The sequence below is a fragment of the Suncus etruscus genome, assembly GCF_024139225.1.
Source record: "Suncus etruscus isolate mSunEtr1 chromosome X unlocalized genomic scaffold, mSunEtr1.pri.cur SUPER_X_unloc_8, whole genome shotgun sequence".
Lineage (NCBI taxonomy): Eukaryota > Metazoa > Chordata > Mammalia > Eulipotyphla > Soricidae > Suncus > Suncus etruscus.
Window position 1 is genome coordinate 190,709 of NW_026060328.1, and position 71,713 is coordinate 262,421.

Sequence of the window (71,713 nt, forward strand, 5' to 3'; positions counted from 1 at the left end):
CTCTCCGGGCCCCCTCTTCCCCTTTTTATCAAAGTCCACTTGGTGAATAAATACCTCTGTTCTGTTTTTTTGTATTATTTGTGGCGCCACACTCAGGCTTTCCTTTGACTTGGGGGTTACAAACCACTCCTAGCAAGATGGGGGAACCCCATGGGATGCCGGGGATCGAACCTGAGTGGGTGGATGCAAGGAAAATGCCCTACCCGCTGTGCTATCTCTCTGGCCTGAATAGGTACTTTCGTCTCTCACTCTTTTCCCTCTTGGTTGAATTTGTCCTCGTAGAAATAAAGGGAGATTTGGGGTTTGGCAAAGAGTGAGACCACAAGGCGAGAAGCCAAGATGAAGGAGAGAGAAGTCGCTTTGCCTCCCATGACATAGACTTGCTGCTGTGACTTGGGGGTGTGCGATGCTAAATATGCAAATATCCAAATATGCAGGGAAGGGGGTTTGTCGGGAGCTAAGTCACGGGGGTCTCTCTCTGTCTCCCTCCCTCCCTCTCCCTCTGTCTCCCTCCCTCCCTCTCCCTCTCTCTCTCCCTCCCTCTCCCTCTCTCTTTCTCCCTCCCTCTCTCTCTCCCTCTCTCTCCCTCTCCCTCTCTCTCTTTCTCCTCTCTCTTCTCTCTCTTCCTCTCTCTCTTCCTCTTTCTCTCTCTCCCCCCCATCCTTTTTGGAGGGAGAGAGAAAGCAATCCAATGGGGACTTTTTTTTTGGTTTTGGGGCCACATCTAGCAGCACTCGGGTTTCTCCTGGGTCTGTGTTCAGAAATCCCTCCTGGCAGGTGCCGGGGACCATATGGGATGCCAGGATTTGATCCGGGGTCTGCTGTGTGCAAAGCAAACGCCCTACTGCTGTGCTCTTTCTCCAGCCCCAGAGGGTGGAAATATTTTTTGCCACTCACTCTCCTTTGCAGAGCCAATTTATTTTATTTGTTTTGTTTTTGTGACACCCCACTCCCCCAGTGCTGACTTCTGAGCTGGCCATCCACAGAATCAAGGCCTTGTATATGGGGGTGGATGTGGGGTCCTTCCCTGAAAGACAGGCTTTTTTTGAGTCTCACAGTTTGTGAACCCCAAGTTTATAAACCCCAAACTCTGGACCCCACAGTCTCTGAACCCAGAAATCTTTGAACCCCACTATCTTTGAATCCCAAGTGTCGGAACATGCAGTCTCAGAACTTCAGGTCTTTGAACCCTAAGTTTCTGAACCTCGGGTGTTTGAACCCAAAGTCTCTGAACTCCATGTCTCTGAATCCTATTTTTTCTCTCTTTCGAGAGCAACGGGTTGATGCTGTGGTGTCAGAATCATAAGCAATGCTCCAAGGTACGTCGGCTCTCATTACATCTCTTTTTGGGGAAAAAAGGGGGACAGACAGACTGTGCGTCCCATCTTCTCTACCCTTGATCCATCCTGCGCTCTTTGTCGTATGACTTGCCCCCAGTTCTCTTACACCGGAACCCCTGTGTACGCAAGTTTCTTTCTGCTAGTTTTGGGGGTTTGTTCTCTGGGTTTTGGGGTCACATCCACTGATGCCCGCTGCTCAGGGGTCACTCCTGGCATGCATAGGGACGCATGGGGATTGAGACTAGGGATGCTGTTGCAGAGAACTGTCTCTCTCGTCCCCATGGAAGATTTTTTCCCCTTTTAATCTGTGACCCCCCTGGAAATATTGTAGTACTCACACAGGGCTGGAGAGGCCCCCGAGTGTTACCACTTTATGCTGCCTGATTTTTTTCTATAATGCTGCGGATCAGAAACATTTCTTTCCCAAGAGAAGGATCATTTGGTTAGGCCAGATCAATTTTTCCTTTTTCCTTAAATCTCTGTTGTGTGTGTGTGTGTGTGTGTGTGTGTGTGCGTGTGTGTGTGTGAAGTATGTGTGTGTGAATTTTTCCTTAAATCTCTGTTAGGGGTGTGTGTGTGTGTGTCTTTCTTTAACCAATTTCCGACTCTCTCTCTCTCTCCTTTCCTCCCACACTTATGTTTAATGGATCTTTACCTTCAGAATGGAATCAGGTTTCCAATTCAGTTCAAGCCAACAAGGGGTCATGAGCGTTGAAATGCCATCAAGACTGCAATAGTGTCTGAGATTTCATTCTGGGGCCAAACGAAAAACGAGACTTCCCTGGTGGGGTCCCAAATTCCAGTCTGAGGGGCCAGAAAATGCCAAATCAGTCACAATTGATTCCTCCAAATGACAACAATTCTCGTTCATGGCAATGCCAGAGATCCATGCCAGTTGGTAAACATTGCTAGGGTTTCACAGCCTGCCTCTGAGCAACATCCACCTACCCAAGTGGCCCAAGGGGCCAGAAACACATTCAATTTCTCTGTTTTGGGGGCATGAGAACTCATCCTTTTGACTTGAGTTTCCAGTTTGGTTTTGAGGCTCCCTCGGGTGGGGGGGACTATGGGCACCTGGGGCCAGATCTGGGGCTACTTTGATCCTCTCCATGGGGGATCTGGTTCTTGGGAGGAAGGCCTAGGCCTCCTAATCCTGAGTTATTTTCTGGGTGTGTGCAGTGCCAGATTTCGAGGTGATTGCAAATTGGTTTTGCTTGTTTTGCAAGTTTCTTTCTGCTAGTTTTGGGGGTTTATTCTCTGGGTTTTGGGGTCACATCCACTGATGCCCGCTGCTCAGGGGTCACTCCTGGCATGTGTAGGGACCACATAGGATGCTGGGGATTGAGACCAGCTTGTTGGCTGGAACATCTGGACGGAGCCTTTGGACATCTGTGAAAGTCATTGGATATAGGTCAAGTGTTGGCAGCCGAATCAAACAGCAGCCTGGATGTTATGACACGTTTTCTCTGACTGACGCGGCACATACACTCAGCTCCAGTGAGGAATACACATGCTGAGGAGGGACAGTGTGAGGAAACACACACTACAAGGAAAATACCCATGATCAGAAGTCCATCGCCTTCTGTGTCCTGCTGATTCCTGGGAAATTGCAAGCGTACATTAAATGTTGATATTTGTGAAATATTTCGGGCTGTGTGTGTGTGTGTGTCCATCCGTGACAGTGTGGGAAAGTCGAGGAAGGAGGCCTTCTTGGTGGGGACAACGCTGATCTCTATGACCTTAGCTCATTGGTTCCATACCAAAGGATGGGGTGGCAGATACCAGGCACCACCTAGGAGACGCAGGTCTGCCCAGGTCTGCCAGGGCAAATACAACCGTCTCTATTTAGGGGGGGCCTGAGAGCTCCACTGGGAGAACCCTACACTGGTAGGACCCTTCTTCAACAAAGTATGCATAGCAAGGGTTGGACATAGGTATATTGGGGTTGAAGAAGCGGAGGGGTACAGAGGGAATGCTAGTGGATTTTCTGTACAGACATACAGGGGTTAGGGTGTAGTAGTCAGAAGAGGTGGATGAGAGAATAGAGGGAAATGTAGAGACATTGTACTTCTGGCTAAGCTGATTTCAAGGGCTATAGACCTATGTGATGTCAGGGGCCCTGGACCCGTGTGACCTCAGGATCCCTAAATCTCTGTGACCACATGGACATTTGGACTGTGTGACCTAGGTTCTCTGGACCTCCTTGACCTCAGGGACCCCATACTGTGCTACCTCAGGCCCCTGGACTCTTGTGTAATTTGAATCCATAGTCTCTGTACCCGTGTGTATCTTGACTTAAGGGGGCCCATACCTCTTGGGTGTGTGACCTCTTGGGCTCCTGATGCAGGGTGACCTCTCGGACCTACAACCCTTGGGACCTTTTGAATTCTGGACTTGTATGACCTGAGGGACCTTGGAGCTGTGTGACCTCAGGGACTTGGACCTGGCTGACCTCAGGGACTCTGGATATTTTATGATCTCCATATATATATGGAACTGTGTCTGCAGGAACTCTAGACATGTGTGACCCCAGGGACTCTGGACCTGCATAAATTCAGGGCCGGATAAATAGCATGGACGTAAGGCATTTGCCTTGCACGCTGAAGGACGGTGGTTCAAATCCCGGCATCCCATAGGGTCCCCTGAGCCTGCCACGAGTGATTTCTGAGCATAGAGACAGGGGGAATTCCTGCACGCTGCCGGTGTAACCCAAAAACCAAAAAACAAACAAAAAAAACCCCAACAAACCCACGCTCCCCAATCTCTTGGGATCTGGGCATCAAGCTTTCTTTTCACGTAAATTCAGGGACCGTGGATCTCTATGACCTAAGGGACCCAGGATCTGTGACCACAGCAGCACTGGACTTGTGCAACCTCAAGAACTTTCTATTTGTGTGACCTCAGTGGTTTTGGACCTGTGTGACCTCGGGGACACTGCACTGTGCGACTTCAAGACCTGGAAATGTGTGGCCTCAGATGTCCTCACTTTGTGTCTCAATCACCTGGGAATTGTGTGTCCACTGAATTCAAAGGCCTGATGCCTGTTTGTAAGATGATGTAAAAAGCCCTGGACTTCTGCGACCTCAGAGATGCCCAGCCAGTCTGAACTCTGGGATGTTGGATCTGTGTGTCCTCAGGGTCTTGGTCGTGTTTGAACTCTGGAAACTAGAACCGTGTGACCTCAGGGGTCCTGAAAATTTGTGAACTTCGTGACACTGGATTTCTTTGACCTTACGTTTTGGAACCTGTGTGACCTCAGAGACCAGACGTGTGTGATTTCAAGGAAATGTGCCTGAGTAACATCAGGAATCTTTTTTTGTTTTGTTTAGTTATGTTTTGTTTTTGGGTCCCACCCGGCAGTGCTCAGGAGTTACTCCTGGCTCTAGGCTCAGAAATCGCTTCTGGCAGGCTCAAAGTAGAGACCCTATGGGATGCTGGGATTCGATCCACTGTCCTTCTGCATGCAAAGCAAACGCCCTACCTCTATGCTATCTCTGGACCCAACATCAGGAACCTTAGAGCTCTGTGAATTCAGCGACCCTAGACCTGTGCAACCTCCGAAAGCCTGGACCTTGTGGCTCAGGGACACTGCATCTCTTTTACCTAATGGACCCCTGGACCTGTGTGTGAAAGGACATTGGAGGCCCTGTAGCTGTGCGACCTCTGGGGTGCTATACCTCTGTGACCTTGTATAACCTCAGGGACCTGAATCTGTGAAATCTCTGGACCAAAGACATGTATAACCTCAGGGATATGACATGTGTGACCTAAGGGGATCTAGACCTGTGTGTTAAGTGACCTTGGGGCCCCTGTAGTTGTGTGACCTCTAGGATTCGGGACCTGTGTGACCTCCAGGTTTGTGTTGTTGACGTACCCCAGATCATCTTGATTCATTCAGTTTTGAGAGCTATTGGAGTCCAAGAATTCATACAGGGCTGGAGAGATAGCATGGAGGGAAGGCGTTTGCCTTGCATGCAGAAGGTCGGCGGTTTGAATCCCGGCATCGCATAGGGTCTCCGGAGCCTGCCAGGGACGATTTCTGAGCAAAGAACCAGGAGGAACCCCTGAGCGCTGCTGGGTGTGACCCAAAAACCAAGGAAAAAAAAAAAGGAACTTACAGAGCTGTACTGAAATCTCCAACTACTGTTGTGCTGCTATTGATGTCTTTCTTCATGTCTATTAAGTTTTAAGTATTTTGTGTAATTTCTTCCTTGACTATAAGAATGACCCTCTTTGTTTCAGGACGTTTTTTTGATCCTGAACATTAGGATGGCCACCCCACCCTTTTTAAGGGAGTTGTTTGCTTAAAAGGTTGTCTTTCAACTTTAACTTTAAGTCTGTTTTTTTTTTGTTTGTTGTTGTTGTTTTTTGTTTTTGGGCCACACCTGGTGTTGCTCAGGGGTGACTCCTGGCTGTCTGCTCAGAAATAGCTCCTAGCAGGCACAGGGGACCCTATGGGACACTGGGATTCCAACCAACCACCTTTGGTCCTGGATCAACTGCTTGCAAGACAAACGCCACTGTGCTATCTCTCCGGGCCCCCCTTTTTTTTTTGACACCTCGAATTCTGTTTCTTGCAGGAAGCTGATTTTTAGATGCAGCTCTCTAACCCAGTTCGTTTTAATTGCTGCATTTAGTCCATCGGCATGGAGAGAGATGACTGTCGTGGGATTTTGATCCATTTTTGGACGCTTGTTTTGTGTCTGTCTTATCTTAAAGTTCCCCCCTTCAGTACCTCTTTTAAAATTCTTGGCAAGCTGTTCATTTGGTTGATTTATTTCCACTCTATCCCATGACTGCCTTCAGACCTTTGACAAATCTGCCTTAAATCTTAGGGGCACTCCTTTTTACTGTGCTTTTCTCTGATCTTTCTGCTTTTGGTATTCTATCTATTTCAGCCTCTTTTATCTGATTCCTTTGGGCATCCAGAATGTGGATATATATATAGTCTCTCCAGTTCTGGAAATTTCTCAGTGATAATGTCTTTTGACTGTCGCTTCTTCATGGAGGTCGTGTTCCTTCCTGGCCCCTGGGGACCACATTACTCTAATGTTGTCCCTCTTGAATTCACCCCAAAGTGTCTCTCCTCAGATGTTCATTTATATTTAGCCACATTCTCCTATTATGCAGTTCATCTTTGACTCTGCTCTGAGGCCTCCAAGTGTGTTTTTTTACTTTGCCTACCATATTTTTCAATTCTGTCACTTATTAATTATTTATTTATTTTGGTTTTCGGGTCACACCCGGCAGTGCTCGGGGGTTCCTTCTGGCTCTACACTCAGAAATCGCTCCTGGCAGGCTCAGGGGACTATATAAGATGCCAGGCTTCGAACCACCCGAACCACCGACCTTCTGCGTGCAAGGCAAGTGCCCTACCTTTCCATTCCATGGTATCTTTGACGTCTTGGAACATTTCCTCTCTAAAGGTCCTTTTCAGGAGAAGCAAATAGCTTGTTGATACTGGTGAGTTCTCCAGAGCGTGGTGGGGTTCGGTGTCATTTCCCATTGTAAAATTTGCAGTCTCAAGGTGTTTTTTATATGTTGCTGTGTGACTCATTGCAAGGAATGTGTGGTCCTGGAAGGAAATTGGCCAAACTCTTCTCTGAGTTGACCTGAAAGTGAAAACGACAATTCTCAATCACAAAGAGAACCCCCCTTCTACTTTGTCAGTCTCTTCTTCCTCAACACTATTTTATAAACATATGTGCCTGCTAGAAGGGACTCACAATTGAACTTGGTTAAACAAACACAGATCGAAAATGTGACATCACTGTGACAAATTCAATGATAGAGCGCAGAAAGCCTATGATGACAGGGATGGTGGCTTCTTGGGTGGCACCAGGGAGCTAAAAACATCCATCAAACTTTGCATAGAGAATATGTGTGAAAGAGGAGTCTGGGGACTCTAGCAATGGAAGGGCCTGAGGTAGGGAGGGAGGGAAGGAAATAGGAAAGAAAGAGGGAAGAAAAGGAGAGAAAGGAATAAAGGGAAGAAGTGGAGGAAGGGATGAAGAGAGGGAGGAAAGAAGGGAGGAAGGAAAAGATGGAGGAATAAAGGGAGGAGGGGAGAAGAAAGAGAGAAAGAAAGAATGAAAGAGAGGAAGGAAGAGAAAGAAAGGAAGGAAGGAAAAGAAAGAAAGAAAGAAAGAAAGAGGGGCTGGGAAGGTGGCGCTAGAGGTAAGGTGTCTACCTTGCAAGCGCTAGCGTAGGACCGCGGTTCGATCCCCCGGCGTCCCATATGGTCCCCCCAAGCCAGGGGTGATTTCTGAGTGCATAGCCAGGAGTAACCCCTGAGCGTCAAACGGGCGTGGCCCAAAAACCAAAAAAAAAAAAAAAAAAAAAAAAAAAAGAAAGAAAGAAAGAAAGAGAAAGAAAGAAAGAAAGAAAGAAAGAAAGAAAGAAAGAAGGAAGAAAGAAAGAAAGTAAAAGAGAGAGAGAGAACCCACATAGAGGATGAAACAATAGCACAGCGGGTAGGACATTTGCTTTTCACCCCCGGTTTCCCCCAAGCCTGCCAGGAGTAATTTCTGAGTGCAGAGCCAGGAGTAACCCCTGAGCACAGCCAAAAACAAAGATCAAAGACAGAGAGACACACACACACACAGAGACCACATTCATTGCCAAGGATTTAACTGTGCTGTGTTTTTGGCAGAACATTCATTCACTCTTTTTCTGCCCTTGGGTCATGTGGAGACACTTTTGGTCTTGCAACTGTCGCTTGCAGTTTGGACAAACTAGGGGTGCCTATGCCGAAAAACGAGGGTCCAGCACAGCTCTGGCCCCATCCCTGCTGCTTCTGAAGGTCCCCTTGTGGGCGTCCTGCCGCTCTCTCCCCCCCTTCCCAGTTCTCACAACCTAGAGATTGAACTTGGAAGGGGGGTGTTCAATTCCCAAGAGAACCAAGCACACAATGATGGGCTGGGGGATGAGGGAGGTTACTGGGGGGTTGGGGGCTCAGTTTGGCCTTTTCCATGCAGCTGTGGGCCCTGTTTCCTCCCTTATGAATGGGTAATAAAGCCCACCCTTCCCTCCCCTCGGAAAGGTCCTCCCCAAGGGCCCCTTTAACTTCTCTTCCTTGCCTGAGTGAGCCCAGTGTCCAGAATTTGCCACCCAGCCTCCAGTTTGCAAGACAGAGAAATAAATAATTTGGGGGGGGGCTTTGCAATGTAATAAAAATGCATATGACAACAATCTGTGGACACCCGGTCCCAATGATCTATTCTCCAGTGTAGCATATGAAAAAGCTTACTTTTTCCACACTTTTTCCTTCCGAAATACCAGCCAATACCTATGCACATCATAACAATATTAGCAACCACAGAGATTCCACAAACTATGACCAATGGAGCCAACACAGGCGAGGCAAATATTTGAGTATCAATTTTCATTTGAACTATAGACCACAACCATCCAAAAGCAATGAATTTACCTATCATCCAGCCTATTTGTTTTAAATAGTATGGAAATATCCACTTGACAAACGCAGAACCAAAGAATTTGTAACAAGGTGGCACAATCAACATGGCTGACCATAGAAGCCATCCAAGGATCTCCAGAGGCAATTTCCAATAAAGTGTTTCACTTACAGTTATTGAGGGTCCAGGTCCATCTGTTCCCGGCGCCATTTGCAATGTATCTTCGCTGTTAACTTTGCTGGGTATTTGTGAATCCAAAAACAGTCCCCAGAATGAGAAATTACTTCCCATCCCCTTGTCCCCTTTCGGGGGAAGATCTTGGTAATATTTATCCGCAGCAAATAATAATCCACACAGGCAAGAAGGATAGGGTTTTAAAGATCGGGCAAGGAGAGCCAGAGAATCCTCCTGCAGCCAGCAGCTTTCACAGAAGGCCCCCTCTCTCCTGTCCCTCAAGCTATTTATTCCCAACTCCACAGCGCCCCACCTGGAAGGGCTAGGTGGGGCAATAGTCACAGAACAATCCTAAGGAAACACTTTTATATACAATTCCAAGAATCATTTTTCATATGCTACACTCCAGGGCCTTAGTTTGGGGGGGCTACAGCCAACACCCCGCCTTCTGCACCCATTCTTCTCTGCTCTCTCTCTGTCTCTCTCTGTCTCTCTCACTCTGTCTCTCTCTGTCTCTGTCTCTCTGTCTCTCTCTCTCTTCCCCAGACACCTCATGTTTGTTTCCCTCAGTTGTTTCTTTGTCCCTTGGAGACAAAACAAAAAACTTCCACGACACCCTTGGGACATTTCTAGGGGGAATAGCACGCAGGCAGAATGCTAAGGGATCAAGGAGCCAGCAGTGATTTTTTCTTTGGTTTTGGGGTCACACCCGGCAGCACTTAGGGGTTCCTCCTAGCTCCATGCTCAGCAACTGCTCCTGGCAGGCTCTTGTGGAGGAACCATCTGGGATGCCGGGATTAGAACCACCGACCTTCTGCATGCAAGGCAAAGCCTTACCTCCATGCTATCTCTCTCGGCCCTGTGATTTCTGAGCTCAGAGCCAGAAGGAACCCCTGAGCGCCTCCAGGTGTGGCCCAAAACCTAGAAAAAATAAATAAAAAATAAATTACTCCATCAGTGGACCCAATGAATGCCAGGGATCCAATCTGGGACAGCCACATGCAAAGCAAATGCCCTCCCACTGTGGTATGGTGATTTTGGCTTTTTAGGCACTGCTCTGTGCTTACTCCTGGCTCTGCACTCAGAATTCACTCCTGGCCTGCTTTGGGGATCATATGGAATGCCGGGGGTCAAACCCCAGTAGGCTGTGTACAAGGAAACTCCCTACCCATTGTGCAATCTCTCTGGCCCCTAATATATATATATATATATATATATATATATATATATATATATATACATATATATATTATATATTTAATGCTACTTGAGGAAAGTCTCGTGCTGCATTTCTCCCATGAATGAGCTTCTGCGTTCAGACTAATCTATGTGTTTGTGCGTCTTGTGTGCTCTGGGGTCGAGCTGTGGCTCTTGTGTGGTGTGATGTTGTTTGGGACTTGCTTGGTGACACGTGATTCCCACCAGGGCAGCACACAGGTCCCGCTTCTGTCCCGCAAAAGCCTGTCACCTCTGCAAGCTTGGTATATGTTTTCTGAGCTCTGGGATGTTTTCTGCCCCAGAGAAAGAATGGGACATCAACCTTTGCCAGAAGGGACAGTGACCTGGACTCTACCTGTGCCCGTCACTTGGTGCTCTGCTGGCCTTCAGTTTTTCAGGTTTGGGGGCACAGCGACGGAGGCCCCCTTGGCCTTCCCAAACTGTTGGCCTTCTGGGGGTCTGTTGGCCATGAGGGTCACCCAGCCAGGCCCTCGTGTGGATTTGAGGCACTGTTGCCACGGGACCCAGTCGTGCAGCCTCACCTCTGACCCCCGGAATGCCAAGTGTCAGCTCTCAGGAGGCCAGACCTCTTCAGTTGGGGTGTTCCCGCCTGGCACAGTGCCCGCCTGCCCAACCCTCAAAACTCAGGGCCCAGTCCTAGACAATGTAATGTTGGCATTTTGTGGGTGTGTGTCTGTCTCTCTGTTTGTGTTTGTGTGTCTGTGTTTCTTTTTTGTTTATTTCTTTCTTTCTTTCTTTCTTTTTTTTTTTTTGGTTTTTGGGCTACACCCAGCGATGCTCAGGGGTTACTCCTGGCTGTCTGCTCAGAAATAGCTCCTGGCAGGCAGGCACGGGGGACCCTATGGAACACCGGGATTCGAACCAACCATCTTTGGTCCTGGATCGGCTGCTTGCAAGGCAAACGCCGCTGTGCTATCTCTCCGGGCCCTGTTTATTGATTTCTTTTGGTTTTGGGGTCACACCTGGCAGCGCTCAGGGGTTCCTCTTGGCCCTATGCTCAGAAGTCACTGAATCCTGGTAGGCTCTAGTGGGGGGACCCTATGGAATGCCATATGGTATTCGAACCACCGTCCTTCTGCATGCAAGGCAAATGCCTTCCCTCCATGCTCTTTCTCTCCGGCCCCCTTTTCTGTTTAATTTTTAAAATTTGCTTATTATCTGTGTGTTTCTGTGTGTCTGTGTTAGACTGTAAGTCTATATGTGTTTATCCCCGTGTCTGTGTGTGTTTCTGTGTCCGTGTGTGCCATCTGGGGCCCACCAGTGGGACCCCCTTAGATGAGTGATCTCCTGGGAGACAGAAGTGGGCGCCCCAATCCAGTTCACCTCTCCCCCTTATAAAACAAGGAAGGACTGATCAACATTTTGATGCATAAATGTGGGGTACGCAAAGATACTCTCCAAAACTCCTGCTGGCACCACTGCCAGGAGTCTCCATTGGTGCCCCCTTCCCTTTCAAGCACTCCACAGCCTTGTTACACCCCGACTTTTTATCTCTCTCCCCACGAAGAGAGCACTTTCTTGCTCCCTCCGTGCCTGTGAGACGTGTCAGCTCTGTTCTTGGCTGTGCAGGGTCTTGGGGTGCAGAGGCCGAATTAAATGCAGCAGAGAGTCTCAGCAGAGACTTGGGGTGCAGAGCGGACTGTGCCCAAGCCGCATGCCCTCCTGGTAGAGACACTCTGTCCCACGCATGTGCGACAGACCCTGCAGGCTTTCTCGAACCCGTGCCCTCCTAACCTGAGTGGGACAGTCCTGCTAGACCTTGTGTTGGGGGATCACCCCTGGGTGCCCACACATGCAGACGTGGAACTGCCTCTGGCCACGTATTTTCTGTGGAACTCGCATTCCAGAATGTTTCGGCTCTGCGCACTGTCACTTGCTGGCTGGCTCTGCAGGCTGCTTGTTATATTTCCATCCAGGGCAGTGTCTCCTAATGGGTAGAGCTTGGGCCCACCTCGAGCCATTGTTGGGTCCATTCGCAGTGTGATGGAGGAGGCAGAAGCCCGCGAAAGAGCAATTCCATCTCAGAGACCCACACGTGGCCGAGCATCGTGCGTGGTGTCGAAGCTCAGGTCTCGCTTCCTTCTAGAACTTTCTGTCTACACCCTGGTGGCCCACTCAGGGGTCCCTCCTGGCTCTACGCTCAGAAATCACCCATAGCAGGCACGGGAGACACTATGGGATGCCAGGATTCGAACCACCGACCTTCTGCATGCAAGGCAAACGGCTTACCTCTGTGCTATCTCTCCGACCCCATGGATTTTTATTGATTGATTGATTTTTGGGCCACACCCGGCAGCGTTCAGGGGTTCCTCCTGGCTCTACCCTCAGAAATCACCCCTGGCAGGCACGGGAGACACTATGGGATGCCAGTATTCGAACCATCGTCCTTCTGCATGCAAGGCAAACGCCTTACCTCTGTGCTATCTCTCCGACCCCATGGATTTTATTGATTGATTGATTTTTGGGCCACACCCGGCAGCGTTCAGGGGTTCCTCCTGGCTCTACCCTCAGAAATCGCCCCTGGCAGGCACGGGAGACACTATGGAATGCCGGCATTTGAACCATCGTCCTTCTGCATGCAAGGCAAATGCTTTACCTCCATGCTATCTCACCGGCCTCAATCTCTGGCCTTTTCTAGCACTCTGGAAACAGTGCTCCTTAGCTCCAAGAGGCAACTTAGTCAAATCCCCTCGAAGTAACTGTTTTACATTTTTTTTTGCTAAAAGTACCTCTGAATGGGTCCCCCTGTCCCCCACCCAAGGGGACGGCCCTTCTCTTGTCAATAAAGACTTGGGGGGGGTCTCACAGACAAGCCACTAGCTATTACAGCTGCAGTTGAGATAAATAGTCCGTCCTCCTGCTGGGATCTCTGCCTGATGGGTGGAAATCTTGCGTGGAAGTTTCCAGAACCTGTTGGATGCTCTTCAGCCTTGTGGTGAAAGTTTCCTGCATTTGCTTGATTTGCTTTAATCTTGTGGTGGAAGTTTTTGGACCCCAAACGTAGAGTCTGCCCTGAGCTTTGAGCACTGCACACTCTATCCTGGCTCAGCATTTTCTCTCAGGGTAGCCCTGGCCTGTCTCTACTCCAGTGTGGCAGAGGCCCAAACTTGTCTGCCTCCCCAGCCCCCCCAGGACACCACTCCTGCTTTTCTTTCCAGTCTTCAGGGAGCCTCAGAGCCACCTGGGGCGCATTTGCATAAAAATCCATGTAGCAGGACAGCCCCTGAAGAGGTTGACTGATGGAGGGATGGAGAATGAGGCCCTTTTCTTCCAGCTCGGAGGACGCGTCTGCTACCCTGTCTAGCCCACGGTTCTGAGGTGAAATGGCGGGTAAACAGCTCGCAGACAATCAGGCTCGTGGAAATATTTGCTTTATTCAGATGGACAAAACTGAAGTCCAAAGACTCAGATTCAGTTCCAGCCAGCAAAAAGCTCTCGCCTTCCACAGACTCCTGTTTTTATACTCCAGAGTCAGGTCCCACCCAATGGTGGGATCATATACCAACCAATGGTGAAAGCAGAATCAGGTCCTACCCTAGGGTGGGGGCAGAATGCCAGGTCACACCCTAGGGTAGGGCACAATCACCAATCAGTTTAGGGTGAGTAACATAGTAATCCCCCAAAATGTTTACATACACAACAGTTCCCCCTTTTGTTTTTAGTAAACAAACAGTATTGTCTACAATTATTAAAAGAAAAATTAGTCAATAATAAAAGAGCGGCTGTTTGCATAAGCGCATCACAGGAAAATGTAAAGAAAAACTTCTAACCTAAGCACAGGGTGTCTAAAACCAGAAACATGTATCAAGGAATCAACTACAAGCTCCTGAGAAGATAAATCTAAGACGTACATAGATCTTTCGAAGAGACACCAGAAAGGTTGTGTAGCAGGCAAGAAGAAGCACCTTTTATTTGTTGTTGTTGTTGTTGGTGGTGGTGGTCGTTTTTGGGTCACACCTGGCAGTGCTCAGGAGTTACTCCTGACTCCACGTTCAGAAATCGCACCTGGCAGATACCGGCATTTGAACCAATGACCTTCTGCATGAAAGGCCAATGCCTCACCTCCATGCTATCTCTCCAGTTCCATTTTCATTCAAGTTCAGGTAGACCAGAAAGCCCATCTTTGAGGGCATTGAACTAGGCCTTTATTTCGGAAGAAAAGGCACATACACCCTCTGCACAGTGGGGAGCCACTGCAATGATGATCAATAGGTATCTGAACTTAGTCCAAGTTCTTAATCCGGTCTGAAGTCCATAAGATGTCTGAAATTGATGTTGACTATTTATAGATGGGAGCTTAAGTCACAAACCAAAACAAAATGTTTAAGGCAGAGACCCTCCCTGTGTAAATAAACAACTTGAGGGCCCATCCAAAATGGATGGAACCTTCTATAAACCTAGTATTTTGCCTATGATGCACCCACGCAAAAAACCCTGAGAACAGACAAAAATATCATTTGGGAAATTATAGACAATAATATCTAACACAAACCTAAAGTCAAGAAAGCAAAACATTAATGTAATACAACATCGATTCCTAATATTAAAAACTAAAATAGAAAAACATTAATTACGATAGTCAAAAGAAGTGTAGTACCAAATATAACTTCAAAGGATTACAGTTATAGGAAAAACAACAGATGTAATTTCTACAGAGTTCAATACCAATCTGTAAATATGAGGGGTCTGGAACTCCAAAAAGACCGGCAGAAGACACTTGATGGGTCTGGAAAAGCGGGTTGAAGCCTTGTACAGGAGATAACATCAAGCTGAATGAAGAAGGAAGGCCAGTACAGTCATCCATGTGTTGGGGCATCCCCAAGCGTTACATCATTACATCATAAGTTGGTTGGGCTTCTGTATTTCCTTTGGGATCGGTGCAATCTTGGGGTAGCCATTGTAGAAACGGTCAACAATAGCATTGTGTATGTGGATGGAAAACCAGAAATTCAGATAGCACAGTTTAACTAGGATCCAGAGACTGTGGGTCTTGTCCATGGATCTTTTCTCTGGTGTTACATTGTGACACTGTTGTGTATGTAAATATTTTGGGGGATTACTACGTTGCTCACCCTAATCTGTGCCCTACCCTAGGGTGTGACCTGGCATTCTGCCCCCACCCTAGGGTAGGACCTGATTCTGCTTCCACCATTGGTTGGTATCTGATCCCACCATTGGGTGGGACCTGACTCTGGAGTATAAGAGCAAGGGTCTGTGGAAGGCGAGGGCTTTTTGCTGGCTGGAACTGAATCTGAGTCTTTGGACTTCAGTTTTGTCCATCTGAATAAAGCAAATATTTCCACGAGCCTGATTGTCTGCGAGCTGTTTACCCGCCGTTTCACCTCAGAACCGTGGGCTAGACAGGGTGGCAGACGCGTGCTCCACGCTGGAAGAAAAGGGCCTCATTCTCCATCCCACCATCAGTCAACCTCTTCAGGGGCTGACCTGCTACATAATGGCGCCCGAACAGGGACCTGAACCCTGGACCCTCAGAACTGTAAGTGAAATACTTCATTGGAAATTTCCTATGCTGACCATCAAATGGTTTCTGTGGTTAGTCATGTGGATTTTACCACCCTTATTCTTACGCATTGGTGCTCTAGTATACAAGTGGATCATTCCATTTTGTTTAAAACTAATTGGTTTTGATCTAAGGACAATCACTGCAGTTGGATGGTTGTGGTCTATATTTCAAATGAAAAGTGTAGTGTCTCTAGCCATCATAGTTTGTGGAATTTCTGTGTTGACTAACGTTATTATTATGAGCATAGTTATTTGCTGTTATTTCTACTTAGAAAATAGAAAGTGTAGAAATGGTGAGGCTAAAACCAGTATAGATAATAAGGAAATTTATCTGACAAAAACTCAGACCAAGGTGCAGGCTGACGAATCCAGCCCCACCATCAACAATATAGAAATTTTTGCTGGAAGAAAAACAACTCAGAATGTTAAGCCTGATTCTAGTGAATTGCTTGACAGTAGTGACTCAGATAATGATCTACCTCCAGTGCTAACTCCACGAGGGATGCCTCCTTCTAGTCACAAAATTGAATCGCAGAGCAGAGCAGATTTAAATGATGAACCACATGCTCGATCTCAGAGCTCTATTCAGAGTAATTTTGCTAATCAGGCCTTATCCCCTATAGACGGGGTAAATGTTTCTAACTATGTACCCTATCAGATGGAAGAATTAGATCGGTTTAAAAGAGCATGTAAAGAACATGGGCCAAAATCGCCATACAGTGTGGAGTTATTAAGACTTTGGAGTCATAACTCATCTTGGACTTTGTATGATTTTAAAAGAATCGCTGAAATATGCCTGTCATCTAAACAGCGAACTGAATGGGAAATGTACTATTCAGAAGGCGTAAAAGCTAAATTATATAGTCCGGATGGTATGAAAAAGCAAGTGGCAGGTGTTACTCTATCGTATGAATTATTGATGGCAGAAAATCAATTTGCAAATATTCAGACACAAGCAGCTTTACCTAAGGAAATTTTAAATTTAATCAGGGAGATTGCATTGTCATCATGGGAAAAAATTGATTCTAACAGCATTGGTAGAGGAAACTTTTTAAAAATTACCCAAGGCCCTTATGAGTCATTTGCAGAGTTTGTAGGTAAGATTAAAGATGCTCTGAAGTTACAGGTGGAAGATGAGGAGATTAGAAACTTCCTAGTAAAATCTTTGGCCTATCATAATGCAAATTCAGCCTGTAGATTAGTATTGAATACATTAAATGAAAAGTCAGATCTGAATGATTACCTTTATGCCTGCCGGAATATCTATGTGGAACCGCAACCCCCACCCCACTTAGACTCAGTACAAACATTCCCAGTTACCAAGGGAACAATGCCTTACTCCCCTCGGGGACAGAACACTTTCCAGAAACCAGGTCTTTGCCCAAAATGCTAAAGGGGTCGCCACTGGGCGAAAGATTGCAGATCCAGAAACCTCATTAATAATAACCTAAGTAGAGGTTTCAACACAGTCCCCAGGAGGCAAATCGCCTGCTACCATTGTGGAAAACAGGGACATATCAAAAGAAATTGTCGTCTCCTTATAAATTCAGCTCCCCAAGAACACACATACAAGATGCAGGGAAACGCCCACAGGGCCTCCCCCCAGGCCCTTCCAAATCAGGGGCAAAGTTCACAGACAATAATCCTTCCAAGCCCAGCCCAAGAAAATTCATCACGATAAGGGAATTAATCCACTCTACTTCAGGGAGTGCCGGATTAGACATATTATGCCCAGAGGACATTACAATTTACCCAGGAGCATGCCCTTACATGTTAGAAACTGGCATTGTAGGCCCGCCACCCCCAGATAGTATGGGTTTGATTCTTGGCAGAAGTTCCCTCAACATAAAGGGTATATCAGTAATCACTGGTGTCATTGACTCAGATTCCATGGGAGAAATCATTGTAGTTATTACTGTACCAGTTACATGGACCTTTAAAAAAGGAGAAGCGATTGCCCAGATAGTAATAGTGCCTTATGTCAAATTTGGGACTTCAGATAAGACTAGAATTGGAGGTTTTGGAAGCACAGATCCGGATGCTGCTCAAAACCCAATCGTGGCTCTGGTTACTAAATGTAAAGATGAACACCCAATGATCAAACTTCACTTGGAAGGCAAACCCTTTGATGGAATGATAGATACGGGTGCTCAGGTTACCATAATTTCTGATAAAGAATGGTCAGAGAATTGGCCTCTTCAGGAAATCCCGTATTCCCTAGAAGGAATAGGAGGCTTGAGTTCCTGTCTGTTGAGTACGAGGACTATACTATTTTACGGCCCAGAAAATCAAAAAGCAATAATCAGACCTCACGTGGGCCCATTTTCACCATCCCTGTGGGGCCGTGACCTACACAAAGAGTGGAAAGCAGAATTCCACATCTCATTAGCTCCAGAAGAGCCCAAACTTTCTTTTGATTTAAAACCCCAAAATTTTTAGTAGGGCCACTACCATAAAAACACCAGCACCAATAAAAAATAAAATAGAAATCTGACGAACCAATTTGGACAGGTCAGTGGCCCCTTAAAACTGATAAATTAAAGGTGCTCACAGAATTAGTGGAGGAACAGCTAAGTTTAGGACATATTGAACCATCTTTTTCTCAATGGAATTCATCTATATTCACTATAAAAAAGAAATCCGGTAAATGGAGACTTTTGATGGATCTTAGAGCTATAAATTTATCCATGATACCTATGGGCAAATTGCAGACTGGTTTACCATCACCTGTAGTTATTCCAAAGGAATGGCCACTAATTATAATTGATCTGAAAGACTGCTTCTACCATATTCCTATCCACCCAGATGATAAAAACCGTTTTGCATTCTCAGTTCCTTCTCTCAATAATACCCATCCCTGCAGACGTTTCCAATGGACTGTTCTCCCCAGAGGCATGCTGAATTCCCCAACCATGTGTCAGTTTTTTGTAGATAAGGTTTTGAGCCCTGCTCGTGAAAAATTTCCTCAAGCCATGATATTTCATTATACAGATGATATCTTGCTCACAATGAACAATGAAACAGATTTACAGGAATTATACTCTTATGTTACTGACTGTTTACAAACATCAGGACTGAAAATAGCTTTAGAAAAAATACAGATAATGCCACCGTATCAATATTTGGGTTTTATTTTGGACCGGACGTCTATACGTCCACAAAAATTTTCTATCAAAAAAGAAAACCTCAGAACGCTTAATGATTTTCAGAGACTTTTAGGTGACATAAATTGGCTCCGCCCTGCACTAGGAATCCCAAATGCAGAGTTATCTAATCTGTTTAACACGTTGGAGGGTGATCCTGCTTTAGATAGCCCGAGATATTTAACAACAGCTGCCAAAAATGAATTGGACATCTTCTTGAGCAGATTACAAAAATCGTTTCTCTCAAGATTCATCCCAGCAGAAAAGGTATTACTGTTAATCTTCCCTACTATAGAAACCCCCACAGGGGCCTTGGTGCAACAGTCAGGACCTTTGGAATGGGTGTATTTACATAACAAACAACCTCGCTCAGTTGTCCCCTACTTGCAACTGATTTCAGAGATTATTATCAAGGCAAGACTCAGATCTATATCTTTACTAGGTTTTGACCCAGATATAATAGTTTTGCCAGTACCAAAAAAGGAAATTGAGTCAATATTGCCAATTAATGAATCTCTACAAAGGGCCCTCTCAGATTTCACAGGAGAAATATCCTCCCATTATCCAGCAGGAAAAATTTGGGACTTTTTAAAGAAAACTCAGTTTGTTATTTCTTCAATTGTTCGGGATTCCCCTATCCCCAATGCCAAGGTTTTTTACATTGATGGATCCCAAAATGGAAAAGGAGGAATAACTGGAGACAACATTAATATGACCATAGATACCAAATATAAATCTGCACAGAAAGTTGAATTAGCAACGTTAATTTACCTATTAGAAAATGTATCTGAAGCCATGAATATAGTTTCTGATTCTTTGTATGTGGTAAATTTATGTCATGTGATAGCCACTGCATCCCTTAATGCTAATAACCCGATCATACAGGACTTACTTAAACAATTACAGCAGCTTCTTCAAAAACGAACTGAGCCCATCTTCATCACACATATTAGAGCCCACTCAGGTCTTCCAGGACCTATGGCTCAAGGAAATAAAACTGCTGACTTGCTAGCAATGCCTATATTTAAATCACCTGCAGAGGCACATTCAGCCCTACACACAAATGCTCGCCGTTTACATGTGAATTACCAAATTCCATGGAGGCAAGCTAGAGAAATCGTAGAAAACTGCAACGTATGTGCACCGTTAACAAAAAAGACTCACATAGCAGGAGCAAACCCAAGAGGCTTACAGTCTAACGAACTTTGGCAAATGGATATAACTCAAACAGATTTATTTCCAAGGAAACCTTATCTTCATGTTGTGGTGGACACTTATTCTCGGTTTATGTGGGCAATTCCCATGTCTTCTCAAATATCTAAGGCTGCTTGTAGTTTTCTTTTACAATGTTTCTCTGTGATGGGTATTCCATATTCTATAAAAACTGATAATGGGCCAGTCTATGTTAGCAAAACTTTTGAATTTTTTTGTAAGGAATGGCAGATAAGACATCTCAGAGGAATTCCTTACAATTGCAGGGGACAGACCATTGTAGAAAGGACTCACAGAACCTTAAAAACTCAATTGCAAAAAAATAGAAAAAGAGGTTTACCACCAACGGATTTGCTATCTTTGACTCTTATCACACTAAATTACTTTAACTTACCCCAAGGGGAAAGCTACACTGCAGCGGAAAGACATTTTAAAGAGGATATTCAGAGACAAGAAACAACCCATAAACCTATATGGATCAAGGAGGATGAAAAATGGATAGCTGGCTATCTTCTCCTAAGAGGAAGGGGTTATGCCTATGTTTCTATAAATGATGACCCTCCCAAGAAATTTTGGGTTCCATTACGTCTTGTTAGAAATCGGGCTAACACAAATGATCAGGTTCAGACTACAAACTCCCCTTCAGAGAAAAAAACAGAATACTTCAGACACTAACAGCAGTAATATTACTAAGGTCTCTGGGGCAGGGAACGATTTAGCTGTCACACACCATATAATGAGTGAGACTGATGGTAGTGATAAATCCTTACACTCCGAGATGCAAAAGGAAAGACAGGAACCTGTCTTAACTGGACTCCAAAATATAGGAAACTCTTGCTACATGAACTCAATATTGCTATGCTTGTATAATATTTCAGACTTAACTCAGTATTTTTATAAAGATCATTATAAAAAGGATATTAACAAGAAAAATCCGATGGGGCATGAAGGTAAATTAGCCGAAGAATTTGGTCGGCTCATCAAAACCATGGGAAATGGATTTCATAGATATATTAACCCTGAAAACTTCAAAGTAACAATTGGTTTACTTAATGACCAGTTTGCTGGACACAATCAGCAGGATCCTCACGAACTACTGATGTTCCTAATAGAGGGATTACATCAGGACTTGCTTACTGTAAATCTAATGACAGACAAAACTACACATCTCATGGGAAATGAAAATTATGAACAATTTAGTCCAGAACACCAAAAGGATCATAAATCTATTATTTATGATCTCTTTCAAGGACAATTCAAATCTATACTCCAGTGTCTCACTTGCCACCAAAAGTCTGAGGTTTATGAGACATTTGTTCATTTGTCTTTGGCTGTTACATCTACAGATAAATGTACATTACAGGAATGCCTCTCTGAATTTTTTAAAGAAGAAAAATTAAGAAATGACAACAAAGTTCTGTGCAACAGTTGCAAAAATAGAAGGGATTTTTCAAAGAAAACGTATTTATGGAAACTGCCACCAGTACTAATAATACACTTGAAACGTTTTGCTTTTGATGGCAAACAAATAAAAAAATTGCATACTTATGTAGATTTTCCTTTAGAACACCTCAATTTAGAGGAATTCACTTCAGAGAATAAAAGCAAGATTAAGAAATACAACTTATCATTGGTGTCAAACCATTATGGTAAAGTTCACTATGGACACTGTACTTCATACTGTAAAAATTGCTGCAAAACAACACTGGATCAATTTTGATGACAAGAAGATCAAAAAAGTCCCTAATACATTGGTGAAATCCATAGCAGCATACATCCTGTTTTATACTTCTTAGAGATCTACAATGAACACCAGATAATCATTTTACTTCCTTATCAGTTGCTATTAATGCTCTAGGATTCTTTCCACAGGCATGATCAATGAATATAGATTGAAAATCATGAATCCCCAATGTGTTTCCTTGTAGGATGGATTTATGTCTTAATTTCATTATTGCTCTAGGTCTCAGTTAATCATGAAATTTTACAAATTAATTTAGTCAAGGTTCACCTGAAAGAGAAATTTCTCATCATATTAATGTTGTTTTTCTTTCTAGGTATACTCATTTAACGACTTTCACTCTTTTTATTTTAACATCATTGCATTATTTCCCTCAATTTAGGTTTTAAGACGCTTACATAATGATAATTTTAGGTGGACTTTCTTCACAGTGCTTCTTGCCTATGATTGATTATCATAAAGTTACTATTATACAATAACTTTTTATATATACTGATATACACATATAGTAGAGTTGTCCATGTTTGTATTACGCATGAAATTCTCTTTCAGATCTGCTAGGCAAAACCATAAAAAAAAATTTTTTTTGTGAATTTGAAATGATTTATGTAAACAATTGCCGGCTATTACATTTTAAGGAGCTTTTAGTTGATTCCGCTGAATTCTCTTTTCTTTTGCTCTATTTTGGATCCTTTCCAACAAATATTTTTTAGTATGAGTGAGTGTTATGGCCATATTTTTTGTGAAGTCTGTGTGTGTATGTCTTGTTTAGTGTCTGTCTGTTCTGCATATTTTGTATATAGTTTCCTTTTTCCTAACTTTATCTTCCCCAAATTAGTCTTCCTTATCCTTCCTTCACTCTTCCTAGTCCTTGACATTTTAATTTTTAGTATTTCACATGTGCAACCCATCCCCTTCACCCACAACTACAAGCTTCCTGATCTCGGCGGGAAGAAGAAATCCATGACTGTTGGAGTTTTACACCATATATGCTGCAAACAATCACCAATCAGTTTAGGGTGAGTAACATAGTAATCCCCCAAAATATTTACATACACAACAATCCAGCCCTGAGTCATTAGTTGCAGGCTGGAGGGACAGTTTCCTGCCTTGCATCAATGGGGTCTTTGCCACTTATCCCCCCACCACCTGGAGACTACAAATTGGGACCTGCCTTGTCCGCGACCGCCTGTGTTGAATCTCTGCGTCCATCTCTGCTGTGTCTCTGGGGCCATCTTTGTGATCATTTTTTGCAGCTGTCTTTGCTGTGTCTCTGCGACTGTCTCTGGGGTCATCTCTGCTGGTGTCTCTGTGACTGTCTGCTGTGTCTCTGATGCTGTCTCTGTGACCATCTCTGCTGTGTCTCTGGGGCCGTCTCAGCTGGTGTGTCTGTGACTGCTGTGTCTCTGGGGCTGTCTCTATGACCGTCTCTGCTGTGTGTCTGTGGCCGTCTTTGTAACTGTCTCTTCAGCTGTCTTTGTTGTGTTTCTGCAGCTGTCTCTGTCTCTGCACCCATCTATACTGTGTCTCTGCGGCTGTCTCTGTAACTGTGTCTGTTATGTCTCTGTAGCCGTCTATCTGTGCTGTGTCCCTTGTATCTCTGTACTGTCTCTTATGTCTCTAGCTGTCTCTGTAACTGTCTCTGTTGTGTCTCTGCAGCCATCTCTGTGTTTCTGCACCCATCTGTGCTGTGTCCCTTGTATCTCTCTACTGTCTTTTATGTCTCTGGCTGTCTCTGCAGCTGTCTCTGTGTCTCTGCACCCATCTGTGCTGTGTCCCTTGTATCTCTGTACTGTCTCTTAGGTCTCTGTGGCTGTCTCTGCGACCATCTCTGCTGTGTCTCTGCAGCCATTTTTGTGTCTCTGCGCCCATCTCTTCGTTGTGTGTCTCTGGCTGTCTTTGCGGCCCTCTCTGCTGTGTCTCTGTGACCTTCTCTGTGACTGTCTCTGCAACTGTCTGTGTTGTGTCTCTACAGTTGTCTCTGTGTCTCTCTCTCTGCATCTCTGTCTCTCTATGTCTTTGCAATTTAGGAACTCTCTGTCTCTGTGTCTCCCTCTCTCTGCATCTCTGCCTCTCTACAACTTTAGGAACTCTCAGTCTCTGTGTCTCTCTCTCCCTCTCTCTCTGCATCTCTCTCTGTGTCTCTGCAATTTAGGAACTCTCTGTGTCTCTCTCCCTGTCTCTGCATCTCTGTCTCTGTGTCTCTCTCCCTCCCTCTCTCTGCATCTCTGTGTTTCTGTGTCTCTGCAACTTTAGGAACTCTCCATCTTTGTCTCTCTCTCCATCTCTGTCTCTCTGTGTTTCTCTGTCTCTCTGTGTCTCTGCAACTTTAGGAACTCTCAGTCTCTGTGTCTCTCCCTCTCTCTCTGCATCTGTCTCTCTGTGTCTCTGCAATTTAGGAACTCTCTGTCTCTGTGTCTCTCTCTCTTTGTCTCTGCATCTCTGTCTCTGTGTCTCTCTCCCTCCCTCTCTCTGCATCTCTGTGTTTCTGTGTCTGTGTAACTTTAGGAATGCTCCATCTCTGTCTCTCTCTCCATCTCTGTCTCTCTGTGTTTCTCTGTCTCTCTGTGTCTCTGCAACTTTAGGAACTCTCAGTCTCTGTGTCTCTCTCTCCCTCTCTCTCTCTGCATCTCTGTCTCTCTGTGTCTCTGCAATGTAGGAACTCTCTTGTCTCTGTGTCTCTCTCTCCCTCTCTGCATCTCTGTGTTTACTCCTGGCTCAGGGCTCACTCCTGGCTCCATTTTCATTACTCCAGGCTCTGTGCTCAGCCTTCACTCTTGATTCTGTGCTCAAGACTTACTCCCGAATCTGTATTCAGGGCTCACTCCTAGCCTGGCCCTAGGGGACCATTCCTGGGACCATGTGCAAGGCAAGCACCACCCTGCCTGCTGTGTGTTTGTTTCTAAACATATTCAGGGCAGCTCCTAAGACCTGTTTATTTGAGGAAGCAGCAGGGAGCAGCCGGGAGAAGCAGAGGCCCTCCTTCCTTGCCAGCCTTATGGCTGGGAGCCCAGAGCCCCCCCACCCCACACACACACCGGACTTCTGACAGGGAGCTGATTTGCGAGCTGACACAGTGGCGGGCCTAGGCGTGACATTGTTGTTCTTCTGCTGGCTGTCACTGCTGCATTTCCACTGGGTGGTAGCCAAAACTTTTCATTATTCTGGCAGGACACGAAGCACTGTGACCGTTTCTCTCCAGTGGGGGCTGGAGAGAGGCCATGAGCAACACACACACAGACACACACACTTTTCCCAAAAACAGTTTGTGCCAGACGGAGAACACAGAAAACTCCACTGAGCGAATTCCACTGAGCTTCGAGGCCTGTAGTGTTCCCAGCTTGGGAAACGACACCTGCCTTGAACCCAAAGTTGGTTTTTGTAGAGTTTTAATGCTATAGGATTTTTATTTTTTATTTTTGGTTTTTGGGTCCCAACCGGCAGTGCTCAGGGGTTCCTCCTGGCTCTATGCTCAGAAATCGCTCCTGGCAGGCTCGGAGGGACCCTATGGGATGCCAGGATTCGAACCACGGACCTTCTGCTTGCAAGACAAATGCCTTACCTCAATGCTATCTCTCCGGCCCCAAGGCAGACATATTTTCTTCTCTGTCTTTGTCTGTCTTTCTATTCCATTTTTTCTTTTCTTTTCTTTGGATTTTGGGCCACACCTAGTTACGCTCAGGGGTTCCTCCTGGCTCTGCGCTCAGAAACACTCCTGACTCAAGGGACCATATGGGATGCCTGGGGATAGAACCAAGTCAGTCCTAGGTCAGCTGCGTACAAGGCAAACACCCTACCGCTGTGCCACCGCTCCAGCGCCTCCTTATTTTTATTTTAGACACTGTGGTTTGCACAACAGTTTCTGAAGGGGTACCAGACTATTCCCTTTCCCTCCTTTTAGCTTCCCCTCTTTTTTTCACTCACCAGTGGGCCCCCAACATGTTTCTTGGCACCCAGCAATAATCCGAAATCATGACTTGCCTTTTTGGTTGCCTCTATTCTTGCTGCCCAAACAGACACTGTTTGTGCAAAAACACTTCTGTCCTGTGTTCTATGCATCCCCAAACCTGGCCTACTTCCGGCCACACACAAGAAAGACCCGGCTTACCCTGCCACCTGGCAATTTTGGCAAGGAGGTCTATGCCCTGGGAGCCTTTCTTGGCACTGGCCTAAGAGACTGGAACAAAAGAGGGACAGAAAAAAAAAGATTTTTTTTGACTTTCTTCTTCAAGGAAATGGAAAAGAAAGAGGCAGTGGGCCAAGCGGAAAAAGTCCAAATGAGGTCCTAGGAGGCCTGGGAAGAAAGGGGAGGAAAGCAGGGCGCAGAGAAGAAAGAGGGGGGTCGGTGGAGAATGCCCCATGCATGCCCACTTGTCTGCCCACCTACCTTCCGGGGCCCCGTTCCTACCTTCACACACCCCCAAAAGGACACGCTGACATTTCTGTCATCTCTCGCTGTCTTCTGCGGTTTCCCCAGCCGTCAGCATTGTACCCAGAAATTCTCAGACGTCTGCTAAGCTGAATATCTGGGCCCCCTGGATTCATGTTGGGTGCTCGCCCCAACTTTCCACCTCCTGTTGGCCAAACAGCGCAGGGCAGAAGCCCCCTGATGCCCAATGGAGCTGGCCCCATTCTGGACACTTCTGTACACACAGACACCGAATCCACAATTGCATTTGCAAAGGGGGAAGGAAATAATTCAGTGCAACACCCCTTGGGCCTTTGTTTTTGAACAGGAGTGGCCTCTGTGTTCTCTGCAAATTTGGTCAATGCATTATTTGGGTTTTTGTTTGTTTGTTTTGTTTATTGTTTGTTTGTTTGTTTTGGTTTTTTTTATGTGTTTGGGCTATACCTGGCACAGTCAGGCCTGACTACTGGCTCTGTGCTATGCTTGGGGTGGGGATCCTATGGAATGCCGGGGATCAAACCCAGGTCAGCCATGTACAAGGCAAACACCGTACTGCTGTTCTATCGCTCCGGCCCCTAAACTCAAATTTCTTTCCTTTTCTTCATCCAGAACTCTGGGACCAAGAGTGTCCTAGAAGACCCCCCCAACTTAGACCATTGCATTTCTTCATGCAGTTATTCTGAACAACACGTAGAAGCAAGATACTGCATTTATTCTTTCTTCGGCCTTATGTCTTTTCACACAATATCTTCTAGTTCCATCCATGTTGCAGCAAATTGTACAATGGCATCATTTCTTTTTTTGGGGGGAAGAGGGGGTTGGGTCACACCCAGCAGGGCTCAGGGGTTCCTCCTGGCTCTATGCTCAGAAATCGCTCCTGGCAGGCTCGGGGACCCTATGGGATGCTGGGATTCAAACCACCGACCTTCTGCATGCAAGGCAAATGCCTTACCTCCATGCTATCTCTCCAGCCCGATGGCATCATTTCTTACAGCTATGGATTCCAAGTCTTGGCTGTTGCTCTGAGGGCTGCAATGAATGTCTTTCTGTCTTGGGGATCGATCCCCAAGAATGGGATTTCTGGGTAGCTTAATTCTGCGTTTCCAAATTTTTTTCTCACCACAGCCCCACCAGCTCAGGCTGTCCCCAAGATTTTTGTTTTATTTATTTTTGTTTGTGTTTGCTTTGGGGCCACACCCGATGATGCTCAGGGGTTACTCCTAGCTCTGTGCTCAAAAATCACTCCTTGCTTGGGGGACCCTATGAGATACTGGGGGATCACTCTAGGTTAGTGCGTGCAAGGCAGACGCCCTACTGTTTGCACCACCACTCCAGCCCAGTCTCCAAGAGTTTTGATCTGTCATAGGCTGATCTTGCCTAATATGATCCATGTCTTTTTTCTAGCTGCTTCCCCCGGCCACACAGCCGTGAACCTGGGGGGTGCAGGGAATGAGATTTTCCTGCCCAGCTGTCCAGATGGGAACCCCACAAATCATCAGCACTCATTTTGCCCCTTCTCTGGCCTCTGACTTAAGCCTTATCGGCCTAGATGACATCAATCACCTGGAATCTGGCCCGTCTGGCGCATTCCCGGTGGCCTGAATATTTTCTCATTTAGTCATCTCTGTCATGGGTGAGGTGTGCAGGGGAGACTGCGGCTTCCAAAGCCCCTTCTCGGGTTTTATCTCCTAAGCCTGTAAGCACCCCGCAACAAGAGGGGAGAGCTCCTTTGGGAAAGAGCCTCCCCTGAGAGCCTGAATTCAGCTGCTCTGTCACCCCGAAATTTCTTTGTCCCACCTTCTCTCAGGCGCTGCCTCCTCCCCTGGAGAAGTAGAGAAATTGGACCAAGTGTGGCCTCGGTACTGCATGTGGTGTAGACTTGAGCCTTTATCCCAGATTGCTCAAACCCTAAGTTTTTCACTTCCAGAAAAAGTCATATGCAAAGGGGCCCAGAATGTCCCCCTTGTATTTTAATTTCCCCCCACCTCTGAGTGGCAGCATTGGTGTGACCCCTGGGATATCTGTAAGTCTTTATTCTGGGTATAGAAATTTTTCCTTGCATGAATAAGCAACAGCGGGGTGCTTTTTGTCATTGTTATTTTTCTATTATTTTTTATTTATTTATTTTTATTTTTCTATTTTTTTATTTCTTTATTTCTTTATTTTTATTTTTCTATTTTCATTGTGACTTTATTTTTATTTATTTAAATTTTATTCTTTTTTTTTTTAACAAACCACACGTTTTTAACTTGGAAATTCTGAATTTAGAACTGTCAGCGAGTTCCCATGGGGGAATGTTAAGAGACTGTTTCTTTATATTTTATTTTTTTTATTTATTTTGGTTTTGGGGTCACACCCGGCGTGGCTCAGAGGTTTCTCCTGGCTCTGCGCTCAAAAATTGCTCTTGGTTGGGGCTGGAGAGATAGCAAGCATACAGGTAGGGCGTTTGCCTTGCATGCAGAAGGTCGGTGGTTCGAATCCCGGCATCCCATAGGGTCCCCTAAGCCTGTCAGGAGCGATTTCTGAGTGTAGAGCCAGGAGGAACCCCTGAGAGGTGCTGGGTGTGACCCAAAAACCAAAGGGAAAAAAAGAAGAAAAAAAATTGGGGCCAGAGAGATAGCACAGTGGTAGTGCATTTGCCTTGCACAGTCAACCCAGGACTCCCAGTTCAATTCCCAGCATCCAGGAGAAATTTCTGAGTGCAGAGCCAAGAGTAACCCCTGAGTGCCACCGGGTGTGGCCCAAAAAAGAAACAGGAAAAAAGGGACAAATTCTCTCATATAGGTTTAAGAAAATCAGTCATGCTTTAGGAAAACAGAGAGGCTGGTCTGTGAGAACTTGTTGCCTTTCTCTAAGGGGTCCTCTTGGCTTCCTTGCAAAATACAGGGGGTGCCCCCCCAAAATGCTACATTACAGATCACCTTCACGCCAGTCCCCAAAGTTCTAGAAAGTTCCTTGTGTGTCCTTCTGTCGTCATGGGTTTTATGCCTGCAGACAGAGGGGGAAACACGGAGGCATCAGAGTGGGGGGCAGACAGCTACGGATGGCCGCAGCCTTAGTTCTTTTCTCCATCCCCCAGTTTCACTAAATTCCACTCTCAGGGCCCCAAAAAGGGTTTGCCACAAGAAAAATGGTTCTTGCTTTTTCTTTTCTTTAAGTTCTGGGGCTTTTGGGTTTTCTAGAAAACTTGTGGAAAGAGAAGAAACCTTTAGGGGTCAGAGAGGTTGTGAAGTGCATAAGGTAGTTAGTTGTCTTGCAGGCAGCTGACCCGGATTTGATCCCTTGTTCCACTTAGGGATGACTGGGCACCGCCAGGTGTGGTACCCAAACAAAGAAACAAATAACAATGCCAAAGAGAGATAAATGAAAAAGAAACTAAAAGAAAGGAAGAAAGATAGAAATAGAAAGAAAAGAATGAAAGAAAGAAAATAAAGGAAGAGAAAAGATAGAAAAAGAAAGAAGGAAAGAAAGAGAAAGGAAGAACGAAGAAAGGTAGAGAGAAGGAAGGAAGAAAGAGAAAGAAAGAAAGAAAGAAAGAAAGAAAGAAAGAAAGAAAGAAAGAAAGAAAGAAAGAAAGAAAGAAAGAAAGAAAGAAAGAAAGAAAGAAAGAAAGAAAGAAAGAATAGGGATGACTGGGCACCGCCAGGTGTGGTACCCAAACAAAGAAACAAATAACAATGCCAAAGAGAGATAAATGAAAAAGAAACTAAAAGAAAGGAAGAAAGATAGAAATAGAAAGAAAAGAATGAAAGAAAAAAAATAAAGGAAGATAAAAGATAGAAAAAGAAAGAAGGAAAGAAAGAGAAAGGAAGAACGAAGAAAGGTAGAGAGAAGGAAGGAAGAAAGAGAAAGAAAGAAAAGAAAGAAAGAAAGAAAGAAAGAAAGAAAGAAAGAAAGAAAGAAAGAAAGAAAGAAAGAAAGAAAGAAAGAAAAAGAAAGAAAGAAGAAAGAAAAGTTAAGAAAGAAAAGAATGAAGGCATTCTGGGGCCGGAGAGATAGCACAGCAGGTAGGCAGTTTGCATTGCACAAGACCAACTGGGATAGACCTGGGTTCGATTCCCGGCATCCCATATAATCCCCCGAGCCTGACAGGACTGATGTCAGAGTGCAGAGCCAGGTGTAACCCCTGAGCGCTGCCCAGTGTGCCCTCAAAAGACCAAAATAAAATAGAATAAAAAGAATGAATTGACAGAAAGCAGTGCAGTGGCTTCTTATCTGGGATGTAGACCTGAGAGTGGGGCGTCTCTGCGGCACTGACCCCTCCTGTCTACACTCCACAGTGGCGCCTCATATCTTGCAGCGCCAAATTTTGTGGCCTTTGTCAATAAAGCTGGGGAGAGGCGTCTGTCCTGAGGCCTGTTCTTGGGGTGTCTCTCCTGGCCCTTCCTGCTCCAGGCCTGTCCCGACCTGTCATTCACCCTGTCCTTTCTGTTCTCTCCACAGTGTCTTGAACCCTGCAAGGACGCCTGGGACTTGAGGAAGCAGCAATGCCAGAGCTTCTGCGAGGTGAGAACCGAGTCCTCAGCTGTCCCGTCTCAAGTGTTTGGGGATTTGAGGATTTGGGTTGTGCATGCACCACAGAGACAGAGACAGAGACACAGACAGGCGAAGGAGTTTGCATAAAATGGAGACCGGTTGTGGTCATTTTTTAAATTAGCACCTAGGGTTGGTCCCCAGAGCACTGAGTCAGGAGAAACCCCTCAGTATCACTGGATTTGATCCCCAAAGTGGGGTGAAGGATGAGGGTTTAGTAGTTTTGTCAGTCTAGAAGGTTCTAAGAGGTTCAGTAGTTCATTCCTCCCACCACCCCTCTGTTGTGAGACTTCAAGGATTTCCCCTCTGGAAGAACTTTGCCCCTCGAGTTCTTGGTGTCCATGTTCCCACAACCTGTGGCGACTTCTGTGGTCACAGAGAAGGGTGTGATAGAAAGAAAGTGGAGATAAAAAGGAAGGAAGATAGGAAGAGAAAGGAAGAGAGAGAAAGAAAGGAAGGAAGGAAGGAGAGAGAAAGAGAAAGAAGAAAGAAAGAAAGAGCTTGGATCAGGAGTGATTTCTGAGCCAGGAGGAAACCCAGAACACCATTCAGTGTGTCCCCAAATGCCAAAATATATAATGAAATACATCATAAAAATAAATGTGAAACCAGCTGTTTAGAGAGAGCCACTGTGAAATTTTATTTGGAGGGGACAAAACCCAGCAGTACTCAGGGCCTACTCCTGGGTCTGCACTTGGGGATCTCCACGGCTCTGCTTTTGGGGGAATCCTGTGAGAAGCTGGGGTTTGAACCTGGGTCGGCCATGCCCTTCCCCACCTCACACTGCCACTCCCGCCTCCTGGGAACCAGTGTTTGCTTTCCACTGCCCGAAATGTGTGTGTTCTGTCTAAAGAGGGAACTGGCAGACGCTCTGTCACTGCTGCATACTTCTGGGGTTACGCACGAGGCAGCCTCGGACCTGAATTTGGGGCTTCAAAAATGCAAGGGAAATGTCATTGGCACATAGTAGCAGACAGAAACAAACCATATAACATACAGTTTGAAAATAGCAAGGTGGGGCCCAGAGAGATAGCACAGCGGTGTTTGTCTTGCAAGCAGCCGATCCAGGACCAAAGGTGGTTGGTTCAAATCCCAGTGTCCCATATGGTCCCCCGTGCCTGCCAGGAGCTATTTCTGAGCAGAGAGCCAGGAGTAACCCCTGAGCACCGCCAGGTGTGGCCCCAAAACCAAAAAAAAAACAAACAAAAAACAAACAAACAAACAAAAAAAAGAAAATAGCAACGGGGGCCTGCCACACCTGTAGTCTCCTTTTTTATTTTATTTCATTTTACTTTACTTTTTGGGGGTCACACCTGGTGATGCTCAGGGTTTTTTCTTGGCTGTGCGCTCAGAAATCTCTCCTGGCAGGCTCAGGGGACCATATGGGATGCTGAGGCTTGAACCCGGGTCTATCTTGGGTCAGCCACTTGCAAGGCATCCCAAATGGTCCCCCAAAGCCAGGAGTGATTTCTGAACGCATGGCGAGAGGAACCCCTGAGGCTGGGTCACTGGGGTTGTCTCATAAAGCAAAAAATAAAGAGAGAAGAAAGAAAGAAAGAAAGAAAGAAAGAAAGAAAGAAAGAAAGAAAGAAAGAAAGAAAGAAAGAAAGAAAGAAAGAAAGAAAGAAAGAAAGAAAGAAAGAAAGAAAGAAAGAGAGAAAGAAAGAAAGAAAGAGAGAGAAAGAAAGAGAGAGAGAAAGAAAGAGAGAGAAAGAAAGAAAGAAAGAAAGAAAGAAGAAAAAGGGAAGGAGGAAGGGAGAGAGGAAGAAAGAAAGGAAGGAAGGAAGGAAAGAACAAAGGAAGAGAGGAAAAAGAAAGAAAGAGGAAAAGAGAGAGAAGAAAGAGAAAGAAAGTGGAAGGATGGAAGGAAGGGAGAGAGAAAGAAAGAAAAGAAGGAAGAAAAAGAGGAAGAAAGAAAGGAAAAAGAGAAAGAGGAAGGATGGAAGGAAGGGAGAGAGAAAGAAAGAATGAAAGAGAGAAAGAAAGAAGGAAAGAAAGAAGGAAAGGAAGAAGGAAGGAAAGAAAAAGAAAGAAATAAAGAAAGAAGGAAACAAGAAAGAGAAAGAAAAAAGAAAGAAAGAGAAGGAAGGAAGAGGAAAAAGAAAGAAGGAAGAAAGAAAAATGAAAAAGAAGAAAGGAGGAAGAAAGAAAGAGGAAAAGAAAGAAAGAAAGAAAGAAAGAAAGGAAAAGAAAGAAAGGAGGAAGAAAGAAAGAGGAAAAAGAGAAAATGAAAGAAAAAGGGAGGAAGGATGGAAGGAAGGGAAAGAGAAAGGAAGGAAGGAAGAAAGAGGAGAAAGAAAGAGAGTAGAAAGAAAAAAGAGGAAGGATGGATTGAAGGAAGGAAGATAAAAGAGAGAGGAAGAAAGAGAAAAAGGAGAGAAAGAATGAAAGAAGAAAGAGAGAAAGAAGGGAGAAAGAGAAAGAAAGGAAGGATAGAAGAAAGGGAAAGAGGAAGGAAGAAAGAAAAAGAACGAAAGAAAGAAAGAAAAAAAGAAAGAAAGAAAGAAAGAAAGAAAGAACAAAAGAAAGAAAGAAAGAAAGAAAGAAAGGAAAAGAGAGAAAGGAGGAAGAGAAAAGAAAGACAGAAAGGAGGAAGAAAGGAGGGAGAAATTAGAAAGAAAGAAAGAGGAAAAAGAAAGGAAAGAAAGAAGGAAAGGAGGAGGAAGAAAGAAAGGAAAAAGAAAATGAAAGAAGAAAGAAAGAAAGGATGGAAGGAAGGGAAAGAGAAAGGAAGGAAGGAAGAGAGGAGAAAGAGAGAAAGAAAAGGAAGAAAAAAGAAAGAAGAGAGAAAAAGAAAGAGGAAGGATGGAAGGAAGGAAGATAAAAGAGAGAGGAAGAAAGAAAGAGAAAAGGAGAGAAAGAATGAAAGAAGAGAGAAGGAAGGAAGAGAGAAAGAGAGAAAGGGGAAGAATGGAAGGAAGTGAAAGGAAGGAAGAAAGAAAGAAAGAACGAACGAAAGAGGAAAAGAGAAAGGAGGAAAAAAGAAAGAAAGAAAGAAAGAAAGAAAGAAGAAAGAAAGAAAGGAAGAAAGGAAGAAAGAAAGAAAGAAAAAAGAGAAAGGAAAAAGAGAAAGGGAAGAAAGAAAGAGGTGGGTGTTCTCTGGGGGCAAGACCTTGTGCTTTTGGGGGGGGGCGTTTGGGACAAATTCTGGCACCAAAATAAGTCTGCATAGGCTCCTGTCCCATCCTGTCCTGTCCCTCTGTCCATCCCCAAAGCCATCCGTGGAAGAGTGGCCACAATGTGGGCCACTTTCCCGCAGCTTTTTGTGTTTTGTATTTTTGGTTTTGGGGTCCCACCTGGCAGCGCTCAGGGGTCCCTCCTGGCTCTGCGCTCAGAAATTGCTCCCGGCAGGCTCAAAGGGGAGACCCAATGGGATGCCTGGATTCCAACCACCAACCTTCTGCATGCAAGGCAAACGCCTTACCTCCATGCTTTCTCTGTGGCCCCTGCACTTGTCTCTTAAGCGGATCCAAATCCAACTAATATAAAGGCCACAGAGTGACCCCGGTGTCATGGCATCTGGACACAGATGTGCCTGCTAATGTTATGGTCACAGGCTAGGGGTCTTGTGCCCACTCTTCTGCCGGTCCTGCATTTGAGGGGGGCATCTCCCAGCTTCTCACATACCCCCAGTGTCCGGGTTCTGTAAAGTACTCCGATGTGTCCCCATTTCAAAGTGTCTGGAAGGACATAATGGCCCCTAGGGAAGAGGCTGGAAAGATAGCATGGAGGTAAGGCGTTTGCCTTGCATGCAGAAGGACGGTGGCTCGAATCCCGGCATCCCATAGGGTCCCGCGAGTCTGCCAGGAGCAATTTCTGAGTGTAGAACCAGGGGTAATCCTTGAGTGCTGCCAGGTGGGACCCAAAAACTAAACCAAACCAAACCAAAACAAAACAAAAAATGGACCACACACCACAAGGTTCTTGTGTTTTCAGACCTGGGGGCACCCCCAGACCCCACCAACCTGTGGCTGCTCAACTCCATGGTGCACAGTGACGGCAGCCTGACAGCCACCGTGGGCTGGGACAGCCCCGAAGAGCCGGACACACCGGTGCACCATTACAAGGTCTTCTGGAGCTGGGCGGCTGACAGCGCCAGGTCCCCGGTGCCCAGCAGGAAGAAGCGAAGGAAGACCACAGACAGGGTGAGCACAAAGTCAGGAGTCAACCTTGAACTAAGAGCTAGGGGTCAGCCCTGCACGCTGAGCCAGGAGTAAGCCCTAAGCACAAAGGCCTTCCTCCAGAAATAACATGCCACGATCTCACGACAGAGATGGGCCCCTTCCGCCCTCCCTCCCTAGTGAATGGGCCTCTGCCTTGTCGTCACTGCTTTGACCCCACACTGGCACGTGTGTCTTTGTGTGTCATGGATGGGGCAGGCAGTCGGGCAAAGTTTGCCTTGCATTCGGCTGCCCCACGATGGACCTGAGTTTGATCCCCGAGGTCCCACATGATTCCCAAGCCAGGAGCGATTTCTGAGCACATAGCCAGAAGTAACACCACTGGATGGGGCCCGAAAAATGAAAGTATATCTCTGTCTGTGGCGTGTCTGTCTGTATATTTATTTGCCTGTGTGCTTGCTTATGAGTCTGTGTGTCATTGTGTGCGTACACGTCACATGTGTCTCTGTGCGCATGCTGACAGGCACGCATGTCTGCCCATGGGCCTGCACACCGTGAGCCTGGAGCAACTGCAGGCGGGCTGCGAGTACACCGTGGAACTGCTGGCCGTGGCTTACTGGGGCCAGCAGCGACTCAAGAGCCCGAAGGTCACCTTCCAGTTCACAGCCGCCCCCAGCTTCAGTGAGTGGCTGGGACTTTCTGGGTTCCCGGACCTCTGACCCATTACCCCTGACCTCTGACCTGCAGCCCCTGACATCTGATCTGCAACCCCTGACATCTGACCTCCAGCCTTTTTAGCATGCCCTACCTTGCCCTGTCTTGATGTTCCCTGGAGATGTCATAAGAAAAATCCCTATCTATCTCTGGCCAGGCTGGGGGGGGGTCCACGTGTCATTGGGTGGGTCCATGGGGCAGCAGGTTGTCACTTCTGCTCTGCATTTCTGGTTCCAGCAAGCCGCCCAGATGCAAGCACCCCGAAAGTCACTCAGCTCAGCACCTGTGGGGGGGTGCTCGGTCACTCATGGTTTTGCTTCAAGGAGGCCTGTGTGCCTTTCTTCACCTTGGCACCCCAGTTTCTGGGCACCAGGAGGGACGCTGAGTCAATTACACTCCAACTGGGGTGCTGCATTTTTTCCTCCTATTCCGAGCTCAGCTGTGGATGCAGTGCTTGTCACCCAGAGTCTGGCCTTCCCCTGAACCCCAATCCCAATCAGTCCCTGCACACAGCTTGGCGGTGGGACACCCCGCTGTCTATGGCTGCAGAGACCTGACTGGTTCTCAACAGGCCCCCAAGCTCAGTGGGGAACCTCCGTTTCCTGAAGCAGAAGTGGGGAGCGTGGGTCTAGAGGCAAATGCTGACAGGGAAAATAATGCACGCGAGGTTGAAGAATATCATGAAGGTTCCATAAACTTCCACGCGAGATTTCCACACACGAGCTATAGCTACCAGCAGGCAAATAGACTCGTTGTGGAAACTGTACCTGCAAGTGGCTTCGAATCTGAGACACACACACACACACACCCAAAGTCTTTATTGGGGAGAGAAGGACCTTCCCCTGGGGTGGAGAACAGGTAGGGGTGAGGGAAAAATCCAGAGGTACTTTTAGCAAAGAAGTATTCCTGGTTTGGCTGGAGTAATGGCACAATGGTAGGGTGTTTACCTTGCACGCGGTCAATCATGGATGGACCCCGGTTCGATTCCTGGCATCCCATATGGTCCCCCGAGCCTACCAGTAGCGATTTCTAAGCACAGAACCAGGAGTAACCCCCCCCCCCCAAAATCCGTCCATCAGTGTTCTAGGAACAAGCCATGTTCTGTTCCAATGCAGAACCCGGCTTGCATCCTGCCACCAATGTTCCCCCAGTTTCTCCCTTCCCATCCAAACCTGGGCCGTCCATGTGTGGTGCCTTCCACATCCTCCTGTCTTCTTCTTTGCCTGCTCTGAGCTCCCTTCATCCCCCTTTCTAGCACCCACTTCCAACTCTCCCCCTGTTTTTGTGGCACGGTTCATGTCCCAAAAAAGATGCAGAACGTCCTAGGCTGCGGTGTGTGGGTTATGTAAGAATGTCCTGTGTTGCATTGTCACCAAGTCAAGGTCATGGCAAATGGAGAGTAGAGGGAGTTGGTTTTTTTTTTTTTGGACGGATTGTAGAGCAGTCATTCGGGGGTATATTGTCTCCAGTTTGGGCAGAAGGAAGAAAGAAGGGAGGGAAGGAAGGGGCGAGTTAGGGAGGGAGAGAAGGAGGGAGGAAAGAAGGAAGGAAAGAAATGAAAGAAGGAAAGGAGGAAAAGAAATAATGAGAAAAGATTGGAAGAAAATAGAAGAAAGTGGGAAAGGAGAGATGGGAGAAAAAAAGAAAAGAAATAAAAGAAAAAAAGGAAGGAAAAAGAAAAAAAAGAAAATACAAGTGAAGAAAGAAAGAGACAAAAGAACAGAAGGAAGGAAAGAAGGACTATAGGAATGGAAGGAATGAGAGAAGAAAGAATGAAAATAAAGAATAAATTTGAGGAAGGAAGGAGAAAAGAGAAAGAAATTAGAAGTGAAGAAATGATAGGGAAGAATGGAAGGAAGAAAAGTGGGAATGGAAGGAAGAAAAAGAATATATTAAGGAAGAAAATGAAGGAAAGAAGATAAAAAATGGGAGGAAAGAAAGTGAAAATGTGAAAGGAGAAAAGAAAGGAAGAATGAGAGGAAAGAACAGAAGAAAGAAATGGAAAAAAGTAAGGAAGAAAGAGAGAAAGAAACTGCAAAGGTAGGAAGGAAGAAAGAAGAAAAGAAAGACTTAACAATGTACTGAAAACACAAGGTTTTAGAGACAGGGGGCATAGTTTGGGGTTTGAGAAATCCCAGATGCCTCACAAGTCCAGATACCCCTGAACTTGTTTCCAGTACAAATCTGGGGGAAGGGGGAGAAGAGACACCCCTAATCTGTCCAATTTATCTCCTAAAACTGAGTGAGGGAATCAAAGACGGATCTAAAGCCAGGGTGAAAACATGACAGAGTGTCTCAGCTCTGTCGGAAATTTCTTAGAGAGTCGAAACTCAACTACATTGTCAGCCAGGACAGTCTAGGGGGGACTCCACCCTAAAAACCTGCCTCCCTGTTGAGGACAGGGCCTGAGACTAGGCCACAGGTCGAAAGGGGGTTCAGTCATTGACGTTAGGCTGTAGCTCAGAAACCAACGGAGTTTTTTTATATTTTTAGGAGGGCCCAAACCAACTGAGCCAATTGCATAGACCAATGGGTTGAGCTGTCACTGGCCACTTAATGCCTTGAGTCCCATCCCTGGCCCCTTATGTTGTCCTTGGTACTTTTGGGGTTCCAGGGAATTCACCTCAGCAGTAGTGAGACCCAAAGGTGAACCTAGGGTTTCCTTCTGACTCTGCACGCAGAAACAACCCCCGGAGCTGTGCAGAGAACCCTCCTGAATGTCGGGGATTAATCCAGGTCAGCCATGTGCCAGGCCAATGCACTCCCTGCTGTGCTATCATGCCAGCCCTCTCCCAGCTTTCTGCCCAAGCGCCAAGGTGCCAGCAGGCCCAGTTTGTCGCAGCCTCAAACCCGTGAGAGAGTGCTGGGGCCCAGTTTAAATCCCTGTGGTACGTGCAACATTCCAGTGACACAGATGCATCTGGTGCCCTCAAAAGGATGCACTTATCTGCTCTTATCTCAACTAGCTGGTACCCCTCACTCCTCATGCCCTGTGCTGCCCAGTGTTCATGAGACACACTGACCCAAATAGTCGGGTTTTTTTGTTTTGTTTTTTGTTTGTTTGTTTGTTTTTTGTCACAGAAGAAACCCTTGGAAAGAACCGGAAAACCACAACATCCAGGCAGCTGCCTTTCCACGTTCGGCGGCCGTCACGGCCTCTGAAAGTGGGGACCCCCTTCCTCCAGAACCACCAGCTTCAGGTGAAGATCTACTGGAAGAACGCTGAAGGTACATGAGGAGGAAGGCCCAGTAACAGAACCCCGAGTCTAGCCAGGACCTGAAGGTTACTTCAATACTCAAACCCCCCAGGCCAGCTCTGACCGTGTCCTGCCTTTGCAAAATCGGGTCTGACCCGCTACCACATGGAGTGGCTGCCGGAATTTTGCATCCACAACAGCACCAAAGCTCCGGGGTCTCATACGGGACCACCCAGGTGAGTGTTGGGGGACGCTGGTGCCACCCTTAGATCTTTCACCCAACACACACAAACAAGTCTGTTCATCTGTCCACCTTTGGACACCCGAAGGAAGGCTAATTGTCGGTTTGCTTACTGACCATCTGGATTTTGGGGGCAACCAGGGATTGTGACTAGGGGTTACTGGCACCTTCCAACTCTCTGGCACCCCTTTGCTCACTCACTGGTCCTCTCACCCTCTAGGAAAACTATCTCATTCTCCAAGACCTGGCCTTTTCCTGCAAGTATAAAGTGACCTTGCAGCCCGCGTGGCCCACAGGACGCCGGAAGGCCGAGACCGTCTTCTTCACCACCCTGCTTGCTCCGCACTCAAGTCCAAGAGCCACAAACTGAGCCGCTGCCCCGGAGAAGCGGGTAGGTGGCATTTGGGGTATCAAGACACCCCAGTGGGCAGTGTGGGGCCAGCACTTGCCCTGGGAATTCTGCCCTGGTTCTGCTGTCTGTGGCTTCCACGTGATGGCGCGGGGCAGGAGTCATAATTACAAGGCCACCGGTCCACGAGGGCCATGGCTACACATACCACTGATCCACACAGCCACTAGTCCGCACTGTTCAAACCCCAACTGCAGAGCTTTTTGCTGTGCCTGACATACATACACGCATGGACGCACGCACATACAAGGATATATACAGACATATGCCCCAGCATCCCTGCACCCCTAAGGCCCCCCAGCGACCCTGCACCCCTAAGGCCCCCCAGCTTTCTCCTTGCATTATGAATCCTCACACACAATCCTGTTGATGTCCCATTTTCTGGATGCCCTGCAAACTTCACTCTTATCTCCCGGGGACATCCTGGAGGAAGTATAGGTCAGGAACTGGAACACTGCCAATTATGAGCGACACTCAGTCTTGAGTCAACCCCGTTTTTTGTCTGTTCCCCCACCTTCTCTGCACACAAACCACTAGGCCCTGTGCTCGACAAAGTGCTTGCCAAGCCTGAAGACCTGTCCACATCCTTAGAGGTCCACGATGCCAACGTCACAGGCCACTTCTCCTGGCAGGTGGCTGGTGCCAACCCAGCTCAGCCACTTACGAGGTTCCAGGTGACGTGGGCAGAGGCCACTCTGGAGAGCCGCCACTCCAGTTTCCCTAATAGCCTCATCTTACAGTCAAACATTCTGCCCGTGGTGCTTGGCATCCTCGGTAACCTGGGCCACCCCTCCTTTAGTGGGACACCCCCTTTGAGATCCAGGACATCCCCAATGTCACCAGAACACCCCCTCTGTCTCTGGGGCATCCCCTTCATGACTTAGGACAATATTTCTGTCACTCAGACACCCCCTCATTATCCGGATCATCCCTCTGTCACTCAGGACACCACTTTCATGACCTGGGACACCCCCTGTTATCTGGGACACTCTCTTTATGACCTGGGTCTATCCTTCTGTGACCCTGGGTCACCCACTCTTTCACCTGGGAAATCCCCCTGTTATTCGGGACACGCTCGTATTAACCTAGGTCAATCCTTCTGTGATCTATAAGCCCCCAATAATTGGGACACCCCCCCATGAGCTGGGACAACCCTTCTGGAACCCAGGACACCCACTCTGTCACCTAGGAGAACCTCCATTATTCAAGACTCCCCCTCTGTGACTTGGGCCGCCCCCTTCCTGACATGGAACATTCCCTGAGTCACTTTTATGACTGGGTAAATAATTCTGTGATCCGGCCAACTGGGTTTCCATCCCCAACACCACACACGTTGTCCTGAGCCCGCCAAGAATGACCCTCGAACACAGAGCCCAGGAGCCAGCCCTGAGAACTGCCTAGCATGGCTGACAAATTCACGCATTAAAATAATTCAATTTTCGGGGCTGGGGAGATAGCATGGAGGTAGGGTGTTTGCCTTGCATTCAGAAGGTCGGTGGTTCGAATCCTGGCATCCCATATGGTTCCCCGAGCCTGGCAGGAGCCATTTCTGAATGCAGAGCCAGGAGGAACCCCTGAGCGCTTCTGAATGTGACCAAAAACAAACAAACAAAAAAAACTTCAGTTTTCATGGGACACCCCAATGGGGCAGTCGTCAGTGGCAGAAAATACGGGGGTGATGCCTAGGGGGACCTCTTCCCCAAACGCACCTCCAAGAAGAGCCACTTGTTACAGGATGTGACCCCACTTTATCGGCCTCCCCAGGATCTCTTGGTACTCACCATGTCCGACCTGAAGCCGGCCACCTTCTATCACCTGGAAGTACAGGCGCTGTCCTCGGGGGCTGAGGGCCCTGCCACCGTGTGCACCTTCCGGACGCCAGAGTTTCTGCCGCCTTCCTCTCACAGTGAGTGGCACCTGCTACAGGGAGCCGGCACGGCACTCCAGGGAGTGGGGCCTGGTGAGGGGGAATGGATGGGCTGGTGGGTGGGTGGAGGACAAAATGAAGGTAGTGAATGGATGCATGGATGGAGGAGAGACTTGATATGGATGGATGGATAGATGAGAGAATGGATGGGTGGATAGATGAAAGAATAAGTGGATGGATGGATGAGAGTGTATGAAAGGATGGATGAGAGAATGGATGGGTGGATAGATGAAAGAATAAATGGATGGCTGAGTGAAAGGATGGATGAGAGAATGGATGTATAGAAGAGAGTGAATGAAAGTGTGGTGAGAGAATGATGGATGAATGGATGAGAGTAGTGAATGGATAGATGAGAAAATGAATGAATGAATGAATGAATCAGAGTTAATGAATGGAGGAGAGTAAATGAATGGATGATGGATGAGAGAATGAGTGAATGTATAAGAAAGTGAGTGAATAATATATAAAAGAATGAATGGTTGAGAATGAGTGGATGAATGAGAAGATGAATGAATGAAAGAGAATTGAATGGATGGATGAGAGAATGAATGGGTGTATAAAAAATGGATGGATGGATGGATGAGAGAATGCATGGATGGATGAAAGGGTGAATCAATGGAGTAAGGAATGAATGGGTGGATGAGAGAATGGATGAACAGATGAGAGAATGAATGTGATCTAATAGCTAAGAGGATGAATGAATGGATGGATTGGAGAATGAATAAGAATAGATGGATGAAAAATAGGAATAGATGGATGGGTGAGAGAATGAATGAATGAAGGTGAATGAATGGAGAGTTGTATGATATAATGAATGGAGAAATGAATGGATGGATAGATGGTTGAGAGTGAATGACTGGATGGAGGAGAGAATGAATGTGATTTAATGAATGGCTGAAGGATGAATGTGAATGAATGAATGATGGGTGGATGGGAGAATGAATGAAAATGGATGGGTGAAAGTATGAATGGATGGGCGAGTGATAAGGAATGGATGAAAGAATGAAGGTCAATGTATAAATAGACAGTTGCATGAGAGAATGAATAAATGCATGGAGGAGAGAATGAAGATCAATAAAAGATGGAGAAGAGATTTGATGGGAATGAATGGAGGAATGAATGTGAGTGAATGAATGGATGAGAGGATGAATGTGAATAGATGGGAGAACGAATGAATGAGAATGAGAGTGAATAAATGGCAGGTGAGAGAATGAATGGAGCCTTAGGAGTTTATTTGGTACCTGAGAACTTCTCTGGATATCTTTTTCTGCATCTTACATTTGCTACAAAAGCTAATTTTTACACAATCCTATGTTATTGGAAGGATGTTTTTAAATATCTGTGTAACAATTTTTTATGAAATACTTTATTATAGAGGGCTGAAAAATAAATGTGGTCATGCAAGATAAAATGTTTTTCTTTGAATTTTCCTTCAAGATTATATTTGGAGAAACTTTTTTTAACTGTGCTGGTTGGGCATTAAAGATCGTCTTCAAATATCAATAGAACTCTTTAGAAAATGGGTGACACATTCAGAAAATATGTATGAAGGATGTTATAGCTGCACTTTTTTTGTCCTAGTTCAGTACCACTATTTGTCTAACTTTCAACGATCTCATTCTGAGAGTGATTGTTTTGTTTTCACTTGGTAATCTCTCTCCTACATCCTTTTTTTTTCAGATACTCTATTGTGCGTAACAATGACATTATAATATATATCATAAATTGTCTCTCAGAGCCTCACATTCCCTAAGTTCATGTGCTTTCCTGGACTCTTGTAGATTGTCATATGTGAAAACTGTTATGAAATATATTACTGCTGAAAGGTCCTCTTCTTTGCACATTTGATTCTTAATGAGAATCAAGTCTAAGGCCCTCTCTTTTGGTTTTTATCTTATTGCCTCCAATAAAGCATCTAGACCTGAACTTGGGGAATGTGATAACTATAAGAACAAATTGAATTATACAAATATATGACTTGTACTGTACTAATTTACTTCTTCCCTAAACCGTCCTAAATTTTCACCTAATTTAATGACCCTTTCTCATGCTATTAACAAATCTAAAGGAAGTTCCCACACTGCTTCCTAGATTCATACTTTTGACCTTTATATCTTAGAATTTCAAGTGCAATTAGAATTTATGTGCAATGCAGATGTAGATTAACATTTATCAACTGCTATGAGAAATGTCATTGCATGTTTTGGCTTACAGAATACCTGAACCAATTAAAGATGTGATTTTATGTTATGGCATTGCCTTGGGAAATGATAAATAGTAGGATTTTTGTTAAATGTCTACAAAAATTAAACAAAGGAAGATGAAAAGATGCAATATGTTTATCCCATTGGCTGCAGTAGAGATCCACGATCACTGAAAAGGTAATTATTAGAACTTGCCTTGATAATTTGTGGTGGAGGGGCTGGCGAGGTGGCACTAGCGGTAAGGTGCCTGCCTTGCAAGCACTAGCCAAGGAAGGGCCACGCTTCGATCCCCAGTGTCCCACATTGTCCCTGCAAGCCAGGGGCAATTTCTGAGCGCTTAGCCAGGAGTAACCCCTGAACATCAAACGGGTGTGGCCCAAAAAAGAAAAAAACAAAACAAAAAAGAAAATTTGTGGTGGAATAGGCCAGATTGTACAGTAGTCAGGGTGCTTGCCTTGTACACGGCTGTTCGATCCTTGGCACTGTATATGGCCCTCAAGTTCCTCCAAGAGTGATCCCTGAGTGTGAAGTCCATGTGGCCCCAAAACAAACAGGAAATAAAGTCCCTGGTAGAAGAAAATGGAGGTAGTGATGTGGGGTTCAATTCTTAGCTGTTCTAGGACCCTTTGACATTCGAATTCATTTATATAAATAAACTATCCTGGATTCATTTTTTGGTATATTTGTGTTTTTGCAAATGTACCTTTGCAGGTATATGCAATGCCATTACTATGTCTTCATTCACTCTTAATGAAACAAATGTAATGGAAGCGGTGGCAGTATCTGAAGTTGGCACATTGTACAGGACATTTTAGTTGACAATTGGCAAGTTTCGAGTGAAAGGTAAGAAAGAAACGTAAGACTTCTCTTCCATTTATTTTCCAAAAATTCTTTGCATTAACTAGAAAAGTACTCATTTTTTTCAGCATTTAGTCTCACCACCAACTAGTTGAACTCTGAAAGATATCACCTATCCTTATTTTTGGCTTTCTGAACAAAAATAGATTTCAAAGGGTACTTATCAACCTTATTATTTCTATTGTATTTATTATAAACCTATTTAGAAGTCCAGATTAGAACATGTTTGTATTTTAGTATGATTATATATATTAATCATTTTCTGGCATGTACGTCTTAATTATGATTCTGTATTTATGCCAATCTCTCTATTAAATATCCATTGTGAGAGAAGTAGATTTGTTCCACACTCAGAGCAGCAGTGGGGGGGGTTGGGTGATAATCTTACAGATCTACCCTCTGATTCAGATCATTGGGCTACATTAGTTTCATTTGAGACCACTTTTGGGGGTAAAATATTGGAGGCTTTTCAGGCCTAGTGCCAGTAGAGGGCAGTGGAACACCAACCTCAGGGGTTTTGGCTTGACCACGTGTGTTAGCTAGAAAAATACTTATATTCCTTAATCATTTAGGATCTTTCAGAAACAATTGAAAGCACTTCAAAATTTTGTGATAATTCAGAATATTTTGAGAGTATTTCAGACACTTTTGTGATCAGTCAATATTCAACCCGCATTTTTCTTGCATTTCACAATTCTTCCAAACTAACATAACAAGTAAAAGCAATATTGATGCCCCATTGCATAAAATATCACATCAGTATGTTCTACTTTGAGTGTTGGGAAAAAGAAGGTAGCAATTCGCATAAGGAAAAGAACAAGGTCCTTCAATTCAAAACAAACCTACGTCATAATACTAATCCAAATAGATAGAAACTCAGAGTGGTAAAAATCCACTTAAGAATCCACAAAATGAACATCCCACCAATTCTCGGTTGAGTCCCTATTCTAGGCACCATCTGCTAGGATTAGGCCTTGGGTTCCAGAACCAGTACACTGGAGAGACATGGGTCTGGAAGCACACCTCAATATAGGAAATAATACACACACACACATACACACAGACACAGATAAAAGAGAGAGAAACAGGTTCAGGATTCCAAAATGTAAACCTGCAGCTCCTAAGACGCAGGAAGCTCTGAAGTCCATAAATGCAAGTGATTGTATTTCTGAAACCCAAAGTATTTATTAGGAAGGGACAAACTACACCTGCAGATGGGATTAGGTGGTCTGAACACCAATCCAAGGTACTATGTTCAAAAATGTTTCCAACCAATGAGTAACAAGGTGTATACTGAGTGGGATGGGACACAATTAAGACCACAACTCTTATTCTACAAATTAGTTTTAAATTTTAATTTTTAATGAAATTAGAGCAGTTTACAGCATAATTTTGGGGTATAAAGTTTTATAATTCTATATAATGCTTAATCACTGTTTTTGGTTTGGGTCAATGATAGGGCTTGAACCCAGCCATGTAAGGCATGAGCTCTTCCTGAATCACATCCTCAGCCCCATTACAAAACAGCCTTAAATAAATGGTAACAAATGGTATGTACCAGCTTTGAGTCTTCAAAGTTGCAAAGCTTCCGTTTGAGATAATAAAAGTTCTCACTTTATCTCTGTCCACAAAATAATGAAAATGCCCCCCTCAATAGTTCAGTAAACCATAATAAGCAGCCATGATGTGTCAGAGTGAGGTCTATGTCCTATCTCCTCATTTGCAACCTTTCCTGGTATACACAGGAGCCTCATATTTCCTCTCATTCCAACTGTCATCATCCTTTTAGGAGTCTGTTTGTGGCTTCTTGTGTGACCAAACAGCTCAAACTTTGTCTTCTTTTGTCTAAATAAAAATTAGGTTGCACTGACCAATAATCTTTTTGTTCTTTCAGCTGCAGTGATTTTCAGCCACATGTTGGAGTAGCACCTGAGGCTTGCAGCTCAAGCCAAATTACAGGCCATCAAGAATGAAAATCTGAAACACAGAAAGTGTCATGCCAGGATAGCTGCATGGCTATGGAAACACACATGATTCATAGGCTGATAACATTCCTCAGGCATAGGATTATGTGGGGGCCTCACAGTTTTTACAGACAATGCTTCATGAATCTGGAAAATGACACGTGATCCCTTGAATTTCAGTTCTTTATGTTTCTCAGAGTCTTGTTCTTAACTTTGTTTGGCCCCAAGATCCAGTGAGTGCTGAGATTTTTGACAATTTTTCTGCTTTTCTGGGGGAGATTTCAATTCATGTCAGGTTATAAAACCCACAGAATTAACTTTAAATGCCTTGTAAAACAAATTTACCTTCCAATGTCTTGTTTATTCTATTGAGAAGGCAAGTGGACTATTAAACTGCTGGCTAAGCAAGCACATTGTTTTCTGAAGGAAATACATATTTACAGTACTCCAGAGAGTGTTTTGTTTAATATTTAAAAGAGTAATAAGCAAACAATACCATAGTGTGAAGAAACAGAGAAGGAAATTCATATTCACTAGGGAACATAAAAGTCAAAGAAATGCAAATTTGAAGAACAGACCATTTTAAGAGTTTTGTTATATGGCCTAAAGAGATCTCATCTCATATCCATTTATCTCCACAAACCTACTGCACCACTCCCCGCATGACTGCTACTGAACACAATGGGGTCAGAAAAGATACTGAAGTCTAAGTTCTGAAAATGCCCTAAAGACAATTTTTGTGGAGCCCAGAGGGAGAGAAAGGCTTTTCCCTGAAATCTGTATCTTTACCTCTAGGACTCCTTCAGCCAAAGTTCACGTTTTAATTTCTAAACTCGAAAATTATAAATTCTAGAGTCTTAAAACCTAAATTCTAACATTCTAAATTCCTAGAATTCTAAATTCTAAAATTCTACATTACTTGGGCTTGTGGGGGCGCAAGTGTTGGCATCTGCCTGGCCAGTTCCAGCCTAGGACACACTGTGGTTTCATGACCCTGCATCCCATTTGCTTCCCAAAACACGGAACAATTTCTGAGTCCATAGTCAGGTGAAATCAATTCACGACACCTGCTGTGGCCCAAAACTCATAAAGGAAACTCAAAAAACCATAAATAAATAAAATTCTAATTGATTAATATCTACATTTTATTCTAAATTTTTAACATTCTAAATTCTGAATTCTAAAATTCTTAATTCTGTATTTTAAATTCTACAGTCTAAAATTCTAAATTCTAAAATTCTAATTTGTATATTCTAAAATTCTAAATTTTATATTCTAAAATTCTACATTCTAAACTCTAAAATTCTATATACTAAAATTCTAAGTTCTATATTCTAAAATTTTTAAATCTTTGTTCTAAAATATAAGATTCTAAATTCTAAAATGTATGTTCTAAATTTGTATCTAAAATTCATAATTCAAAATTTGAATTCTAAACTCGAAAATTTTAAATTCTGTATTTTAAAAGTCTGCATTTTAAATTCTAAAATTCTAAATTCTATATTTTAAAATTCTAAAATCTAAATTCTAAATTCTAAAATTCTAAATTTCAAATTCTAAATTCTAAATTCTACATTGTAAAATTCTAAATGCTAAATTCAAAAATTCTAAATTCTAAACTTTTGAATTCTATATTCTAAAATTCATATTCTAAAATTCTAAATTCTATATTGTAAAATTCTAAATTCAAAAATTCTATATTCTTTTTTTTTGAATTTCCTACTTTTTAATTGCTTTTTTGAAATTATAACCTTTAATTATATTACAATCTGAAATGCTTTTTAGATGAGGTTGGAGTGGCTCAAACTCAAGGCCACTCACTTCCTGTTGAAAATGCTGTAAAACAGAAAAAAGAAAGGGAAGGAAGGAAGGAAGGAAGGGAGGGAGGGAGGGAGGGAGGGAGTGAGGAAGGGAAGGAGGGAGGGATGGAGGGAAGGAAGGGAGGAGGGAGGGAAGGAGGGAGGTAAGGAGGGAGGGAGGGAAGGAGACTTCTACCAGACTTGCTTGCAGCACATTTGTCAATCATTGAACTAATTCAGAAAATAAGGCCACAACCATTTTCCTGTTCTCTAATTGGGTTGTTTTGTTTCTCTGGCAAATGCAAATGTGATCCTAAAAGTTTCTATCTATGCAGCTTAGGCATTTGGGGACTTCCCAACCGAGCACCAGGCCATGGTAACATTTGTTTCTCTGTTCTGATTTCTCAACCACTCTTTCACTGCTGAGAGTAGGCAGGGAGTATGCATCTTCCCTGCAGCCCTAAACCCAACAACAAAACACTGGAGATTCTTACTGACTGTCAAATACAACTCCTTGCATTAAATCCCTTCTTGTTTAAAGATACTGGGGTGGTTTCCATTTCACACTGATCCTTAGGTATGAAAAAAAGGGGGGGACAACAATGAGTTGGCTCAAAGGGCTGAGGCATTGGCTTTGCACATGGGAACTCTAGGATTGGTCTCTGGTACCAGAGATTCCTCTGATCATGGAGCCAGAATTGGCCCCTAAAATCACCTACATAGCCTCCCTTTAGCCCCAAAATAAATCTGAATGACTAAGTGCAGACCCCTGTGACTGGGAAATGAGTTACATTTCATAGCTTCTCACACACATTCTTTTTTAAGAAACTCAACTTTGTGCCAAGCATTGCACAGCAGCAGTTGGTTGCAGGGAACAGCAGTTTGATTTCAGAAGGAAACTGTGCTCACATACTAAAATAAAGGAGAGCCTACTCTGACTTGAGTGTGAGTGAAGGACAGGATAGTCAGGAGAGTCTGGGAGAAGAGGTAACTGCAGAGAGAAAATGCTCACGTGGTACCTCAAAGCAAGCAAGGGCAATGTTTTATATTTCCTGCATAGCACCTTCACATGTCAGCTCATGAAATACCCCTTTATACTACCTATTTTTTAGTTTAACATTCGAGTGTTACCTATGGGTCAGAAACTTTATGGATTAAAAAAAATCCTATTTACTTGAATACACAAGTAAGTGTACCATACACCCAGTGATACTCAGGTATTCACTCTGTGCTCAAATCACCCCTTGAAGGGTTCAGGGTACCATATGTAAATAGTGCTGGGGATCAAACCCAAGTCAGCTATATACAAGGCAAGCACCCTATCCCCCCTAAGCTCTTTGCTATCTCTTGGACTCCCATTGACATACTTTTTTTTTTTTTGGTTTTTGGGCCACACCTGGTAACACTCAGGGGTTACTCCTGGCTATGCGCTCAGAAGTTGCTCCTGGCTTGGGGGACCATATGGGACACCGGGGGATCAAACCACAGTCCATCCAAGGCTAGTTCAGGCAAGGCTGGCACCTTATCTCTAGCGCCACAGCCCGGCCCCTCCCATTGACATTCTTAAGAGCCTAAATCAAAACAAAACAGACTTTTAGTGCTCCATAAGCAAGTACATTGAAAAGCTCACAAACCAACAAGAAATTATTCCCTTGTCTCAAATGAAAACCTTTTTGTCTAAGTGCCAAGTCCTCATTGTGCAAGGAACATGGCAACTTGGACCCCAGAGAGGTCTGAGTGGCCCTGGATGAACTAACTCAGACCAATCTCACAATGAATAAAGGAGCTGGGGAGGGGCAGCAGCAGAGAAGGAAAACCAGGTAATGCCCCCCACCCAAGCCCCATCACTAAGTTGCTCTTGGTCTCTCACCCACAGTGGACACCCTCCAGACACAAGACATGGAAGTGAACACACACACACACACATACACACACACCCTCCAGACACAAGACATAGAAGTGAACACACACACACACACCATTTGTGCCAGGCAGCCTGAGGGAGCCAAAGCATAGCAGTCCTGGAAATAGGAGAGAGGCAGCTTTCTGGAGTTCCACAAAGTGGAGAACACACACACATCCCAAGCTTCTGACTGAATTTGGCCCCACACTGACACAATGGGGAGAGGAAAGCTTCAGGAAATGAGTGGATTATGTCCCAGAAAAGATTTCCTGCGAGCGGTGAACGGGAAGCTTCCATGAAAAGTAAGGCCTAAAAATATCCAGGACCCGGTTCTATGAGAAGTGTCTGAGGGGGCTCCCTGCCACGTAGGGAGCTGGACTTTGCAGTGGGTTTATTCTTTAGAGGAGCTGCCTGGGGACTGGTGCAATTAAACCTCAAAGTAATACTCATCGAGTCTTCTGTGTCTGGACGCACCAGTCATATCCCTCATAACAGGACAGACAGCAAAGCCTCAGCGCCTCACAGACCTGGCCTGACTGAAAAGATGAACGGAGCGGAAATGACATCCGTTAAGTGCAGGCCGATTAGCAAGAATAAAGATCATCATTTAGGAGTTAGCAAGATCTAAAGGACTGAAAAACCCACCAAAGAGGTAAAAGTGAGGCAGGAGAGATTTGTCTGTGCTTGAAGACATTTATAAGGACAAATCAAAGCTTGCCTTAGAGTGGGGGGAAGGATGCTAAAATGCAATAGAGAAAATTAAAAAGGGAGTGTTTGCTGAGGCTTTAGAAGGCATCTTCTTGCAGGTGTTTAGGACTCGAGCACTGTTCTGGCATCCCTTGGAGCCAGAGCAGAAATCTGGAGATAGGGTTTGTTTTTTAAAGTCTTTTCTTTCCCCTGCTCGGAAGCAGCTGCAGGAGTGAGGTTTTATTTGTTGCATGCTGTTTTAGTAAAACACTGATGAGACAGAAAAACAGCCCAGACATGGGTGGAAGGAAATAACCTAATTCCAAGATCCGCTTTGTTCTTTGTCCTTTTGCTTCAAGTTGCAGTTTACACAAACCTAGGAGTTAAATAAGGATTTACAGCACTTCCAAGAAAAATGATCTTCTAGGGGCTCCCAAGAAGCATTCAGGGAGCCTTTAGCATGGTGGATACGGAACATCTAATAGGCAATCAATATTCTGCCAACCACAGGGGACCAACTGCTACTTGGCAGCCCCAGCACAGTTACGGGAGCACCCAACTCCCAACCAGCATATAAGACACTGGAGAGCTATGATTTACAATGTCCACACTCCCAAACTGGGGAGGTCACTGCAAAAAGAAACCTCACTAGCCATCTTCCTTCAAACACATAGACACATAGTCTAACTGCTCTGTCCAGGTTTATCACCAACAGCTTGAAGTGGAAGATCCTTAAGTCTTATTTTGATAGCCAGCAGGAGCCAGATGTGAAGGAACAGTGGAAAACAAATCATAGGTGGTCTAATATGATTAGGCTTAGAGAAGCTGGGTCGTGAGAACAGCAAGTTTTTTATTTGGGTTCTTTTTTCTTTTTTTAAATTATTTTTGAACCACCAATGACCTAACTAAGGTTTGTTTTATTGTGAAATCCTGTGGCTACAGCTCTTGTTGCTGTTCCCAGTTTCATTGCTTTCTTAGCTGTGTCTGAAAGCTTTTAGACACTCCTTCCCTCCAAAAGGATTTGGGAGTAGCATTGAGGGAATTAGTTGGCATCCCTAACTTCCTGCACCTCTGGGCTGCTTTGCTGTTGTTTGGGGAGCCTGTGAGTTCTTCAACTTCCTCTTTTCTTACTCTGATGTTCTTTGGTCATTTAGATCTCTCTCTCCGTCTGGAGCACTCTTAGACTTGCCTCCCCAGAGTACACTTTGGGACTTACTGGGGCAGCCAAGAGAAACCTCCACTTGGCTCCATCTTCCTATTCCCTACATCAGAAAGAATCAGGGCAGCATTCCAGAGCCTCTAAGTCTTGTTTGGCTGCTTTATATTGTAAATAGATGGTCATAGGAATTGTCTGTTTTGTTTCGTAGGTACCACAGCTGGCATTTCATTTGCTATATTTAAACAATAACCATCAGCAAATAGGGAAAATAGGACAGGAATAAACAGTACAGGAAGGGCCAGAGATGTGGCTGGAGTGATAGAGCATTGTATGTGAGGCCAGAGTTCAACCTCACTGCATTTCCTCCACCCCCATACCCCACACACACCTCCAAGATGCCAGGAAGTGGCCCCGATATTAAAAAGAAAACTATGGGAAAAATAGAGCTGGGGTTAGAGATCATAGGCAGAGCTCATTCCTTGCATGTTTGAGATCCTGGGTTCCATATTATGGTTCTAAAAAAAAAAAACAACTTAATTAAAGGGTATGAGAAACATAAATGTTCAGGAATTTCTTGGGATTTGTGCAGCAGAAAATAAATTGGATTGGTGACAAGTGATATATAGGGGTGGAGAGATGACACAGGGGTTAGGGTACTTTGCCTTGTCCTTAGCTGACCCAGGTTCAATCCCTGGCACCACATAGGATTCCCCAAGCACTGCCAGAAGTGGTCCTTGAGCACAGAGCCAGGAGTAAACCCTGAGTATGCCTGGTATGAACCACAAAACAAAATGAAATATTTAAGTGATATAAACTTAAAAACAGTAACTATTATTACCTTTTTTTCCTGGTGGTTTGAGCACATTCAGTGATATTCAGGGCTCTTTTCTGGCTCTTTGCTAGGGGATCACTTCTGGCTGGTGGAGTGGGTGGACCCATATGGGGTACAAGCATGAGCAAGGCAAGGAACTAACATGCTGTACTATCTCTCTGGCCTCTATCTTACCTTTTCTTAAACCAGAGTCACAAAGAGCAGAGTCAAGAGTCTTCCCAGAAATGTGACCATCAACAGTTATGGTATATTTTCAAAGATGACTGACACAATGAATGACAAAAAGAGCAATGTTGAGTGATTGAGCAACAGCAACACGTGAGAGAGAGAGAGAGAGAGAGAGAGAGAGAGAGAGAGAGAGAGAGAGAGAGAGAGAACCTGGGTCTCCTGCATGCAAAGCAGCTCAGCTTGGTAGAGCTCTCTGGTGTTGACTAGCATTAAAAAATTCCTTGCTAACTAATTCTTCTTCTTCTTTTTGGTTTTGATTTTGGGGCCACACCCGGCATTGCTCAGGGGTTACTCCTCGCTGTCTGCTCAGAAATAGCTCCTGGCAGGCACAGGGGACCATATGGGACACCGGGATTCGAACCAACCACCTTAGGTCCTGGATCGACTGCTTGCAAGGCAAACGCCGCTGTGCTATCTCTCCGGGCCCAACATTCTTCTAATATAGTCAAGTTCCAATATCCCTGCACATTCTTAGAATTTTGGTTTGACAAAAGATCAGATCATCATCTACTACTTGTAGAGTTCAGTTAATGAGTTGTATTTCCTTAATACTATTTATTAATCCTCTGAAAGACGTAAAAACTGTGGCAGACTATGTGAAGCACTAAAGAATTGACATCAGCAAGAATTCCTTCTGCCTCCAGTGAGGGGCAGGAGTTTTTGCCCTTCTAGGAAGGAAGACAAAATTCTTCAGCGTCAAAACTGAGTTAAGGAGAGGCTAAGTGCCTTATTCCATAATAAACATTACCCCTTTAACAATTAATGCTACTTTCTTAGAAGGATTAGGACCAAGAAGTGGAAAGTTGGAGACAAAATAATGGAGATATGAACAAAAGAAAACAAGATTCGGGCCAGAGATATAGTTCAATAGTTTTAGCACAGGCTTTGCATGCCCAAAGCCTGGATTCAATTCCTGGCACCACATGTTCCCCCAACTGTTGCTGGGCATAGAGGCTGATATAGCTCCTGAGCCAGGAGTGACCCCACAAAAAAAAAGGCAATAGTCTTTCCCCAGAGAAGATTATCATTCTCCCTCAATCCCTATCTCCTACTCCAAGAGTCAGCTGATGGTGACATTTAGAAACTTGTCAGAAAATGAGTAACAACTCAGTACCTTCTCATATTCCAGATATCACTTAGATAATCAGTGTATGGCATTTTAAGTATCTTATCTCTCGAATCTTCAGAAATAAAAGGTCAGGTGAATTAGCCATCACCCCTCATTATGAAGGCATTTCATCCATCTTCCTTCATTTTAAGATCTAGAGAGTACTGCTATTTTCTTTTTTTTTTTTACCACCGATCACCAGTGCAACATTCCCATCACCAATGTCCCAAGTCTCCCTCCTCCCCACCCGACCCCTGCCTGTACTCTAAACAGGTTCTCAATTTCCCTCATACATTCTCATTATTAGGACAGTTCAAAATGTAGTATTTATCCAACTAAACTCATCACTCTTTGTGATGAGCTTCCTGAGGTGAGCTGGAACTTTCAGCTCTTTTCTCTTTTGTGTCTGAAAGTTATTATTGCAAGAATGTATTTCATTTTTCTTAAAACCCATAAATGTGTGAGACCATTCTGCGTTTTTCTCTCTCTCTCTGACTTATTTCACTCAGCATAATAGATTCCGTGTACATCCATTTATAGGAAAATTTCATGACTTCATCTCTCCTGACAGCTGCATAATATTCCATTGTGTATATGTACCACAGTTTCTTTAGCCATTCGTCTGTTGAAGGACATCTTGGTTGTTTCCAGAGTCTTGCTATGGTAAATAGTGCTGCAATGAATATAGGTGTAAGGAAGGGGTTTTTGTATTGTGTTTTTGTGTTCCTAGGGTATATTCCTAGGAGTGGTATAGCTGGATCGTATGGGAGCTCGATTTCCAGTTTTTGGAGGAATCTCCATATCGCTTTCCATAAAGGTTGAACTAGACGGCATTCCCACCAGCAGTGGATAAGAGTTCCTTTCTCCCCACATCCCCGCCAACACTGTTTATTCTCATTCTTTGTGATGTGTGCCATTCTCTGTGGTGTGAGGTGGTATCTCATCGTTGTTTTGATTTGCATCTCCCTGATGATTAGTGATGTGGAGCACTTTTTCATGTGTCTTTTGGCCATCTGTATTTCTTCTTTGTCAAAGTGTCTGTTCATTTCTTCTCCCCATTTTTTGATGGGATTAGATGTTTTTTCTTGTAAATTTCTGTCAGTGCCTTGTATATTTTGGAGATTAGCCCTTTATCTGATGGGTATTGGGTGAATAGTTTCTCCCACTCAGTGGGTGGCTCTTGTATCTTGGGCACTATTTCCTTTGAGGTGCAGAAGCTTCTCAGCTTAATATATTCCCATCTGTTAATTTCTGCTGTCACTTGCTTGGAGAGTGCAGTTTCTTCCTTGAAGATGCCTTTAGCCTCAATGTCCTGGAGTGTTTTACCTACGTATTGTTCTATATATCTTATGGTTTTGGGGCTGATATCGAGGTCTTTAATCCATTTGGATTTTACCTTCGTACATGATGTTAGCTGGGGGTCTAAGTTCAATTTTTTGCAAGTGGCTACCCAGTTGTGCCAACACCACTTGTTGAAGAGGCTTTTTTTGTTCCATTTAGAATTTTTTGCTCCTTTATCAAAAATTAGGTGATTGTATGTCTGGGGAACATTCTCTGAGTATTCAAGCTTATTCCACTGATCTGAGGGCCTGTCCTTATTCCAATACCATGCTGTTTTGATAACTATTGCTTTGTAGTAAAGTTTAAAGTTGTGGAAAGTAATTCCTCCCATATTCTTTTCCCCAATGATTGCTTTAGCTATTCGAGGGTGTTTATTGTTCCAAATAAATTTCAAAAGTGCCTGGTCCACTTCTTTGAAGAATGTCATGGGTATCTTTAGGGGGATCGCATTAAATCTGTACAGTGCTTTGGGGAGTATTGCCATTTTAATGATGTTAATCCTGCTAATCCATGAGCAGGGTATGTGCTTCCATTTCCGCGTGTCCTCTCTTATTTCTTGGAGCAGAGTTTTATAGTTTTCCTTGTATAGGTCCTTCACATTTTTAGTCAAGTTGATTCCAAGATATTTGAGTTTGTGTGACACTATAGTGAATGGAGTTGTTTTCTTAATGTCCATTTCTTCCTTATTAGTATTGGTGTATAGAAAGGCCATTGATTTTTGTGTGTTAATTTTGTAGCCTGCCACAAAATCCTAAATTCTAAAATCTAAATTCAAAAATTCTAAATATTATGTTATACAATTCTACATTCTACATTCTAAAACTATAAATTCTATAGTCTAAAATTCTAAATTCTATTTTCTAAAATTCTAAATTCTATATTCTAAAATTCTAAATTCTATATTCTAAAATTCTAAATTTTATATTCTAAAATTCTAAATCCAATATTCTAAAATTCTAAATTCTAAAATTCTATAGTCTATATTCTAATATTCTAACTTCTTAAAATCTAAATTATAAAATCTATATTCTAAAGTTCTGAATTCTATATTCTAAAATTCTACATTCTAGATTCAAAATTCTAAATTCTATATCCTAAAATTCTAATTTGTAAATGCTAAAATTCAAACTTCAAAGATACTAAATACTAAACTCTAAATTCTAAACTTCTAAGTTTTAAATTCTAAAATTATGTATTCCATATTCTTAAATTCTAAATTCTATAATTCTAAAATCTATATTCTAGAATTCTTAATTCTATATTCTAAAATCTAAGATTCTACATTCTAAAAAGTAAATTCTAAATTCAATTCTAAAATTCGATAAAACAAAATTTGATTTCTATACTTGAAAATTCTAAATTCTAGAGTCTACAATTCTAAATTCTAACATTCTAAATTCTCAATTCCTAGAATTCCAAATTCTAAAATTCTTCATTACTTGGGCTTGTGGATCGCAAGTGTTGGCATCTGCCTGGCCAGTGCCAGCCAAGGACAGACTGTGGTTTCATAACCCTGCATCCTATATCGTTCCCAAAACACGAAACAATTTCTGAGTCCATAGCCAGGTGAAACCAATTCACGACACCTGCTGTGGCCCAAAATCCATAAAGGAAACAAAAAAACCATCAATAATCAAATAAAATTCTAAATTGATAATAAATTCATAGAATTCTAACATCTAAAATATTAAATTCTGAAATCTAAATTCTAAATTATATATTTCACATTCTAAAATTCTAAATTCTATTTTCTAAAATTCTAAGTTCTAAATTCTTAAATTCTATATTCCTTTTTTATAAAATTATATCTTCTAAAATTCTAAATTCTAAAATCTAAGTCCTCAAATTTTGAATTCTATATTCTAAAACTCTACGTGCTTAATTCTAAATTTCTAAGTTCAATATTCTAAAAATCTTAAACCTTTATTCTAAAATATAAGATTTTAAATTCTAAAAAGTAAGTTCTATATTTGATTCTAAAATTCGATAATTCAAACTTTGAATTCTAAACTCAAAAAATTTTAAATTCTGTATTCTAAAAGTCTGAATTTTAAATTCTAAAATTATAAATTTTATATTTTAAAATTCTAAGATATAACTTCTAAAATTTTTAATTCTAAAGTCTAAATTCTAAACTTCTAAATTCTAAAATTCTAAATTTCATATTCTAAAATTCTAAATTCTATATTGTAAAATTCTAAGTGCTAAATTCAAAAATTCTAAATTCTAAAGTCTAAATTCTAAACTTCTACATTCTATAATTTAATACTATAATTTTCATATTCTAAAATTCTAAATTCTATATTGTAAAATTCTAAATTCTAAATTCAATAATTCTCTATTCTATATTCTAAAATTCTAATTTCTAAAATTCTAAATTCTATATCATACCATTCTACATTCTAAAATTCTAAATGCTATATTCTAAAATTCTAAATTTTATATTTTAAAATGGTACATTCTATATTCTAAAATTCTAAATTTCATATTCTAAAATTCTAAACCTTTATTTTAAAATTATAAATTCTAAAATTCTATAGTCTATATTCTAAATTTTAGCTTCTTATATCCTAAATTATAAAATCTAAATTCTCAAATTCTAAATTCTATATTCTAAAATTCTACATTCTAAATTCAAGTCTGAATTCTATATCGTAAAATTCTAAATTCTAAAATTCTAACTGCTAAGATAGATAGTAAATACTAAAATCTAAATTCTAAACTTCTAAATTTTATATTCTAAAATTGTAAATTCCATATTTTTAAATTCTAAATTCTATAATTCTAATATCTATATTCTAGAATTCTTAATTCAATATTCTAAAATCTAATATGCTACATTCTAAAAAGTAAATTCAAAATTCAATTCTAAAATTCCACAATACAAAATTGTATAATCATACAACTTCTGAAAATAATCTTGTCAGCAGTTGTTCCTGAGTACAGAATAGAAGCAGAGGTATAGGGGCCTGAGAAGTGGCACAAGGGTAAGGCATCTGCTTTGCACGCACTACCCATGGTGCGATTCCCCCCCCCCACCAGCATCCCCGTATGGTCCCCGAGGAGATATTCTGAGCTCATAGTCAGATGTAACCCGAGTGTTACCAGGTGTAGCCCAAAGCCCTTACCCCCTCCCCCAGAAAGACGCACAGGTTCATTCCTAAAATCAGAAAAATATTTATATTAATACTTGTAGTTTGTTATTTATTTTAAAATTATTACATTTGTAATAAAATATGTAATTTTGTTCTTACTTCGTTAATTATAGATGGAGTCAAGCTCCCCTTGAAGTCACTAAAATATATACATGAAGAATCAATTATGCTTGATGCAGAATTCATTATTTCAGAATGACAAAGGACTCATTTAGCATCCAAATAGGCTTTTGAGCTCAATAACTTGCTTATTTACATAGCTCTTTTCTTCTGGAAACTCACAACATGTGCAACTGTTTGCTTATCTATTTAATCACTTATATATATTTATCTATTTAATCACTTATCTATTTAATCACATATATATAGTGTCAAGTCAAGTCTATATATATAGATATATATTTATATATTTTTAATCACTTATCTATTTAATCACACACATATACACACACACACACACACACACACATATATATATATATATATATATATATATAGTGTCAAGTCCATATATATAGTGGTCAATTTCTTGACTAAGAACTGCAAAATAGAGTTGCTGATCAATTTATTTTTAAAGAGAGTTAATAATATTGCCTGCCTCAAAGTACTGACACAAAGGTATATATATTTACACACACCTCTTGGGTGACTTTAAACTTTAAGTCTTGGTGATTAGTATAGCCCTTAATAATTATTTATGCCTTAGAACAGTATTAGATTGTACTGCTTCATCTATTACTCATACAGAGACTATATTTTGAACGCTACCCAAATGTTTTAAATAGGTCTTAAAATGGTACGTCCTTGGACCCACTTTGACCAGTGGAAGGTAGACCTGATGAACAAACGTTTCCCATATTTTCTTCCTGGATTAGTAGTTTGGAAATTTGGTTTCAGTTTCCTCATATTTCCGTTTCCAATGATTCACAGAGGCACCCTATACAAAAACGTCTCTTTGCATTGTGTTCTTTCCTATCTCTTTTACTAGAATTGACTAGCAGATACATTTTTTGCATGACAGTCTTTTTCTGTCATGCTTTCTGCCAGGAACGACTTCTGAGTGCAGAGCCGGGAGTAATCCCTGAGCACCAAGATGTGATCCCAAAACCAAAAAGATAGAGAGAGTGGAACATATCCCGTGCGTTGTACGCAGCCAACACGGATTTGGGCCCAAGGCCTTTCCTAGGGCCCCCAGGCCTTGGCCAAGAGTGACTCCTGCGTGCAGTGCTCGGGGTGTCCCCAGAGCCCCATGGGTGTGGCCCCAAAGAAAGGAAGGCCGCCAGGAAAGAGAGATCAAGACGCACAAGGCCCCTAACTGGGTGCTGGGTGCAGGGTCCCCGGGTTCCCTGAGCTTAGGGCCCAGCTGGGCAGGCAAACCTGGTGGCTAGCAGCACTCCTTCCCACCCCTATTTCTCAATGATCCACAGCCTGCTTCTTCTCACCTTGAGCTTATAGATCCGCTCCCCCTCTTTGAGATCATACTGGAGAAACATGACCATGGCCAAGACAGGGATGCGCAGGGAAGTGCCGCAAGTGGAGCAAGGACCAACCAGCTCCTGCCACGACCTTCTTCAGGTTTCCTTATAGGACCTTTTTCCGGTTTCCCTCCTGGAGCTCATTCAGGCACGTTCTGCATCCCGAGAAGTGTAGTCCTCCTGCGCGCAGGGCATGCCGGAAACGTAGTCCCGCCCGGGTGTCTCTCCAGCAGGCCAGCAGAGGGTGCTCTGGTCTGAGCTGAGTTGAGGCCTGTCGGGCCTTCGGGCGGCCACAGCGTCCCATTGCAACTGCTCTCAGGCGTTGGCGCCCTTTGCAGTTGACATGTCTTGGAGCCCCGGATCTGTTGCAGGGCCTGTCGGGTGGCCACCGGCGTCCCATTGCAACTGTGTTGCGACTTCTCAGGCGTTGGCTCCCTTTGCAATTGACATGTCTTGGAAGCCCCGGATCTGTTGCAGGGCCTGTCGGGTGGCTACCAGCGTCCCATTGCAACTGTGTTGCGACTTCTCAGGTGTTGGCTCCCTTCGCAATTGACATGTCTTGGAAGCCCCGGATCTGTTGCAGGGCCTGCCGGTGTGCCCAGATTTGGGGGTTGGGGGTCGGGAGGGACCATGGGTGAAATCTATGGGGAGACATGTGCTCTCCCTGCAGAGTCACACACACAGAGACTTGTAGGGGACAGGGCATTTATCTAGAGGGCCTGGGGGATGGGGGGTGCAGAATCCAGAGCCCCCGGGGCTGAAGCAAGGGGATACTCCATGCAGCACCCCCCTCTCCGCAGGTCTGGCGTCCCAGCTCGCTTTTGAATAATTGGCGGCAAACAGGGCATGCCGGGTACTGGGGGCCTGTGGCCTGTGGGGACGCCTGGCTGGCGCGTGCAGGGCTTGCAGCATGCCCGTCAGGGGGTCAGGAGTCTGCCTGAGAGTGGTGGGACCGGGGTTCCAGTCGCGTAAAACTGAGACTAGAGGTCAGGGTTCTACTCCTCCAAACACCAACGCTCTTGGAGTGGTGAGTAGACAAGAGGGCCAGTCCCAATGAGTAGAGCTCTTTGGTCTTTCTTTGGGTTTCCCACAGCAGCCATCCAAGTTCTCAGGAAGCGAACATTGGGGGCCATGGGGGTCACTTTAGAAATGTGCTGAGGGGCCGAGAGATAGCATGGAGGTAAGGCGTTTGCCTTCCATGCAGAAGGTACGTGGTTCAAATCCCAGCATCCCGTAGGGTCCCCCGAGCCAGCCAGGAGGAACTCCTGAGTGCTGCCGGGTGGGACCCCCCAGAAAATGGTGGTTATGTATATATATATATATATGTGTGTATATATATGTATATATATATGTATATATATATATTTAAAAAGGATACAAGAAAAATGCAATGGAAAGTGCCCAAAAAGTATGGTGGTCGCACGATTATTTGTCATGCAGATGCATTGGGGGCACAGGTTCATTTTATAAAGCCAGAAAACGGGAAAGCTTTTAAATACTATATATATGCAGAATTTACTCCTCGCTGCATGTGGCATCTTTGCTAAAGGCATTTTTGCAAGAAACACTATTGGTTTTGTGGAGGGGGCTGAAGAGCGCACTTCCAGAGAAAAGTAAAATGAAGATTTGCAGTGCGTTCTGGTTCGTCGCCGGGCAGACTTTGGAGCCCTGAGCAGCTTGTACCTGGTGAAAATGTCGAATTACGTCACGAAAACCTAAACCAACGAAAGCATTTAGGAAACATAAAGAAGGATGTTTTGCTCTGGACGTTTTGGGCTAAGTGGCTCTGAGAGCGCAGAGTGGCTGGCAGGCAGGCAGGCCTTTGGCCTCCACAGGACAGCCGTCACCCCAAAAGTGCTAGTATGCATCGGGGAGTCAAACACCGGGTTTGTTTTTTGCCTCAGAGGGTCCCAGGTGGAAACGTTCAGTCCTCTGAGCTCTGGATTCTGCTCAGAAGGGAGAGCAGTCTTAGGGCACAGTGAGGGTCTAGCAGAACCCACTGAGTGCGAGTCCCAGAACACGGGGTACTGGCTGCAGGGTGCAAAAAGAGATATGTTGATGAAGGGCTGAAGGGAGAAACTAGAACTCGGAACCACACTATCAGGGAACTGAGCAAGAAAGAGATAAAGCATTTTTCCAAACAGGTACTCAAGATTTTTTTTTTGAGGGGGGCATTCTCTGGAGTGGATTTCTTTTTTCCTTTCTTTCTTTCTTTCTTTCTTTCTTTCTTTCTTTCTTTCTTTCTTTCTTTCTTTCTTTCTTTCTTTCTTTCTTTCTTTCTTTCTTTCTTTCTTTCTTTCTTTCTTTCTTTCTTCCTTCCTTCCTTCCTTCCTTCCTTCCTTCCTTCCTTCCTTCCTTCCTTCCTTCCTTCCTTCCTTCCTTCCTTCCTTCCTTCCTTCCTTCCTTCCTTCCTTCCTTCCTTCCTTCCTTCCTTTCTTTCTTTCTTTCTTTCTTTCTTTCTTTCTTTCTTTCTTTCTTTCTTTCTTTCTTTCTTTCTTTCTTTCTTTCTTTCTTTCTTCTTTCCTTCCTTCCCCCACTTTCTTTCATTTTTGGGCCACACCCAGCAGCGCTCAGGGGGTTCCTCGTGGCTCTGCACTCAGAAGTCACTCCTGACAGGCTTAGGGGACCACCTGAGATGCCGAGGATTGAACACAGATTCATCCTGGATCGGCTGCCTACAGGGCAAATGCCCTACTTCTGTGCTGTCACTCCAGCTCCCTGCAGTAAGTGGCTTTCTAGTTCTTTTTTTTTTTTTTTTTCAGTTTTGGGTTTTGGGTTTTGGGCCCCTGGCAATGCTCAGGGGTTACTCCTGGCTATGCGCTGAGAAATTGCTCCTGGCTTGAGGGACCAAATGGGACGCCAGGGACCAAACCAAGGTCCATCCTGGATAAGCCGCATGAAAGTGAAACGCCCTACCGCTGCGCCACCGCTCCAACCCCGTGTTTCTAGTTCTTGCCTACTTCCCAGACCCTCTGTAAAACGTCTTCCTCCCACTAGTTGCACGCCCCACTCCCAAAATCCCCCCCCCCAGTGACAGAATGTTTTCAGCCCTGGATTCTGATTCCATTCTGATCTGATCTTTATCTTCCCTTCCTTGGATCCTCGTCTGTCTGCCAGTTACCCTTTGGATCTTGGACCTGACTCCCATTCTGAAGACTTTCGGACAACCACAGCCAACACCCACAGCTGGTAGGATGGCTTCAGATGGAGGTAAGGCCGTAGGGAAAAGGGGGTTGACAGAGGAAGGCCTGTGTCCCCTGTTTTTTACTCTTGGGCGGTCAAATTTGATGCTACCTTAAGAGCAAGGCCTTTGGGGGTGATCTGGAGGGTTGAGAGAACCAGAACATTACTTTTGAGTGAGCTGGGGAAAAACCGGTGCCATGAAGTCTGATTTGAAGGACCAAGATGCGGATCATAGTTCTCTGAAGAAAGACCTGAGGTACACATGAGGTAGGGCAGTTAGCCAGTGGCTTCTGGGGAAGCACGGCCTTCACTGTGTTTACGTGTGAGGGGCAGGTGACTCGGAGACAGTTTAAGAAGAACATCCAAATCCTAATGTCTTTTTTGGAGGGGCATTTGGGTCACACCCTGTGGCACTCAGGGGTAATTCCTGACTCTGGGTTCAGAAGTCGCTTCTGGCAGGTTTGGGGGACCATATGGGATGTTGGGAATCGAACCAGAGTATGCCCAGGATTGTATGTGTGCAAGGCAAGGTGCCCTACCGCTGTGCTATCGCTCTGGCTCCCAAGTCCTTGTGTCTTGAGGTGGTGGTTCTAGGAGTGTGCCACAGAGAAACTGAGGTGTGAACATGTGCCATTTTACAGGGGCCGGGGCTGCAATATTGCCAGGTGGATTTGTCCTCAGTCATGTCCCTTCTGAGATATTGCCTCTTCCCAGAGCCATGCTGCTCCTTGCTACCTCAGACGGTGCCTCTGTTTTGGGCCTGGTTTTCTGTGATTTTTTTCCCAGGAGCCGAAGAAGGCGCTGCTATTAGAGACAGGAGCTGCTATTCCCAGGACTGTGCTTCAATTCGCTGTCTTTGTAGAATCCAGACCTTCAAACCCATTTTCACCAACTTTAATACTTGGAGGCTCTTGGTTCTCTGTCCAAGGGACACTTGCGGGGCCGGAGAGATAGCAAAGCAGTAGGGTGTTTGCCTTGCACGCGGCCAACTCAGGACTGATGGAGGTTCAAATCCTGGCATCCCCTATGGTCCCCGAGCCTGCCAGGAGTGATTTCTGAGCGCAGAGCCAGAAGTAACTTCTGAGCGCTGCTGGATGTGACCCCAAAACAAGTACAAAGATAAAAAGAGAGACAGTTACTCACATTCAGAACAGCAAGGGGGAGCCCTACTCAGGAAGTTGCTTATTTACCAGTGGAATATTCTTTTGTTTGTTTGTTTGCTTGTTTGGGGAGAGGAGCTCACTTGGCGGTGCTCAGGATTTATTCCTGACTCCTCCCTCAGGGACCACTCCTGGTGAACGTGGGGGACCAGATAAAGTACTGGGAATCAAACCCTGGTTCTGCTACATGTAAGGCAAGCACCCTAGCCGCTGTCCTATTGCTCCGGTATTCCTTTTATTTGTTGTCCTTGAGTCACACCAGTGGTACTCGAGGTTACTCCAGGCTCTGTGCTCAGGAATAACTCTTTTTGGGAACATGAGTTGAGTTTTTGGGTCACACCCAGCGGCTCTCAGGTGTTTGTTACTCCTGGCTCAAAAATTTCTCCGAACAGGCACGGAACCATACAAGGGGTCATAGGAATCCAACCACCATCCATCCTGAGTCAGTAGTGTGCAAGGCAAACGCCCTACTGCTGTGCTAATGCACCGGCTCCAGAAAAAAACTCTACTTGGTGCTCGAGGGGACCAGAGTCAGGAAGTAAACCCTGGGTGGCTGCATGCCAACCTGCTATACTCTCTCTCTCTCTGGCCCCAATACTCTTTACAGGAGGGGAGAACAGGTCTGTGGAACCAGGCAGATGATCTTCATGATTGTTATTAAAAGTTCTGGGAGATATGTATCTTTTTTTTGGTTTTTGGGCCACACCCATTTGATGCTCAGGGGTTACTCCTGGCTATGCGCTCAGAAATCACCCCTGGCTTGGGGGGGGCCATATGGGACGCCGGGGGATCTAACCACAGACCATCCTACGCTTACCATACCTCTAGCGCCACATTCCCGGCCCCAGAGATATGAAACTTGGTCATTTTTTCTTGTTTTTGTTTTGTTTCCACCTGGCAGTGCGCAGGGCTTACATCTAGCTGAATGCCCCATAGGAGTGGGGCTCTGGGGATCGACCATACAGGTTGCTGGATATTGACCCCAAGTTGGTCATGTGCAAGGCAGACCTGTGCCATTGCTCCATCCCTGTGAAACACACTTTATGTGTATTTCCTAAGTCTTTTTATTCTATTTTTTGGTCACACCCAGCGATGTTCAGGGTTAGTCCTGGCTCTGCACTCAGAAATCGCTCCTGGCAGGCTCGGGGGACCAGAAGGGATGCCAGGGCTTGAACCTGGGTCTGTCCTGGATCAGACAGGTACAAGGCAAACAACCTACCACCGTGCTAATACTCAGTTTGAAATATCAGGAGCTCCAAGCAGAAGGATCACAGCTAGGCCACATTTCCAAATGTAACTTGTCCAGCTCTGAACAACTTAAAAGCTCTGAACAAGTTGAAAGCTCTTGGAACCTCCCTCGCCACCATGCCCTTCCTCCATCTGCTTCCTGACCCTTATCTCTGGTCAGCCCTCTTACATCACACATTTCTGAGAACCAAACATGGAGAGCACACAGCTTCTCCTTTTTCAAGGCTTTCGTGGCTGGTAGCCAGGACTAGAGACAGCTGTGAGAGCTCGGTTTTGAGGTTTGAAAGCGTGAACAATGGCTCTGCATAATAAAAGCCATTTCTTTAGGACCCGGAGAGATAGCACAGCAGCCTTTGCCTTGCCCTGCAATCAGCCGATCCAGGTCCAAAGATGGTTGGTTCAAATCCCGGTGTCTCATATGGTCCCTTGTACCTGCCAGGAGCTACTTCTGAGCAGACAGCCAGGATTAACTCCTGAGCACTGCTGGGTGTGGCCCCAAAACAAAAAAAAGCCATTTCTATATCACCTGTGAGCTGGGATTTGGGGTACGAGCACCCAGGTCACAAAGAGTCTTTGTAGTTCGGTGCTGCTAAACTTTCTCCAGGCGGACAGTGACAAACCATGCTAGTTCTTCATTCTCTCTGACCTGTAAGGGGGAAAATGCACTCATTTCTGGGGAACCAAGCATCCTATATAGTCCCCAGCACTCCCCAGAAGAGATCCCTGAGCACAGAGAAGAAAGTCCTAAGCACTACTAGGTGTGACTCCAAAACAAAACAAAACCAACAAGTGCTCTGGGACTGGAGCGATAACATGGTGGTAGGGTGTTGGCCTTGCATGCAGCTGACCCAGGAGGGACCCGGTTTGATTCCCAGCATCCCATATGGTCCCCCAACAGGCCAGGGGCGTTTTCTGAGTGCAGAACCAGGAGGAACCCCTGAGCGCTGCTGGGTGTGGTTTTCCCCAATATAACCAATCAATCAATGAAATGAATCAATCAATCAAGTTTAAAACAAAAATTAGTGCTCTGTTTTCTGGGAGTGTGAAGTACAACTTAGGTGACCTCACTTACGTCTTTGCTCCTACACTGTCCCCTCTTTCTTTTTGTCTTCGCAGTAGTTCCAGGACAGGGACAGGACATGGCTGTGAACGCTGGCTCTGCCCTGATCCCTTTCACCGCTCTCCCTTTGCCCTCACCAACACCTGGCCCTTCATATCAGCCACACTGAGATCTCCAGCAGCCCCGCAGGCCTGCAGCCTTCTCTTCCATCAACTCCCTGGTGCTCGCCACTCTCCCCAGCCCACTGCTGGTGTCTGGGGATGGTAGCCTGGGTCCCAGGGCGTCTAGCATTGGCAAGGTCATCATCAAAGTCAAGACCGAAGGGGCCGAGTTCTCCGAGACCCAGAGCTTTGTCCTTTCTCAGACCTACCTCAGCTGGATCCCCTCAGGGGCTTCCTGTGGGCACCCCGAAAATCCCTCCCCTCAAGTCTTGTCAGAGTTCAACATGAGGGCCCTGTTACCCGCTGAGGCCTTGGGAGTCAGGAGGGCTCTCCGGCCTTTCCCCCTCAGGCCCTGCCACTCACCACCCAACTGGTGCCCATCGTGCCCCCACAAAAGTCTTGGCTCGGGGCTCACGGGTTGTCTGCCGAAGAAGGTTCTGAGGTGGCTACCTCCAAGACGTCCCTCAGTGATCTCTCCTACGCCTCCAAGGGTGTCTACAAGAACTTTCGCCACTGGCAGTGCTACAAGACCTTGGCTCGGAGGCACTTGTCTCAGAGTCCTGATGCAGAAGCCTTTTCCTGCTTTCTTATGTAAGTGACCCTGGGACTTCAAAGATGGAGGACGTTGGGGTGTGCCCTCCAGGGGGCTAGTAGCGAAGGGGATGGAGCTCTGTGGTGAGAACAGAAAGTGGGAAGACGGTGCTTCTTCTCAGTTTAGAACAGATATTCAGGGATTATCTCAAGGGGTCCTCGTGACCCTGAGTCCAGAAAAGCATTTTTTGTGGTCTACCCTCATTTTCTTTATTTTTTAAAAACTTTATTGACTGATTGGTTGATTGTTTTATGGGCCACACGTGGCAGCACTCAGGGGTTACTCCCGACTTTGTGCTGCAAGGCTTGGAGGACCATGTGGGATGCCAGGGATCGAACCTGGGTCTGTCCCAAGTTGAACACTTGCAAGGCAAACACCCTACTGCTGTGCTATCTCTCCAGCCTCAAGGACTTTGACTTCTTTTGTTGCATAAATGTTTAAGGCTAGAGAGATAGCACAGTAGGAAGAGGGCTTGCCTTGCATGTGGTTGTGCCAGATTCAATCCCTGGCATCCTATTTGGTCTTTCAAGCCCACCACGAATGAGTTTTGAGTGCAAAGCCAGGAATAACCCTTGAGCACTGCCAGCTATGACTTTGAACCAAACAACACCACCAACACAAAAGGCTAACAAAAACATCACATACTCTTTAATTAAGAGGTTAATCCTCTTGGTGCATATCATTTATTTTTAAATAAAATGCACAATAGTTTGGAAGATGGGGTAGCAGATAAGTAAGCTGCTTGCCTTACACACAAGCGACTAGCGTTTGATCTCTTGCACCCCTGAGCCAGGCCAAGAGAGTGATCCTTGAATAGAGAGTCAGGAGTAAGTCTTGAGCACTGCTGAGAGTAGAACAAAATTAGTGTAAAAACCCAAAAAGGCATGAGCCTTTGTGCAGCCTGACCTCCCTTTATTTTTTTTAAATTGATTTATTGATTGGTTTCTGGGCGATACCCAGTGTGCTCAAGGGTTGCTTCTGTCTCTGCACTCAGAAATCGTCCCTGGCAGAGTGGGGGACCCACCACATGGGGTGGCGGGAACCGAACGCTGGGTCCCTCCTGAGTTGGCCACATGAAAGAAAAACGCCCCACCACTGTGCTATCTCTTTGGCCCCCCTGACCTTCCTTTCTAATGGATTCCATTCCATTCTGAAGTTAGGCTGAGGGACCCTCCACTGAAGTGTGAAGTGTCTAACAGGGCGAGGCCTCTCTTAGATGTGGGAGGACTCAAGTTTCTGCCAACATGTCTGGGACTCAGAAGGGGCTTGAGATAGGACCATCAGATCACGGGGAGCAAGGAGTCCATTTAGGCAATGGGAGTGCTCACTTTAGCACGCGCCTGCTCTGTGCTTTAGCCCGGTGCTCCGGTCCCTGACCTGGCTGAAGCCCACCATGACCCTGGAGGAGGGGTTGCTTCGGGCAGTGCAAGAATGGGACCACACCAGCATCTATGACTGCGTGATCTTCTATGAGATGGCTGAAAAGTGAGTCCAGTGAGCCCCCCCCTTTCAGTGGGGAGCTGGTGTTTATGAGGAGCAGGGGAGAGATGCTTGTGTCTTGGCATGTAGGTGAACAGGGAGAAGTTGGAGACTGTAGGTCAAGAGGGAGGTCCTAGAGCCTTTTTTGGGGGGGGAATACTGGCAGCAGTCAGGAGTTACTTCTGGCTTTGTGCTCAGAAATCGCTCCTGGCTCGGGGGACCATATGGGATGCCAGAAATCTAACTTGCGTTCGTCCTGGGTCAGCCACGTGCAAGGCAAAAGCCCTACCTCTGTGCTACCACTCGGGCCCCTTCATCCACCACTATGACCCTTGTGGTTTTCTGTGTCCTTTCCATTTAGATTTATGCTCTTTCTTTACCAGATCCAAATGATTTAAGGACCTTGTTAGGGAACCTTTTAGGATGGGAGTCCTGTTGGTTCTTAAAAAATCCCCATACAAAAGGATCCTAACCCCTACAAGGGGCTGGTAGATCTAAGTTTCCTGTCCAGTATTGCATATGGTCCCCTGAGCTCCACCAGCACAGAGCTAGGCATAAATCCTCCACATTGCCAAGTGTGACCCCAAGAGAATAAGAAAAGGAGCTATGTCTTGTGGGCCTGTTGTTTTCTAACTCATGGACTAAGTACTGATGCAGGCCTTGAGACCACCATCTCTGGCACACATTTTTTTAGATCAGTAATTATCAAGGCTGTTTCTTCAGAGGTTGGTGGGTGAAGCAAGAGTTTTGGATTCCCAGAATCTTGGCTAGGCTCACACATTTTTTCTAGGACAATGTCCTTGCTTAAAACCAAACAAATTAAAAACAAGTCAAAGACAGTTCCCTCCAAGCTGAAGGTCTGTCTTATTCCCTGCCAGACTCAGCTCCCCTGTCCATTGTAGATTCACCCTCTAGGGGCCGGAGTGGCAGCACAGGGCTAGGGCATTTACCTTGCAAACATCGTTCCAGCATCCTATATGGTCCCCCGAGCCAGGAGTGATTTCTAGCTCGGGAGCCAGGAGTAACCCCTGAGTTCTGCTGGGTGTGGCACCCCCCAAAAAACACACAAAAAAAAACACACACAAAAAAAAACAGAACAAAAATACAATATATTCAATCTTTAGGTCCCAGCCCAAGAACTCAGCTTGCCCAGTAGTAGTGATAGCTAGGAGGTCCAGTCACCATAGGCTTCACTTCAGGCTTTGGACCAGGTATGGGGGGCAGAGGCAGGGGGCCTACTGATGTTACCCTGCCAGGTTATGGAATAGGTCTTGTTGAGTTAATAAACCTGTACAAATTATTGTTGTATACCATCAGTGGATGGAAACAAACAAAAAAAAAACAAAATCCTTGCTGGTAGAGTGAAAAAGAAATATAAGGAAAAAGAAAATAAATAAAAATAAATGAAAAAAGAAAGAAAGAAAGCTTTCAGGGAGGGCTCAGTCCTTGATAAGCGTCCTAATTCCACTAAGACTTTTTTTTGTGCCCACTGCAGGGACTAGTTTGTATGGTGACCTCATCAGGGTGCTTCAGTCCTGTTTTTATTTTTATTTTGTTTTGGGGCCACATCTGGAAGTGCTCAGGGCTTATTCCGGTCTTACATTCAGGTATCACTCCTGGTAGGCTCAGGGGGCCATATGGGATGCTGGAAATTGAGCAGGTCGGTTGCATGTAAGGCAGACACCCTACTTCTGTATTATGGCTCCAGCTCGCCAGCCCTGATTCTGTCCCATCAGCTGCTCCCTCTCTCCAGGCTGACTTGACTTAGGGACAGGGGTTTGCCCAAATGAGGGGCCTTCCTTTCTCAGCTGTGCTTGGTGGCTGCTGGACTCTTGGATGTTTAAGGCTCTGGGGTCATCTATGCTGTCCTTTCTTCCCCTCTCAGTTTCATGGAATTGGAAGCAGAAGAAGAGATACATGTTCAGAACAAGAAGCTGATAAGTGGCTCCCAGGCCTTGCCTCCCAGTGCTCCTGACACACTCAGTCCTCCAGGGGCCGCCACCTCTGAGGTTTGCCAGCAGCCACGTAAGGCTGCTAGGTTCGAAGGTACCTGGCTGCAAAACACTTACACAGAAATGACTCATGCATTCGGCTTACTGCCCAACTTCTTCCACTTTCTCTCCAGGAAATGGGTTTAAAATTCCAAGTAGGGGGGCCGGAGTGAAAGCACAGTGGTAAGGCATTTGCCTTGCACGCTGCCAACCCAGGAGATGGTGTTTGAATCCCAGCATTCCATATCATCCCCCGAGCCAGCCAGGAGCGATTTCTGACTGCAGAGCCAAGGGTAACCCCTGAGTGCTGCTGGATGTGACCCAAAAAACAAAAATCAAATCAAATTAAATGAGGCTGGTTCTCTGGCTTCTTTTGTTCCAAAGCACATCATTAGTCTTGGCCAAGTCTACAAACTAACATTCTCTTCCTGATACTGTAAATGTGGCTGGACTGTATTCCTGTAAATGTAAATAATTCAAGTTTCTGAGAAATGGGGCTAGATCAGAAAATCTTGGGAGGAATTTCTGGGCTTTCCAGATTCCTTTGCCAATGATTTTCTTTCATTGTGGAGTCAGGGATCAAATGCAGTCCCTCACACATCAAAGGTCTACCTCTGATCACTAACATCGCTCTAGAGATGGTCTAATTCAGATCCTCTAGTTTTTCTTATCTTTCCCTAGAGCTGGTCCAACTATTTGGGCTTCAAACCAGCAGCTGAAAACTAACGTTGCTGTAGCCATTTTATTTTATTTTTTGGTTCTTGGGTCACACCCAGTGACGCTCAGGAG

General features: G+C 44.7%; 2 protein-coding genes across 2 annotated transcripts in view; both read left to right on the forward strand.

Moving 5' to 3' along the window:
* Positions 1–12,151: 12,151 nt before the first annotated feature.
* Positions 12,152–50,693, forward strand: LOC126000663 (anosmin-1-like). The gene is given in 14 exon segments (XM_049767837.1): positions 12,152–12,237; positions 23,044–23,170; positions 23,591–23,741; positions 34,665–34,880; positions 35,399–35,530; positions 38,645–38,791; positions 38,903–38,971; positions 38,974–38,996; positions 39,222–39,327; positions 39,330–39,392; positions 39,948–40,168; positions 41,175–41,370; positions 44,253–44,340; positions 50,435–50,693. Coding segments are annotated over 14 exon segments (1,884 nt in total).
* Positions 50,694–60,960: 10,267 nt separating this feature from the next.
* LOC126000664 (NUT family member 1-like) overlaps positions 60,961–71,713 on the forward strand; it is a 14,132-nt gene continuing 3,379 nt past the window's right edge. The window contains 5 exon segments of the mRNA XM_049767838.1: positions 60,961–61,077; positions 66,883–67,177; positions 67,180–67,453; positions 68,811–68,939; positions 70,819–70,958. Of these exon segments, the coding sequence (XP_049623795.1) occupies positions 60,961–61,077; positions 66,883–67,177; positions 67,180–67,453; positions 68,811–68,939; positions 70,819–70,958 (955 nt within the window).